This window comes from Helianthus annuus, chromosome 8 (assembly GCF_002127325.2).
Source record: "Helianthus annuus cultivar XRQ/B chromosome 8, HanXRQr2.0-SUNRISE, whole genome shotgun sequence".
Taxonomy (NCBI): Eukaryota; Viridiplantae; Streptophyta; class Magnoliopsida; order Asterales; family Asteraceae; genus Helianthus; species Helianthus annuus.
Window position 1 is genome coordinate 97,731,255 of NC_035440.2, and position 62,609 is coordinate 97,793,863.

Sequence of the window (62,609 nt, forward strand, 5' to 3'; positions counted from 1 at the left end):
TGTAAGCTTTGCAAGGAAAGGAGCAATGCTGTATATGATTTCCATAATCATTAACACTAAAAGAAAAGAATTAAAAGATATCCCCGTAGTATCTAAATTCTCAGACGTTTTTCCAGAAGAGTTACCTGGATTACCGCCAGACAGAGAAGTTGAATTTAGAATTCACCTAATACCAGGAACGACACCAATTGCCAAAGCCCCATATCGATTGGCGCCAACGGAGATGCAGGGACTGAAGATACAGTTGGACGAACTACTTCACAAAGGTTTTATACAACCTAGTTCATCGCCATGGGGAGCACCGGTACTGTTTGTCAAGAAGAAGGACGGGTCAATGCGTATGTGCATTGATTACCGGGAATTGAACAAGGTTACAATTAAAAATCGGTACCCACTACCGAGAATCGCTAACCTGTTCGATCAACTTCAAGGAGCTCAATTATTTTCTAAGATCGACTTACATTCAGGATATCATCAATTGAATGTACAAGAATAGGACATTTCTAAAACTGCTTTTAGAACAAGGTACGGTCATTATGAATTTACAGTCATGCCATTTGGTTTAACCAATGCCCCAGCTGCATTTATGGACATGATGAACATGATATGCAAGCATACCTGGATAAATTCATAATTGTCTTCATAGATGATATTCTAATTTACTCTAAGAGTAAAAAGGAACATGCGGAGCATCTGCATACACTTCTAACCTTATTGAGAAAAGAAAAGCTTTATGCTAAATTTTCAAAATGCGAATTTTGGTTGCAAGAAGTGCAATTCCTTGGAAATCTGGTTAATCATGAAGGAATTCATGTGGATCCCACAAAGATCGAGGCGATTACCAAATGGAAAGTCCCTGAATCGCCAACGGAAGTAAGAAGTTTTCTAGGATTGGTAGGATATTATAGACGTTTTATTCATGATTTTTCTAGAATAGCCATTCCATTAACCAAACTGACCTGCAAATCAGTTAAGTTTGAATGGGGACCAAAACAAGAAGAAGCCTTTAAGATTTTAAAGTAAAGGTTAACCAACGCACACATACTCGCGTTACCAGAAGGAACTGAAGATTTATAGTCTATTGTGACGCGTCTAAGTTAGGATATGGATGTGTGTTGATGCAGCGTTAAAAGGTTATAGCTTATGCCTCTAGACAACTTAAGAAACATGAAGAAAATTATACAACCTATGATCTAGAATTAGGAGCCATAGTTTTTGCCCTTAAGATTTGGAGACACTATCTTTATGGTAGTAAGTTTATTGTCTTCACAGATCATAAGAGTTTAAGATTTGTTTTTGGGCAAAAGGAATTAAATATGAGACAAAGACGTTGGATGGAAATCCTTAGTGATTATGATTGTGATATCCAGTATCATGTAGGAAAAGCTAATGTTGTGGCTGATGCTCTAAGTCGGAAGTATCATGAAAAGCCAAGACGAATACGCTCTCTCAAATTAAATCTGCAGATAGATTTAATTGAACAAATTAAAAAGATACAGGAAACAGCAATCAAGGATGATGCTGAAGGTTTAAAAGGAATGATTAAGGAATTAGACCAAGGAACAGATGGAATTTGGAGATTCCATAAGAAAAGAATCTGGATACCTATTCATGAAAACCTAAGAAATCGAATTTTAGAAGAAGCCCATAAGTCTAAGTATATGATACATCCCGGTGGTGATAAGATGTATCAAGACTTAAGAAAGAATTTCTGGTAGATAGGAATGAAAAAGGTTATAGCAAACTATGTTGCAAAATGTCTAACCTGTTCACAGTTAAAGCTGAACATCAGAAACCCTCCGGGTTATTGCAACAATTAGAAATACCAATTTGGAAATGGGAATTGATAACAATGGACTTTGTTACCAAATTACCCAAGACACGAAAAGGTAATGATACAATCTAGGTGATTGTTGACAGATTAACCAAATCTGCTCATTTCTTACCTATGAAGGAAACTTTCAGTATGGAACAGTTAACTAAGTTAAATGTAAATGAAATAGTTTCATTACATGGAATTCCTTTATCTATTGTGTCTGATAGAGATAACCGGTTTACTTCTCATTTTTCGACAGGTTTCCAAAAAGCAATGGGAACCATGTTAAATCTAAGCACAACTTATCATCCTCAAACGGACAGACAAAGCGAAAGGACAATTCAGATAATGGAAGATATGCTTAGAGCCTGTGTTATTGATTTTGGAGGAAATTGGGACGACCATTTACCGTTAATAGAATTTTCCTATAATAAAAGCTATCATACCAGCATCAATGCTGCACCATTTGAAGCACTTTATGGACGAAAGTGCCGAACTCCAGTTTGTTGGGTAGAAATTGGAGAAAAGCAACTATCTGGACCACAGATAGTACAAGAAACAATGGACAAGATTATTCAAGTCAAGGAAAGACTAAAACAGCACGAGATCGCCAAAAGAGTTATGCAGATAACAGACAAAAGCCTTTGGAATTTCAAGTTGGAGATAAGGTATTATCAAAAGTTTCTCCATGGTAAGGAGTGGTCAGATTCGTTAAAAAAGGAAAGCTAAGCCCAAGGTATGTTGGACCTTTTGAGATTATCAAAAGAATAGGACCAGTAGCTTATCAGCTACAACTGCCAGAGGAAATGCCAGGAATATATGATGTATTTCATGTATGTAACTGATGTGTGTAAAATGCAACATATAAATCACATCAATTAAGGCATAAAACTAACCCTTTTTAAGTACTAATGTTGGAAAAAGAGTGTTTTTGTCTTCCTTTTGTATTTTCAGGATGAAATGAGCTCAAAATCACAAAAGAAGCAAAAAGACAACTAATTCTAGCATAAATACAAGAAAAGGAATAAAAGTAGACTGCCCGGACCCTCAACGGCACCTCCCAAGGCAAATAAGAGAAAACAGAAGACTGAACACGCCCCGTGTCCAGCGAACACGGGGCCGTGCCCAAGAAGCATCAGAAAAGACAAACCAGTAGAAGCTTCCATTGCCCACCACGGGGCCGTGTCCAGCGGGCACGGGGGCGTGGTGAAAGTACAGCAGGCGCATTAATTGTAATTGCGAATTACAATTAATGAAGAGAGAGAATGTCAGACGGGCACGGGGCCGTGTCCAGCGGACACGGGGCCGTGCCCAGCCTCCTGTTCAGCCTATAAATAGGGGTGCTTGGTTTCATTCCATCTCATCCCTTGGCACACCACCTCTCTCCCACTTCATCCACCACCCACCACCACCATAACACCATCATCCACCACCATCATCCATTGTCCATCATAGAGTGTGTGAGTCGTCTCGGGATCCAAGATTGATAGTAAGAGTTCTTGACAATCAAGGCCATGTTTGCCTAAGTCTCTTACATCACTTGGTGAAGACAAGTGTTTAGTATAATACTTTTTATTTTTAATATTTTGCACTTTTTATTTGGTTTTGTATTAATGACTTTAATAACTAGTTACTTATGTTGAAGGTGATCTTTCCTTATCGTTTGTCCGTGGTGTCTTGGCATTATTTTACTGTCTATATAAAATAAAAGATTTTCACCATTCATATCTCCACGGTCTATATGGAGGTATGTTGGCTACCTGGTCGGGGGTTAAGGGAACGGTTTGGTAAGGGTCTTACCCTTGTTCAGCGTTTAGAGGTCCTGCTTGGGACCTGGTCAAATTTAGTAGGATCTCCTTCAATGCCCATAGGTATTGGATGGCGGGGATCCAAACTCTTTGACCCCCTCATAAGTTAACTACTATTAATACTATAACCCGACTATTTAGGACTGTATCCCTGCTGACTCAGACTACTTAGCCGAGGGTAACGTCACCGCCGAAAGCGGGGCCTACCACAATTTGCATTAATAACTTAATTCATTATCTTTCAATAATCCGACCCTTTAGGATTGTATCCTTGCTGACTCAAACTACTGGGTTGAGGGTAACGTCGCCTTCAAAAGAGGGGCCTACTACAATAACTAAGATAATCTCTTAAACAAGTGCAAAAGTGCGAAAATAATCAAAGGTTATACTAACACACGTGTCGGATCCAAGTGATTCATCTTGTCTATCTGTTTTTATTTTATTTTATTTTTCAGCATTTAGTTAGTTTTTATTTTTCTTAGTTTAAAACATTTTTCTCACTTTTTGATTTGATTAGACGTTGAGGATAAACCGGTATTAAAAGCTCTTGTGTCCTTGGACGACCTCGGTATCTTACCAACACTATACTACGTCCACGATGGGTGCACTTGCCCATATGTGTGTTTAGTGTTAGTAAATATCGTGTTTTATAAATTTAAAACTTGGCTAAAAGTGTAAAAAGGGGCTTAAATATTCATCTAAATTATATTACACTACACACGCATCAAGTTTTTGGCGCCGTTGCCGAGGACACAAGGATTTTAAGAAAGTTAGGAATAAACGGCCTAATCATATTTTTATTTTTTCTTTAATTTTTAGGATTTTTCGTAGATTGTCAGCCTCTGCAGAGCTCAACACGGGGCCGTGCCTGCTGAACACGCCCCCGTGCTCAATCATTGGAACTGGCAATCCTGTTTTAAGTCAGACAGTAAGCTGAACACGGGGCCGTGTCCACTCAACACGCCCCCGTGCCCAAGATTCTCTTACTGAAAACAGAACCGTTAGATCCCGGCGGTTGGTAACTTCTGACACAAACATGAGTGATAGTAATTCTTTTTACTTTCGGCACTCTTATGGTATGTGGTGTCGATTATGTGGAGGCGAACATGAGGAATTAAAATGTTATTTTCTCAATTATAGGCCCCACTATATAGACCCACCGATTCCTTGTAACCTTAAGAGGGGCGAAAGTAAAAATAAGCACTATCTCTCCCTCGAATGCGCCCAGCCAGATATTCTAGGAGAAATGCTCCTTGACGAGTTATTTCAACTAGAAGAACTAATTCTCAATTGGTCAAAAGAACTTAGGAAGGATTTTATAGATCCATCCCAAGATGATGACCATGAGGAAATGTTGGAACCGCATTCCGACAACCTCGTTGCTCCCGAAAATACCTTCATACCTAGAAAAGACGTGGACGATAGTCGTCCCTGTGTCGATTGTGCCGTGAAGGACTCCCCATCGACTTCGTTCGGTGCATACATAGACCTGAGCGATTCGGCATACACCTTCTTTAACGAGAGCCCGGAAAAGGGTTGGACTTGTCCACCTAGAATGAAAATAGGAATTACCCTCACCGATAACCTCTTGCGTTCTCGCCTTAGTATAGGACAATTAAGGTATCTTAGGCACTTTGGGGTTGTTCCAACAAATCAAGAACCACCCGATATAAATAAACTCCTTAGTAGCGACAAACTTCATAAACAGCTACCCGACACGGGGCCGTGCCCGGCCAACACGCCCCCGTGTCCACCAAAAGATTCCCTTCTGATCAAAACGTCAGAATACGGACAAACTGTGTCAGAATTTCATCTGCACACGGGGCCGTGTCCAGCGGACACGGGGCCGTGCCCAGAAGGCTGTCGTTTTCTATAAATGCAGCCAAAAATCCTGCACATTTGGACCAACTTGGGACAGAGATTTGAAGGAATCTTCTCTCAAACAATCCTAGGTAAGTCTAAAAGAAGGTTCCAACAACCCATCTTGTCCTTTCCTCTTCTAGACATTTCCTTCTTTTCATCTTTCTTCAAGAACTACCATGAAAAGTTTGAATTTTTCAACCTTGTGGTAGGAAACAAAGAGTTTTGATCATGGAATCTTGGTGAAAACATGTTGTGTAACATTGTTTAAAGTTATTTATGACCAAAAAGTCTACATAAATTCAGAAAATAACTTAGAAACCCAAGATTCCTTGCTTCAAAATTCTGCAGAAAGATGAACACGGGGCCGTGCTCAATGAGCACGGGGCCGTGTCCAGAAACTGTTTCGTCATATAAACTACTTTTGGTTTATTTTTCGTAGAATGGCGAGTGAAAACAGCGAAACATCATCCGTTCATTCCTCAAACAGCAGAAGGGGAAGAAGGCCCTCCGTTGAAGCTACACTTGTGCACTATGTGATAGCATTGAGGGAAGCTCTCGGCGAAATGACGTCAGTAGAGGAGGTCCTTATTGACCGTATTAACGATCTTACAATGGGACTTGAAAGTAGCTTCCACGAAATTAACCTTTTGCACCAAAGGTTAAACATTCTTGTAGCACCTCCTATGGAGCCAGTCCTTCCACAACAGGACTGGAACTTGGCACTCAGGGTTAACAACCCTACCGGTTGGGACGACTTTCCCGCAGAACCTCCCATGGAACACCCACAAGAAATTCCAGCGGAAGTCGAAACTCCTCAAACCAATGCAAATGAGCCCTCTTTTCTCCTCCCAAGGGAGGTAGAGGAGTGGCTCGCCGATATATGAGGAGGACCACGCCCGGAAAAAGGAGTTCTAAAAAGCCTTATCTAACCAAGATTAGTAGCTTCTTGGAAATTTTGCTATATTAGAATAAAACATAGGGCTAGAACTCCATGGTTTAATATTTATGTACTTTCATCTTTAACTTTATGTAATGTCTCTCTATGTTTGCAATGTTATGATGGTTTCTAAGATTGATGGTTGTTTAGCGAATAAAACACACTCATGGTGGTAATGGATGAAAAAGGGGAACAATGGACCCATGCACGAAGAATAGAGCAACCCGACACAAATCTCCATCACAGAAGGCTCAACACGGGCCGTGCCCAACCAACACGCCCCCGTGCTGAGCCACCTGCAGAAAAACGCCCAGTTCAGGTAACTGGACACGGGTCGTGTTCAGCGGACACGCCCCCGTGTCCAGGCTTCTGTTTCAATTCTTTAATTTTCGTTACTGGCACCTGACCACGGGGCCGTGCCCGGTCAACACGGGGCCGTGTCCAGGATGCTAGTAACATAAATCTTTGCTTTTTAACTTACTTTTACACATCCTAATCAACCAAAAACCTTATTTTTGGATACATTGAGGACAATGTGTAATTTAAGTGTTGGGGGATGCTAAAACCTTGAATTTTGCAAATCCTAAATACAAGCCTTACACAAAACTCTATTGGAACCGCTAAACACCCCAAATTTTTTCAAAAACTTTTTCATTTTTTTATCATTTGCTTATCTTAGTTTAAGTTGGGAAGAACAAGTTCTAAAAAGGTTATATTTTTACAAATTTACAACCGATAGCGTCGTGATAACAAAGAACCAACATAAGAAAATTACGAAACGGCATAACAAGTCTAGTTAAAAATTCGATTATATATACTTGATCACATTAAAAACCCATTCCCACAAAAGTGAGTTTTGAGCCTTTATTGAGCGTAAAGATATACATATTTAGACTAAATGCTCATTTTTCGTTTCTTGTGTGAATAGCTGCTTGGTTCTTACAACTCTAGAACTTGCCACGACAATACATTCCCGGTCCTTACCAACTTAAACCCAAGTAAGTAAGTGATGGAGGCATTAGGACTAACCATATTTTTCTTTCTAAACCATTATTTTTCATTTTTTTTTACCACCTACCCAAAATCCCCCTAGATAGCCCCTTTGAGCCTAAACCTTTCATTTCATTACCCCAAAACCCTTTTTACCCACCAAAAACCCTTTTTTATTTTTCACCTTTTATTTTAGTAACAAGCTCGGTTTTTCGTAAACTCGCCTTTTCATGTGATGAAAAAAAAAAACACAATGATGAAGTCAAAAACAAACAAAAGCTATATAAAAGCTTGTTTGGAGAAATACTTCAAAATAAAAAGTCACTAAAAACAAGGTATGTCACGAAAACCGACGCTTTTTACGATTTTCGCCCTTTTACTAACAACTAACCCAAACCACCCACCTTTAACCCAAGCCTAACCCTTCACCCAAAAAAAGTCCTCTTGATATTTATAAAGGTAAAAAGTTAAAAAGGAGGAGGATTGATTGCTTGGCAAGCCTATGGAAGGCGTAAGTTCCATGCCACTCTCGGGTGATTCACTAAAAATTACACCTTCGGCCGAGTGTTGAGTGATCTCCCGTGAGGTATGTGAACTTGTATATAAATGGAATTTTAATAAGGCATGCTATGCCCAAATAAGTAAATTATCTTATGAAACTTTCAAAATAAATCATAACGAATAGGATTGTAAATAAATAAAAATAAAACTTACAAAGACCTTGGATTCCCGACACTCTAGGACAAGCTAAAAACTTTCTCTTCTACCTATTCCATTTGGGAGTGTAAGCCACATTTAAAGAGTTTTGCTTGAGGACAAGCAAAAGTTCAAGTGTGGGGGTATTTGATGTGTGTAAAATGCAACATATAAATCACATCAATTAAGGCATAAAACTAACCCTTTTTAAGTACTAATGTTGGAAAAAGAGTGTTTTTGTCTTCCTTTTGTATTTTCAGGATGAAATGAGCTCAAAATCACAAAAGAAGCAAAAAGACAACTAATTCTAGCATAAATACAAGAAAAGGAATAAAAGTAGACTGCCCGGACCCTCAACGGCACCTCCCAAGGCAAAGAAGAGAAAACAGAAGACTGAACACGCCCCGTGTCCAGCGAATACGGGGCCGTGCACAAGAAGCAGCAGAAAAGACAAACCAGTAGAAGCTTCCATTGCCCACCACGGGGCCGTGTCCAGCGGGCACGGGGGCGTGGTGAAAGTACAGCAGGCGCATTAATTGTAATTGCGAATTACAATTAATGAAGAGAGAGAATGTCAGACGGGCACGGGGCCGTGTCCAGCGGACACGGGGCCGTGCCCAGCCTTCTGTTCAGCCTATAAATAGGGGTGCTTGGTTTCATTCCATCTCATCCCTTGGCACACCACCTCTCTCACACTTCATCCACCACCCACCACCACCATAACACCATCATCCACCACCATCATCCATTGTCCATCATAGAGCGTGTGAGTCGTCTCGGGATACAAGATTGATAGTAAGAGTTCTTGACAATCAAGGCCATGTTTGCCTAAGTCTCTTACATCACTTGGTGAAGACAAGTGTTTAGTATAATACTTTTTATTTTTAATCTTTTGCACTTTTTATTTGGTTTTGTATTAATGACTTTAATAACTAGTTACTTATGTTGAAGGTGATCTTTCCTTATCGTTTGTCCGTGGTGTCTTGGCATTATTTTACTGTCTATATAAAATAAAAGATTTTCACCATTCATATCTCCACGGTCTATATGGAGGTATGTTGGCTACCTGGTCGGGGGTTAAGGGAACGGTTTGGTAAGGGTCTTGCCCTTGTTCAGCGTTTAGAGGTCCTGCTTGGGACCTGGGTCAAATTTAGTAGGATCTCCTTCAATGCCCATAGGTATTGGATGGCGGGGATCCAAACTCTTTGACCCCCTCATAAGTTAACTACTGTTAATACTATAACCCGGCTATTTAGGATTGTATCCCTGCTGACTCAGACTACTTAGCCGAGGGTAACGTCACCGCCGAAAGCGGGGCCTACCACAATTTGCATTAATAACTTAATTCATTATCTTTCAATAATCCGACCCTTTAGGATTGTATCCTTGCTGACTCAAACTACTGGGTTGAGGGTAACGTCGCCTTCAAAAGAGGGGCCTACTACAATAACTAAGATAATCTCTTAAACAAGTGCAAAAGTGCGAAAATAATCAAAGGTTATACTAACACAAGTGTCGGATCCAAGTGATTCATCTTGTCTATCTGTTTTTATTTTATTTTATTTTCAGCATTTAGTTAGTTTTTATTTTTCTTAGTTTAAAACATTTTTCTCACTTTTTGATTTGATTAGACGTTGAGGATAAACCGGTATTAAAAGCTCTTGTGTCCTTGGACGACCTCGGTATCTTACCAACACTATACTACGTCCACGATGGGTGCACTTGCCCATATGTGTGTTTAGTGTTAGTAAATATCGTGTTTTATAAATTTAAAACTTGGCTAAAAGTGTAAAAAGGGGCTTAAATATTCATCTAAATTATATTACACTATACACGCATCAGTAACCTCAAGAATGCTTAGCAGACGAATCATTAGTGATACCTCTTCAGGACATAGAGGTAAATAAGAAACTTAAGTTTATAGAGAAACCACTACAGATCGAAGATAGAAAGATCAAGAACCTTAAGCACAAGAGATTATTCTGGTCAAAGTGAAATGGGATTCCAAGAGAGGACCAGGGTACACTTGGGAGCTCGAGTCAGAAATGCAAAGGAAATATCCACACCTGTTCTAGTAGATCTCGAGGACGAGATTTAGAACAAGGTGGGGAGGATATAACAACCATCCTAAAACACCCTAAATGCCCGAATTATATCTCGTATACTCGTAAACGGCCCTAAATAACATTAATTTCTTTAAAAATCAAATAAAACAAATATTTAATGGTGCTCGCGGGCCGCGACCCGGCCCCCGAGGTCTGTCGCGGGGCGCAGCCAGGTTACACCAGGCGACATCCCAGGACGCCACGTGTCCCACGACGTGTTAGGTCTACTACGTTGATTCACCAAGGCTAGAGCCTAGCCTACACCTCTCGCGGGCTGCGAAAGAGAAATGGGTGGGGCTCGCGGGGCATGAGCCGCCCTTGTTCCAGCCTATAAATTGAGGTTGATGGCCTCATTTGTTTTCGTTCAGAATTTCTTTCTCTCTCAAAATTCTTAATAGGCAAAATACTTGGGAATAACACCCCTAAAAAGCAAAGCTCTGCCAGATTGTAAGTATTATAACCCCCGATCACGTATTTGTTACTTTACCCGATTGATCTAGGGCTCCGTAATGCATGTCAAGGCTCTGCCTGACTCATTTCGTTGGAGTTCTGTCTCGGTTGTATGGCTAATGTGATTTGGGTTATCTTACTAACGCGTGTGCATTGTTTAATTTTAATAGATTATAACCAGGATCACCAATAGGAAGCTATAGTATTACCTAAGTCAGCAATGTGAGTCATTCTCTTTTTCTACCAAACTGTTTTTACAAAATCTTAAATGTTTTAAATTATACTTAACAGTGATTGAATCTATGTATTCTACAATTGCTGCCGGTATGTGGGGTTTTGTATACATTACTTGTAATATGTTACTATTGGACGACGAGTTAGCCAATGAGTAACACGACCACAGTCATGGAACTGTGAACATGACAAATACTGAATGAGTATATTGGTAGATATGAACATTGTAATCGCTCTCAATACTGTAAAGTTATAAAAGCTGTTTTGATTAAACTGGAATGCACTCGTCAGTATTTCTTGCTGATAAAATCTTTTTAAAACGCGTTTCAGGTAACTTAATGTGAAGCTAACAACTGGAGAGCACTGAAGGTTTAAAGAAGTGGCTATAAAAGTTACCTAAAATGAGTTTATGTTTTCAACATAATTAGGGTTTACCCCTAAAAATGTATTATCAATGAAACTTGGGTTTTATCTCATTTACTTATTATAAAAGTTGGTGTTTTGAAACACTTATAATAATTTCCTAACTACGGTCCTGAGGTTTAAATTCCGCTGCTAAATTAATAAACGCCGATACCACCAGCTCTGTGTCCCGCGGCCGCCCGCTCTCGGGGGACGGGTCGGGGGCTGCGACATCTACTCACAACCACTTTCTAAAAATATTAAAAATTTTATAGGGGTGAAGTGTTTTTTTTTTATATTTACAGATAAATGGTAACATTTTCTTACACATCCACTTATAACCATTGTATATAATGTAGATGACCCCATCACACAATTTAGTAATTTAGTGGACATGATGTGATTCTCATCCTTCCATCAAATTTATCTTATAATTTCACTAAAATTAAATACATTTTCTCTATCATTTCAATTAAATAATATTTTTTCCAACTTTATCATTATTTTCTCTCTCTCTCTTCCACTCACAATCATTTTCAAAATATATTAAAAAAATATAGAGAGTAAACAGTGTCTCACTCAAATATATAGATAAATAGTAATATTTTCTCGCTTCTCTACCTACAAACTCTTATAAAATATATTGAAAAATTATAAAAGGTAAATATTGTCCTACTAAAATATACAAATAAGCAGTAACATTTTCTTCCATCTCCACTTACTAAAATAATAATAATAATAATAATAATAATAATAATAATAATAGTAATAATAATAATAATAGTTAACAACCATTTTCGTCCTTGTGGTTTGTTCACTTTTGGCATTGTAGGTCACTTTTAAAAAATGCATCACTTTCCCTCCTGATATACTGGAAACGTGTCACTTCAGTCCAAAAATTAAAACCCAGTAAAGTCAGACAGGTTAAATGAAAGGTATTAGTGTCAATTAATACATCTTTTATTTTCATCTTATTGGTATTAGCCTGAAACGATTAAAGTGAACAAACCATAGGGACGAAAAGGGCAGTAGCAACAGCAGCAACAACGGCAACAACAACAACAACAACAACAAATTTAGGTTTAAAATAACACCCCCTACACGTTAGTTTAATTTTTGTTTACATCCACTACAATTTAGTTGGTTTAATACTTTTTCTCGTCAACCGATTTACACCACAAGCATTGAATAAAGTTATCATTTTGAGTTTTGAATGAATTTTCTGTTACGTGAATTTTTTTAATTCTTTTTTTTTTTGTAACGGGTCGTTTTTATATCGGCGCTACACATGAGCTGTTTTTATCTACGTTTCGAAGTAAATTTTTGTAACATTGTTTATAAACTGATCGATTGTTTAAACATTTTTTAAACCTTTTACGTTTTTTTTTAAACCGCCCGGCGCTGATCTCTAAATACACCATTTCGCCGTGCTTTTTTTTATCTATGTTGGCCATCGTGTCTATGTTTAATACGTTTTGGTGTAAATTTTGTTCGAACAACTTGGCTTTCATATACAACAACGATGTAACCTTTTCATGATTTTTGAATACGTACGTTGTCACGATACGGTGTTATATGGTCATGTAGAGTGTCGTGTCATGATTTACTTATTTTTATCTACGTTTTGTATCTGCTATAGAGCGTGAATGGTAACCCGCTAGTATGTCTTTCAAAGAGAAACCTATTTGCATAGTTGTATAGATTTGATAGGAGCTACAAGATGACAAGATCTATCATTGTAACCATTCAACTAGATATTTGATATTTCCATCTAGAGGATCTTGGCTACAAATATAAATCAAATGTTGGTTATTCTGGCAAAAATAACAAAACACAACTGCATCAACATGGAATATTTTCTTCAGTTTCTAACACTTTTAGGGCTTTTACTTTCTTTTATAATCTATTCTTACAAAATAAGCATGAGAAAAACACAAGAAAAAAGTAATAAACTAATAGCTCCAGAACCATCAGGGGCATTGCCTTTTATAGGTCACCTTCATCATCTACGGGTTCAAGTTCCGGTCGCACGTATACTAGGAAATATGGCTGATGATTATGGGCCGGCTTACACTCTAAGGCTCGGAAGTCACCGAGCGTTGGTCATCAGCAATCCACAGATGGTGAAAGATTGCTTCACCATCAATGAAAGAAATTTTGCAACCAGGCCTAATCTCTCTGCGGGCCGCTACTTGAACTACGACAATGCTGGTTTTGGAATGTCGCCATATGGTCAGTATTGGCGAGAGATGCGAAAGATGGCGGTTTCTGAGCTCTTTACAAGCCAACGTGTTGAAAAGTTCAAGCACATCCGTACCTCACAGGTGAAGAACTCCATTAACGAGCTCTCCATGTTGTCCCAAAGGAATGGGGGCCGAGCATCTGTAATTAACATAAGCAAGTGGTTCGAGCGCATACCGCTCAATATTATTGTAAGAATCCTAGTGGGGAAAGGATTCTCCAATGGTAACAACGAACAAGAGTCGCATGTAAAAGAAGCCATAAAGAAACTAGTGTGTCTTTCAGGTGTTTTTGTTGTGTCGGATTTCTTTCCTAATCTTGATTGGATGGATATTGGAGGGCATCTTAAAGCTATGAAGCAAGTGGCGAAAGAGCTTGATGGTGTCATTGAAAAGTGGCTTAACGAACATATTGAGAAGACAAGAATGTGATAGCGATAAAGAAGGTGACTTCATGGATCTGATGTTGTCATCCGTACCCCAAGACACTGAAATGTTTGGCTATGGGCGTGAAACCATCATCAAGGCAACAACTTTGGTCAGTAACGTTGTTTTTTTACCAATCTCAATATATATTTTGAAACCGGTTAATCTCTTAACATCATAGTTAGTTAGATAGGTATAATATATGTTATGTAGCGGTTACGAAGTACGAGGACCAAAGTTGACAACATGGAAGATGGAAACTACCATCATAATCGAAAAGGTGTGTCTCCACACACACACCCATTTCGAATCGGTACAAGGCAACAAAGGGAAAGACACGACTGTTGATCGAGTGGATTGGATTCAACACACCTCTTCAAGATTCAATCACAACCACATATCCAAGAGACGTGTCCTTTCACGAAGAGACGCAACCATTCACTCGTACCCGTAGAAAACTATAAATAGGTTCATGTAGATTCATTTGTAACTTACTTACTCATTCGATTTGTACAAACATTACATTCATTCGGTTATTACAAGTTGTTATTCAAAGTTATCACGCTCATTTAGAGATCAAGATCCAGTTCCAGTTCGGGCCAACAAATTGGTATCAGAGCGTCAGGCTCTAGGCGTGGGAATCGCAAGGCATCGCAGGGAATTCGCGAGCAGGTTTCAATTTCATTTTCAATTCGCAAAGTTCATTTCAGAATTTTTTGATTTTCGGTTCTAGGGAAGTCGGTCGAACCGAACGGTTAGGAATCTAGGTTTTGGTTTTGATTCCGGGGTTTAGTGCGAATTAGTTTGTTTCGGTTGTTTGATTATAACACGATTCGGGTAATCGGGGTTATTAAGATCTATTGAAACCAAAAGAAAGTTATTAGAAGTGAAGATTATTCGGCAGGAAGATATGGCAGGATCAACCGGACAAAGTCCGATAATAATACAGAAAGATGGAAATTCTCTTTCCCAGTTTCAGTGTCCGATGTGTCCGATTCTGAAACCAACAAACTATACAGTTTGGGCTATTCGTATCAAGACGATTCTTGAAGCGAATGGTTTGTGGGAAACGATTGAACCGGCAGAAAATGCAACGGTAGACACTAAGAAAGATAAGTCTGCAATTGCATATCTGTTTCAAGCAATACCAGAAGACGTTGTATTGCAAGTTGCAAGTTGTAAAACTGCAAAAGAGATTTGGGATAATCTAAAGGTTAGACACGTTGGTGTTGATCGGGTACAAAAGGCGCGTATGCACACGCTATTGTCAGAATTTGAATTGTTGCAAATGAAGGATGACGACACTATTGATTCGTTTACCGCAAAGATTAATAGTATCGTTACCCGGGCAACTGAAGTAGGAACGACATTGAGTCAACCAAGTCTAGTACGCAAACTCCTAAATGGTGTACCGGATAAGTTTACTCAAATCGTTGCCTCTATGGAACAATACTCCGATCTAGAAACCATGACGCTAGAAGAAGCGGTCGGAAGACTAAAGACATATGAAGAACGACTCAAGTTAAAGAAAGGAAATCAAGGAGAAAGCCAAGATAGGCTCATGCTCACACATCAGGATAACACCAGAGGAAGGCAATCTGGAAACCGCGGTCGTGGTAAATTTAACCAGACGCGTGGGAATTGGCGGAACAACAGAAACAGGCAAAGTCCCAGAAACGAAGGATCTACATCTAGACCTAGAAACGGAAATTCTAGAAATTGGAGGAAGTTTGCAAGAACCGACCTAAGTAAGATCCAATGTTTTAAGTGTCAGAAGTATGGACACTTCAAGAAGGACTGTTCTGAGAAAGACGAAGTACAAGAACATTCAAACCTCGTCGAGGAAGACGAAGCACCCGTATTGCTAATGGCAATACAAGAAGAAAATGTTCAAGAAAGGGCTCTGCTAAACGAGGAACGTATAAAACCAACAAGCTACGCCTCAGAAAATGAAAATCTATGGTACTTAGACAACGGGGCCAGCAACCACATGACAGGAGTGCGAAGTCACTTCAAAGAATTAGATGAAACGGTGACAGGACAAGTACGATTTGGTGATGGGTCACACGTAGAAATTAAAGGCAAAGGTTCAATACTACTGGAATGTCTGAACCAAGAACAAAAGATTGTTTCACAAGTATACTACATTCCAAGTCTGAAAAGCAACATATTGAGCCTCGGACAACTTACAGAAATTGGTTTCAAAGTGGTTATGGACGGAGACTTACTTACTATCCGAGATCGAAATAGAAAGCTACTAATGCGAGTCAAGAGATTGAAGAACAGGCTGTACAAAGTCAAGCTGAAGACTGGAAAACCAATCTGCTTACTATCAAAGACCGAAGATATAGCATGGTTATGGCACGCAAGGTTAGGCCATTTACACTTTGATGCTATTAAGGAAATGACTCGTAAGAACTTGGTACATGGAGTTCCACAAATAAGTCATGCTAGTCAAGTCTGTGACGCGTGCTTATTAGGAAAGCATAGTAGGGCACCATTTCCAAATCAGGCAAAGTTCAGATCTTTAAAACCTCTGGACTTAGTCTATGGAGATTTGTGTGGTCCTATATCCCCACCAACACATGCTGTGAAGAAGTATATATTCTTACTTGTAGACGACTGTACTCGCTACATGTGGGCATATTTACTAACTTCCAAGGATCAAGCATTCGAAACATTTAAAGCGTTCAAAGAAAAGGTGGAAAAGGAAACACAGACCAAGTTAAAGATGCTAAGAACGGATAGAGGAGGTGAATTCACATTGGCTGAATTCAACAAGTATTGCAAATCCAATGGCATAGCAAGACAGCTTACAGCACCATATTCCCCACAGCAAAATGGAGTAGTAGAAAGGCGAAACAGGACGATGTTATCCACTACTCGCAGTATGCTGAAGGCAATGAACATGCCACAAAACTTTTGGGGTGAAGCAATACGACACGCGATATACGTACTAAACAGGGTTCCAACAAAAGCCCTGGTGAACAAGACGCCATATGAAGCATTGAAAGGAAGGAAGCCAAATTTAGAACACTTGAAGGTCTTTGGCTGCACCGCTTACGCTAAGGTACTACCACTTCAACAAAAGAAGTTAGATGATAGAAGTGCACCTATGGTTTATCTTGGAATAGAAGAAGGATCAAAAGCATACAGATTATATGATCCAGCAAAGAACAAGATATGTGTCAGTAGAGACGTAAAGTTCATGGAAGGTCAACCATGGAACTGGAATAGTTATATGGAAACGGTAGATTCAGGGAATCCCGAATGGACAAACTTTGTCATTCAAGAAGACGACATACCATCAGAATTAGAAGAAAATGAACCAAGTAGTCCAGGCAGTAGCGGGCTACAACATAATGATTCAGGAGGAGATCAGACAGAAGAACCAGACTCCTATGTAACCCCGCCAGCACATTCAAACAATCAGAACTCAGCAGGAAGCTCAAGCAGTTTATCAAGTGGAGGTCCATCTACCTCTGAAAGTACAACAGAGAGTACTAGCGACACTCCAGTAAGACTGAAAAGTCTCGAAGACCTGTATGAAGAAACAGAAGAAATTCAACTAGATCCACATGAATTATTACTCGCTGAAGAAGAACCAAGGAATTACAAGGAAGCATCTAGTGACAAAAAATGGATTGAAGCAATGAAGGCTGAGTTAGACTCAATAAACAAGAATAACACTTGGAAATTGACAGAATTACCAAGTGGTCACAAAGCAATAGGTTTAAAGTGGGTATTCAAGACTAAGAAAGATGCAAGCGGAAACATTGTCAGACACAAGGCAAGGCTAGTTGCAAAAGGATATGTTCAGCAACACGGAATAGACTTTGACGAAGTCTTTGCACCAGTAGCACGTATGGAAACAGTACGACTAATGTTGGCTTTAGCAGCATATCAAGGTTGGGAGGTACATCATTTAGATGTGAAATCTGCATTCTTGCACGGAGACCTCAAGGAGGAAGTCTATGTATCACAACCAGAAGGATTTATAAAGCCAGGTGATGAAGGAAAGGTTTACAGACTATCTAAAGCACTGTATGGATTAAGACAAGCACCAAGAGCTTGGAACACGAAGTTAGATCACACCCTAAAGTCACTTAACTTCAAGAAGTGTACTTTAGAAAACGCAATCTATACAAGGACGAGTGAAGCCTCTACGCTAATAGTTGGAGTCTATGTTGATGACTTGATAGTCACTGGAACATCAAAGAAGGAGATAGACATCTTCAAATCTCAGATGAAGAACAAATTCGATATGAGCGATCTAGGATTGCTAGCATACTATCTGGGAATAGAAGTAATTCAAGCAGGGGGTGAGATAGGCATCAAGCAGACAGGATATATTAACAAGATACTCAAAGACGCTGATATGTTATCCTGCAATGACACGAAGACACCCATGACTCCAGGAACTCAATTAACAAAGACTGAAGAAGGAGATCTAGTGGATGCAACACATTACAGAAGCCTGATAGGTTCTCTCAGGTACTTATTGCATACAAGACCAGATCTATGTTACCCAGTCAGTCTACTGAGTAGATTCATGCAAGAACCGAAAGAATAACACCTGAAAGCAGTAAAGCAAATACTGCGTTACATCAAAGGAACTAAAGAGCATGGAATCATCTACAAAAGACAAGGAGGATGTAAGATCACAGGTTATAGTGACAGTAGTTTTGGAGTTAATACAGACAAAGGAAAAGGAACAACTGGTCTGGTATTCTACTTCGGAGAATCACCTATAACCTGGTGTACACAGAAGCAACAAACAGTGGCACTATCATCATGCGAATCAGAATTCATGGCAGCCACTGCAGCAGCATGTCAAGCACTGTGGCTTAAAAGATTGTTAAGTGAAATCACAGGCTGGAAGGAAAAGAAGATAACACTCAGAGTAGATAATGTTTCAGCAATAGCACTCATGAGAAATCCAGTCTTTCATGGAAGAAGCAAGCACATTGACACACGCTATCACTTCATAAGAGAATGTGTGGAAAATGAAGATATCACTGTGGAACACATAAGTGGAGAACTACAACGGGCAGATATACTAACAAAGGCACTAGCAAGGATCAAGTTTGCTACAATGAGGGAACTGCTTGGAATTCAAGACTTAAAACAACTTATGGATGTTCGAGATTAAGGGGGTGAATGAAACCGGTTAATCTCTTAACATCATAGTTAGTTAGATAGGTATAATATATGTTATGTAGCGGTTACAAAGTACGAGGACCAAAGTTGACAACATGGAAGATGGAAACTACCATCATAATCGAAAAGGTGTGTCTCCACACACACACACCCATTTCGAATCGGTACAAGGCAACAAAGGGAAAGACACGACTGTTGATCGAGTGGATTGGGTTCAACACACCTCTTCAAGATTCAATCACAACCACATATCCAAGAGACGTGTCCTTTCACGAAGAGACGCAACCATTCACTCGTACCCGTAGAAAACTATAAATAGGTTCATGTAGATTCATTTGTAACTTACTTACTCATTCGATTTGTACAAACATTACATTCAGTCGGTTATTACAAGTTGTTGTTATTCAAAGTTATCACGCTCATTTAGAGATCAAGATCCAGTTCGAGCCAACATATTTAACTGTCACTACATATACTTTATTGTCTTGTTGCTTTTAATATTTATAAGGGATAGTCTATCTACAATTAAAAAGTAGAAACCTCAAGAAATTATATATATATTGATAGTAAATAACGATGTAATTTTAATTTTAAAATAATATATATTTTTTTTTGTTATTTTCCATATAATATAGTATAATAATTTATTATTATATTAACTTTTAATAACATAATTTTAATTTTTTTTTGTTTTTTTAACCATATATTTCCTTTATCATTTTATTAATATTTTTTTTCTTTTTTAGAACATATATTAATTTATCGATTAATTTAATTTGATGCTTCTTTAATATAGTATAATAATGGTTTGGTTTTCTAAACAATATGCTTTATTTTCAAATAACGATTGTTTTACATTATTATTTGCTTGATTTCGCCGCAACGCGCGTCGTAAAAAAAAACTAGTTTAGTTTAAAATTCATTGTTTTCATGGCTAGACGGCCAGTTAGACTAGGTGTCATACCCTCAAAAACCACATGCGGAGTACTACCGCGAGACGTGTGACTGATCAGGATTCAGCCATCAATCATACGGAACAGTAATAATAGTAGCGCTTACCAACCATAATGGTTAGTGATAACCATAGTTAAAATCCAAATGTTTTTAAGTTCAAATAACAGTTTAAGTAAGTAGCGGAAGCATAGTAGAATAGTTCAAACAAAAGTTTAAGTTTCCAAATTATTTAATAAACTCAACACACGGGTTTAGACGTCCACTACACATCCCCAAGCTGCAAGTTCCTGAGTCATTGAGTACCTGCAAAGCATGCAGTAGGGTATCAACATAATGTTGGCGAGTTCACGAGTTTGTCTAGTTTTAATTCCAAAAACTTGTTTCGATAGTTAATTTACTCATTTATATCATGCGATGGGGAGCTACCCCATATGTAAGCTACTAAACTGCGTTATACCGAATCCTTACGACCGTACGTTTCCGTAGAGTGCCCCGTTTGTAAATGTCTATTATCATTGACGGTTTCCAGAGTCTATTAGTTCACGCTCGTCCTCCTCCAGAGGCACAGTGTGAGGTTGGTGAGACCTAAATAACGCTATCAACTAATAACCCGTTCGCCAGGCCCCGGTGACTAATCGGTATCATGAGTAGGGACTTGAGTGATAGAGTTCTGTTTAGTCTCGCTTGTTGCATCTAATATAAATAGTAAATAACTGTGTATCCCGCACAAGGGGAGAAAAGTAAGTTTGTACCCCACACAAGGAGGTAGCGTTGTTTGTTCCATTTCCCAACCACCGGGAACACACGCTTTTAGAAAAGGTTATGAACTCACCTTGGGTTGCTCGGCAGATGGTTTACTTGGTCAAGTGTGTTGGTCAACCACGTCCTAATATGGTTACCAGTATAGGTCAGGCTCGGGTATAAATAAGTCACGTAGATCCTACACGTATCTAACACATAGCATACATATCATACCAGTATCCTATACGTTATTGGGCCTGTTCTAACATTTAAACTGTTAAATCATAGCAGCACATAGTCCAGTTGAACAGTAGCAGGAAACACACACAGCCCAAAACATGTTGTCACACATTATGGCCCTATAACAGAGTCAAGCAGCCTAGTCGAGACCAGGGGGTCTCGACTCGAGATCATGGGGTCTCGAGTCGCAACCAAGAGGTTTCGGGTTGCAAACTGAAGGTCTCAAGGAGTAAACACTTGAGTCGCATCCTATGTGGTCTCAAGTCCGGTCTCGGGTCGAGATCAAGGGATCTCGAGTCACAACCACATAGGTCTCGAGTCCTTCAGATGTGCTGGTTAGTCTTGAATTGTCACCTAAATGGTCTCGAGTCGCCACCAGGGGTCTCGACTCGCACACCTGATGATGAAGGAATCCTTCTAGAACCTTTGCCGGCTTTTTGTACTATCCAATCATATTGCACAAACATGTTTCCAAATCCGTACACCATCAAAACAGATCAAATCATCACATATTCAAATATTTTCAATGATCTTCAAACAGTTCATCAAGCATATTCATCATGTTCATAAACCAAGACAAACCTAATCCTATATTTTCTAACACTGTTTTATCCATTTAATCGAACAGGAAGACATGTAGTTATTTTTATCACAAGGATCATCACATATCACCACAGTTTTGTCAACAAGCTCATCATCATCACATTCATGTTTCTATCATACACACACCTACTCGATAAACATGGATTCCTCATCTATTTGAACAGATTCACATTTCGTATACTATCCTATTACCAACACTATCACCAATCAACTATCTTTATATCGTTTTAGCACACAATCCATACATTAAGTTGGTATAACATTGCATTCATTCATCATTTAAACATTTAGAGCAAGTACCCACACTAGCATGTAACACATTTACACAACAGCCGAGATGAATTCAACTAACCCGAGATTTGTTATGGTGCAAGAGTGTGCAAGAAGGGTTGATGAATCTGAGCTTCCGAGCCTTCGTCTGCCAACCGATTTCTCCGAGAATAGTGTGGGGTGTTTGGTGAGATTTCAAGGGTTTTCTAGAGAGAGAAGTGGGGTGAGAGGAGAGAGAGAGCGAGAGGATGAGGAATGTTTTTGGGGGAGTGTGAGAATGATTTGATTGTCTCAAAAGGGAAAGCCGGCTGGCCTTATGGGGGTTTATACCCGCACCATGATGGTGTACCCTAAAGGGGTTTCCGAGTGGGCTCACAGGGGGTGCGGCCCAACTGTTTCGGGTCTCTCGAGACCGAGTGGTCTAGAGTCAAGACCTTGCTGTCTCGGTATTCACATTGGCACATTTACATAAATATATATATTAATACACATAACACAATGAGAGGATCACACAATGCACCAAAAGTAAATAACAGATTCTCATAATATACGTACACATAACTCTATTACATAATATGGTTGTTTGGGAGGACCCGATGTGTGACACTAGGCCTACTCCTCAACTAGTTCGTTTCTCTTAGGCCATGTGTAGTGGTAGAGCCCATTGGGGCATTATGTGACAAGTGGCAATGGTGTAAGAAAGGGGGGTTATATAAAGCCTCATATTTATATAACTTGAGTTTGTATTAGGGATATATATGTATGGGGCTCTATATATATGTATGTATATATATTTGTGAGTGGGGAAGGAAGGGTCACACCCTTATATATATCGCGGGGAGGCAGAAAACTTACCACGTAGCGCTGGTCGTAACGGTGTAACCGTGTGCTATGGGGTGCCCTGGCGGGTTCCGGAGGTATATACCACCCCAGTACGAAGAGGCTTAGTTTTGATTTTGGGTATGGCGCTCGGGACCGAATTTCCTTTTACTTTCTTCTTTTTATCTTGATTTTTAAGTCAATAGTTTATATAATAGTGTTGGAAAATTTATTCTTGGGTTAAAGATTTTAATCATTTAGATATGTAACTAAAGTATACAAAATCAAATACAACGATCCAGTCCATCATTATGGCATAGTGAGAGCCGGGGTGGAGGTGGGGAGGTCCGGCCCTGGCTCAGAACACCACCCCCGGATGAGAAGAGAAAAAAAAAAAAACACCATAATTTTGGGAGTGGGCACCGGTTCTCAGGGAAACATTCTAACATGCCAAACATCAATATAATTAATGTTTTACATATATTTTTTATATTAAAGTTTTTAATTTTTGATATTAAAGTTTTTTAAATATATTAAAACTTTTTATATATTAATGTTTTTTAATTTTAATTTATGCTAAAATAATTTTGTTTTGGAGAATTTTGAGGAAAACTAAGGTGACATTGTGCATTCCGGAGAAAATTGTGGAAATTTAGGGAAATTGAGAAGAGTGGGGAAAAAGTTTATGTAACGCTAACGTGTGTAATACAGAGAAATCTTGGACTTTTGCGATGGTTCCTTGTGCGCTCAATATATATTGTTAATTGTTTAGAAAGTCACTATAAGATATAGATTTGTGTGTATATATACTCAGACTTGTATCTAATCTAAATCTAATCTAAACTATATAATAAAAGAAAATAATTTAGAGACACTTGTTATCATATTAAGCCATCTCTTATAGATAATTATTATTTTAATTTAATCTATTATAATTAATTATAAATAACCCTTTTACTAAATATTATTTAATTTAATATCTTATATGAACGTTTTTTTAGTTTGTTATCAAATAGATTTTACGAAACTTAAAATAAAATTAACTTATATTGTTTATCATTTATACATTTACGGAGTTTTAATTAAAGGGTTAAATTTATTGAGACTTCGTTAACAAATTTTGCAACAACAGAATAATCTATTTTTGTCATGAAAACCAAACTTTGTATTAATATATTAAATATTTTTATTTTCACTATACAAAATTACATTTACTCGACCCATGTAATACATGAGGTTTTTTAAAATATAGTTTTTTATTATTTGATATATAAAATTAAATTTATTCAATTCGTACAATAAACGCGGTTTTTTTAAGGATATAGATTTTTTATTATTTTGTACAGAAAATTACATTTATTCAAACCGTGTAATGCGCATATTTTTAAAGATGTAATTTTTTTATTATTTGGTATATAAAAATTCATTTATTCAATCCGTGTAATAAATGAGATTTTTTAAAGATGTATTATTTTATTATTTGGTAAACAATATTACATTTATTAAACTCGTGTAATATACGTGGTTTTGAAGGTCCCTCTCGGAGGATCGAGAACAAACCTAAACCTTGTTATACTAACTCACTAGCGAGTGCGGAATCCAAGCTAGCAAGCAAACCGGGATGATGCAAGAACAAACACAAGAACACACAAGGTTCACCGATTAACACCAATGTATTAATACGTATGAAGGTTCCAGTTACAAGCACAATGTTTACAAATCTAACTTGCAAACTCTCACTATGTGTGTGTGTGTTTCGGACAGAATGCTCTCAGCTCTCTAGTCTCTTGTCTGTGTGCATCTACCTTCACTCAACACACTGCATGGGTATTTATACCCAGCTCATGTTGTCTATCCCGAAGGATCCGATAGATGGTCCGAAGGATCATCTATCGAGTACATTTCATTCGAAGGATGAGCAGGGACCTCGAAGGATGATCCTTCGAGGTCTAACAGTCGAACCATATCTATCGAGCACCTCGAAGGATCAACAGTATCCTTCGAGGCTATCCTTCGATACAGACAAACATATTACAACTTATTGGCCAAGTCAAACTAGGAGGATAGTTGACTTGGTCAACTTACAGACTAACTTAGGACATCGTTTACATACAGACCGAATACAGACAAAGTACAGACACAAGTGCACCAACAAACTCCCCCTTGGCTGTAGCTTTGTCTTTATCTTCTATAGTTGTAGACTCGTCTCGAACTTCGACGGTCTTTGGTCTTCGGTCTTCGAGTTACCAAAACTCTGATGTCCTTTCAAGTCTTCATTGTCGGAGGATCTTCAAAGTCTTCACGTCTTGAAAGCAGAGAGTGTATCAACAAACTACCCGTATCATGTAGGAAGTGTGTTAACAAACTCCCCCTTAACATAAGCTCCCCCTTGAGTTATGCTCGTGAAAAACTTGATCTTTATGAAGTGAGATCCTTGTGGTGTTGATGAGGTCAGCGACAACTCGATCATCTTCATCCTTTGAGTGTCTTCACGTCGTGTCTTCATTCCGAAGCTTGTCATTGACTATGTTCTCCTTGCCTTTAGCATCTGCACATGCAAGAAATCTAAACGCATAATGAGAACAACCGCTTGGAATATAGTTAGCATAAACAAATGACACACGTATGACCATGTCACAATCAAACACCGTCCGACAGTTTGAAAGTTTAATAAATTTGTCAATTTTAGTTTAACTTTCAAAACTTGCAAATTTCGACCGTTTATGAAGATTAAGTCAGTTCGGTTTTCGTTCAGGTTTCAGGTAACGAAGACTCGAGCTCCAACATCGTACGATCGAAAATAAAAAAAAAATAAAATCTTTTTGGCTTTTACAAAGTTTATATTAAAACAAGCCTAAAATCTTTTTGGTATTTTTGAAATTAAAAGACAACAATTTAAAATCCTTTGAGTGTTATCAAACGACATCACCGCTAATGTCGTGCTGATATGCACCAAACGACGAAACTGTTTAAAAGAAAAACAATAAAAGTTAAGCAGTAAATAAATATATACAGACATTCTTTTTGCGAGTTTCGAGGGTAAGAGAATCATATCAGTGTACGGTCATGCCAAAACACTCTTGTTGTTCAGTTAGTTAACATTAAGATAAGCATCCTATAACAATTATCGGTATTGATGTCCACTTAAACTCAACTTATCAGATGTAATCATGGCGAGGGGATACGTTAAGGTATGATTTATACTTACCGACCGGTGTTCATCCACATCACGACACATTCCCGTATCAAGGTATGCACGAGAGTTCATCTTACCGGTGAGTATACCGATTATCATCTGTTTGACCGTATAAGCTGTGAGATACTCACTTATTTTGATTTGAAAACAAGCCCTATGTGATATAATCACTTATTGATGAGGAACTTGATTTTCATATGCATGAGGGCACAGGTGCAAGTCCGTGAACAGGTCAGTACTTCCGTACAGCAGAGAGACGAACTTGACACCCGGATAAATGTGATATTTTATCACTTATTTGTATGGACATGTGATTGTTTATCACTTATTGAGGTCGAATGCAGTATGTAATATGTACACGTATGTATAGTATCATGGAAGATCTAGACTTGCGTCCCCGTTATTTTTCGGTAAAAGATACAACCATGATACCCAGATGATAAGCAGCATAAAGACCGAATATCTCAGAATCTCGGCAATCTCTCAAACGAAATTTCGGTACTAAGACCATATGCCAATGAATGGTTCCCACCTGATCTTCAATCGATTAAGATTTATATCACCCTGCACACTTTAAAATGATTGTGAGCCTATCGATACATCTTATATAGAGCTGCTTATCGTTTTTCATTTAAGGTTCAGTTTGAAGAGGATTCGACAGACCACTGATTTACTATCATTTACTCTTTTTCTCGCCAGGAAACTCATTTTTGTTTTTCTATTGTTTTTGTGTTTTTGAAATTTTTCGATGTTTTTGGATTTTTAAAATTTGAATTTACTCCCCCTAAAATCAATAAACTAAGATAAATTTAAAACACACAATGATATTTACAAAAATGATTTTCCGATGTTGGTTTACTCTTGCTTGACCTTAATGCCGTTTACCAATAATAAGAAGTCAAATCTAGATTTGTCAAAAGCTTTGGTAAATAAGTCGGCACGTTGGTCATCGGTGTGGACCTTAACAACATCGATTAGCCTTTTCTCAAAGCAATCACGTATGAAGTGATATTTGATTTCGATGTGTTTGGTCTTTGAATGCTGCACAGGATTTTTAGTGATATCTAAAGCAGCAGAATTATCAACGTATATAGGAGTAGTTAGGAATTCAAAACCGTAGTCCCGCAATTGTTGTTGGATCCAAAGAACTTGGGAGCAACAACTTGAGGCAGCAATGTATTCAGCTTCGCATGTTGATGTAGCGACGCATGTCTGCTTCTTGCACTGCCATGTGACTATGCGATTTCCTAAAAACTGACATCCAGCCGTTGTGGATTTGCCGTCGATTTTGCATCCGCCAAAATCAGAATCACTGAATGCGACCAAGTCAAAGTTATTATCCCTAGGATACCACAGACCGGTGTCGGGGTAAGCCTTCAAATAACGAAAAATCCTTTTGACAGCTGCAAGATGTGAGGCCTTCGGATTAACTTGATATCTGGCAAGCAGGCACGTTGGGTACATTATGTCTGGCCTTGATGCTGTGAGGTACATAAGAGATCCGATCATTGCGCGATAGTATGAGGGGCTAACAGGTTCACCCTTCAAGTCAGGAGTAATTCCGTGATTAGTTGGCAATGGGGTACCAATGGGCGTTGCATCGGACATCTGGAACCGGCTCAAGATGTCACCAACATATTTAGTCTGATGGATGAATATCCCAGACTCCGTTTGTTGCACTTGTAGGCCCAAGAAGAAATTCATTTCCCCCATAGCACTCATCTCGAACTTATCCTGCATGATGCGCTCGAAATTCCTACACAAAACATCATTAGTAGAACCAAAAATAATATCATCAACATATACCTGTACCAGAAGAAGATCCCCATCTTGTTCTTTGATGAAGAGAGTACAATCGATAAGACCTCTTCGAAAACCGTTCTCCAGCAGATAGGTAGATAAGGTTGCATACCAAGCTCGTGGCGCTTGATGAAGACCATAGAGAGCTTTGTTGAGCAACCAAACCCGATCGGGATGGACAGGATCTTCAAAACCTGGAGGCTGTTCGACATATACCTCTTCTTCAACCACACCATGTAGAAATGCACTTTTGACGTCCATCTGGTAAACCTTGAATCCTTTGAATGAGGCATAAGCCAGAAAGATCCGAATAGCTTCCAGACGTGCAACTGTTGCATAGACTTCGTTGTAGTCGATCCCTTCTATCTGACGAAAACCTTGAACGACTAAACGAGCTTTGTTCTGAATAACCACTCCACGGTCGTCTTTCTTGCATTTGAAGACCCATCGAGTGCCAATCTTCTTGTAGTTCTCAGGCTTTTCAACAAGCTTCCAAACACCAAGCTTGTGAAATTGCTGTAATTCTTCCTGCATGGCTTCAACCCAAGCACTGTCTTTCAATGCTTCTTTCCACGACTTTGGTTCTTCTTGTGACACGTAACACGCGAAGGACCAGTCATTCTGTTGACCAGATTCTCTTATAGCTGAATACAAACCAGCATTCCGGTTGTTTCTCAGCTGATTACGCGTCTGCACACCGCGATGGACATCTCCTATTATGTTCTGCTGGGGATGGGTATCGTGAATCCTCATTTCAGGATTATCTGGCACACGGGCATTGATACCCAAGTTGGTAAGATTAAGATCAACAACCAACTCCACACCAGGAATGTGGGTAGAGGTGGATGCATTCCCTTCAGCAGTGTCTACATTCTGCGTATGAGGTGTATCTACAGAAGCACCTTGAACAGGAGCAGCTGGAGCCGAAGATCCTTCAGCTGCATCATGATATTCATCATCTTCAGAAGAGTCATTATAGTCAGCAGCATCTTCATAAACCTCATTTTGGACCATATTGTTGACTGACGAAGAAGCTTGAGGGTCAACAACAATAGGTCTAACCAATGGCGAGACAGCAGCGTTGTCACTTTCCAACAACATTCGAGCCGCTGCTGATTCTTCGTCAAAGGTTGGCAGATTGAAGGAGTCAAATAGCCCATCATAATCGAACATCCACGGATCACCCGGAGCCCTAACAGGACTCGTGTACCTTTGAACCCTAACTTCGCTCCATAGCTCAATCTTTTTGGTAGCTAGATTCCAAACACGAAAATTCGGAGTAGCATATCCAAGGAAGAAACCCTCGATAGCTCTTGCACCAAACTTTCCATCCGGCTCAATCATAGTACATGGAGCACCAAACGGTTCAAGGTAAGAAAGATCCGGTTTCCTTTTCTGAAGGAGTTCGAAGCAAGTCTTGCCATGTCTCTTTACTGTAAGAACTCTGTTTAACGTGTAGCAAGCAGCCGATACAGCCTCCCCCCAGAATTGAATAGGGAGTTCCGACTCTACTAACATTGTTCTTGCAGTTTCAATAATCGTTCGATTCTTCCTCTCAGCGACACCATTTTGTTGTGGAGTATAACGAGAACTGTACTCATGAAGAATGCCTTTAGAAGTACAAAACTCATCCATAACTTGATTCTTGAATTCGGTACCATTGTCGCTTCGGATCCTTTTTACTTTCAACGAATAGAGATTCTCCAACATTGTAAGAAGATCCTTGAGGATGCCAGGAGTTTGACTCTTGTGTGCCATAAAGGATACCCAAGAAAATCTAGAGTAGTCATCAGTAACTACTAAACAATAGGCATCACCAAACGTTGTCTTGTGCTTCATAGGTCCAAAAAGGTCCATATGAAGACGTTCGAGAGGCATGCTGACAGTGTTGATTTTCTTCAAAGGGTGAGACTTCTTTGTTTGCTTCCCCTTTTGGCACGAGACACAGATATCTTGTAGATGAAAACTTCTCACAGGCACACCATTCACAAGATTATTTTTCACCAAATGGTTCATTTTTCTCAAGTGAATGTGTCCCATTCTTCTGTGCCAAGATATAGACTCCTTTTCCGTGGCTTTTGAGACAAAGCAAGTGACTTGTGCAGATGTTGTAATCGCCTGGCTCATGTCGAGAATATAAAGATCATTAACTCTCGGAGCCGATAAGAGAATCCATTCTTGTGGAATTTTGAATCCAGGTTTCAGCACATAGCAGCCGGCATCATCAAAATGCACGGTGAATTTCTTATCGCAGATTTGCGACACACTGAGAAGATTGTGATCAATTTGCTTCACATAATTGATCTTATCAAAACACACGATGCCATTGGAGATACTTCCCTCTCCAGTGATAAAACCGCCTTTGTCACCCGCAAAAGCAACATACCCTCCTCTAATGTTTCTCACGTCGTATAGGAGCCGTAAGTCGCCAGTCATGTGCCTGGATGCTCCACTATCAACAATCCAATGACTATTAATAGTTCTTCCTAGAACATCCTGCACATGTCAATTAAACACATCAGTTGAGAATGGGGACCCAAGCCTTAGTGGTCTTGGGTCGTCCCTTAGCATCACGAAACGTGAGCTCGATCTCTTGATGGTTTTCAAGAACAACTGCTCCCCCTGAATTGTCACCCGACTTAGGTAACCAAGTTCGTTTTTGCCTACCAGTTTTTGAAGATTCTGGTTTTACAGGTTGTGACACTCTTGGTTCCTTTTGAACTGTTTTAACTTCATATCTTAAAGCTTTTTCAACAGTTTTTATGTTCTTACGTCGTTGTTTAGTTTCTTGTTCTTTTACAGTTCGCTTATCATGTTTAGGTGAAACTGACCGACGTTGAGGGTGAACTGTTTCAGGTGGAGCTTTCTCAACAAATTTCTTCTTCGGAGCATTTGGGCAGTTTCTGATAATGTGCCCAATTTCTCCACATTTGAAACAAGTTCTCCTTTCAACAGACTTAGGAGAACTTGATCGACTACCAGATGTTGAACCTGTAGAACCTGAGGTACTTGCTCTTTCATCACACCCGTTTGTGTGTTGGGTGTAATTGTTATCACTGTTACGTTTCAAAATCTTGACTTGTTGTACAAAATCAGTGTTTTATTTGTTTTCAAAAGTCTCAATTTTATCTGTACCTTTTGATGCTACAAATTTAACATCTTTTCCTTTCTTCGTGTAACGAGCTCCTTTTGATTCAACCTTAGCCTTTGGCTTTGGAGCTCGTTGTTGTTGTTTACCCTTAGAAGCAGTAGGTTGTTGAGTGGTTGGAGATTTTTGATTACTAAACTGTTTTCTAATCTCAGCCTTAGGAATTGGATCACATTGTGTTACCACAATTCCCGGAAGTGTTTTTCCCAAAAATTTGTTTGTGTTGTCTTCAAAGACTTTGTCAATCAAAGATTTATTTACATTTTTAATTGGGAAAACATGATCTGAGTAGATTTTATTATCTCCAACCAAAGTATACAACACATTACTGCTTTTAACAGTAGTCACACCTGTCTTATCAACTTTGACAGGATCAATCACTTGCTTCTTAACAGATGGAACCTCAGGAGTATCAGGATCACAAAGGATGTGATTTTCTCGTGGAATATCTACTCCTTTCATCTTGCTAAGTGATTTATCCTGATCACTTACAGCCACTTCTGATTCATCATCCGATGTCTCATAGTCCTCGATAATTGGAGGACTTTGCTTCATGGATGATGAAGTTTCTTGTTCCTTAGAGGCTGTGTTTGAAGAATGGTCCGGTTTGAACCCAAGGCCAGTAGCAAACTCCTCAACATCAAGAGGCACACTGGGTTCATACCGAGGCATTTCTTCCTCATCAGGCATCTTGGTATAGTTGTTCATCAAGGGGGGCGGACATTTATTATACCCTATGCCTTTCTGATTTCCCTTTGGTTGTTGAACATCGATGATGTGATCAAGCACAAATTGGGAGTTAGAATAACTATCCAATTTCTGTTTGATCGCATCATGTTCGCATTGGGCAATGGCTAATTGCTTTTTAGTTTCTTCCACAATGTTAATATATTCATTTATACTTACTTGCTTGTGGTAAACTACTTTGTTAACCTCGGACACATTTTTCTTTAATGTTTCTATTACAGATTTAAATTCTTTTTCATTCCGGGTTAAAGCCATGTTTGCCTCTTTGCATTCCGACAGTTCAATAACCAAATTCTGGTTATGACTATGAAGCTTTTCTGATTCAAGCTTCATCTCAGCACATGATTTACAAATACTAGGAGCAGGAGGTTCAGAATTTACCTGACTAGTAGAGGCTGAGCCGTTTGTCATAAAGGCAGTTTGAAAAGAAAAAGCTCCATCTTCAGAAAATAGCTTCTCCATTTCCATTGATGCAGTAGCAGCCTTCCTAATCAAAATTAATTTCTGACATTTAAGCTCATCAGCTTCATTCAGTAGATCCTGAATATCATCATCTCCTTCCTCCTTCTCTCCAGGCTCTGAGTGATTATCCCCAGAAACAGAGCCTTCTTCATCCGAACTTCCAGAATAACCAGAACTGTCATCACTTCCAGAAGACTCTTCTTTATGAACATGCTCGATGACCTTAGCATACAAAGCAGTTCCACTTCCCTGATCACCTTCACCAAACTGCACTGACCAGTCACATCCTTCATCAGCTTGAACAGCCAAAGCCCGATTGTGATTTGTAGTTCCAGGCTGTCCCTGATTGTTATTCACTGCCACCATCCTCCGTTCACGGTTTTCTTGTTGGGCATTCACATTCGCCTGGTTTCTGAAAGGGTTGTGATTGCCGTGTTTTGTTGGTAGAGTGCACTCACGTTTGAAGTGCCCTTTATTACCACAGTTGAAGCATGTAACGGCATTGATATCAAACCCATACTTCGTATCTTTCTTTCCTTCTAACGAAGTTCTACCAGTACGAGCCATGAAGTCTTTGGCCCTTCTAACCGCACTTGCAAAAGCCCACTTAATATCCATCAACTCCATTTCTTCCTTGTCGATCTGTTGGTAGTCTTCATTGGTCATGTTGATGTTTCCAAGCTGACCGGCTACCAAACCACAGTAAGCACTGACCATGGTGTTGATAATTTCCATATGCTCCTTAGCAACTTCAATGCTAAGGTGTGAAAGATTTGAGTTGTCGACTCGGATTGTGTTAGGATTTTGGGGTTGAGGTTTAGGATTGCTTGCATAGTGAGCTTGCTGTTGTTGAGGTTATGGTTGTGGCTGTGTTGGTACAGGAATGTAAGACCTCGGATCAAATTGAGGTTGTGGTGGAGTAATTGTTGATTGAGGAAATGGAAAGGAACTTGTGTTGGAGACAAATGCAGTCTGCAGTTTAGGTTGCTGGGCTGCAGCTGCTCTAGCTAGAGCATCGAAACCCGGAAGATACATTTCTGTATTTTGAGGGGCGGGAGCTCTCCTGGCTTTCCTGATTTCTTCATCATTTTTGTGTTCCAGTTTCTGAATGAACTCGTAGATATTAACCGTGTCTAGGGTTCCAGTATGCTTCAACAGCTCAATGAAGGAGCTCCACTTTGGAGGTAAGGCGTCAGCAAACCTACTCACCATGTCTTGTTGAGTAGAGACAACTCCATAAGCACACATTTCACTAATCAAATGATAGAAACGTGTGGTCATATCATTCAGAGTCTCGTTTTCCAAAAACTGAAAAGATTCAAACTCTTTCTTCAACAAATCATGTCGAGACTTTCTAGCAGCTGCATTGCCTTCTCCTCTAGCTACTAAACAATCCCACAATGCTTTCGTAGACTTGCAGTATGAGAACTGATGGTAGATGTCTTTATTGAGTGCTTGAGTAAGTGTGGCAAAGGCCTTTTTCTCCAATTCATAAGCCTTCTTGTCTTTTTCAAGCATATTGGCATAACCCTCAGAAGTGGACGCAGCAGTCTCCAGATTTTCATTGAATGCATTTATGAAACACGTCCAAAGATCGGTGCTTTGCCCTTGGACATACGTGTGAAAACGGTTTTTCCATGATGGAAACTCATTCATATGATTTAGCTTTGGTGGACGATTGTTACTGCCCGTTTCGCTTTCGCTGATCAAAAGGTTTTGAATGCTTTGACTTTGATTGGATACCAAAGCCCATTGACTTGGACTGATTGATTGAGAAGGTAACATACTCTTTGCCCAATCTGCAGCAGTGACTAACTCTTGATTGGATCGTGAGTCCAAACTCCAATCCCAGGGACTTGTACAGCTCATGTTGATCAAATATTAATCGAAGATCTACACAAGCACAAACTGTTAAGTGTACACAGACACAAATCGAAAGATACAACCTTGTTCGAAAGATCAAGACTAGTTCGAAGGATCAACAGTGATCGAAAGATTACTGTTGAGTTTCGAGCAAAGTCTTCGAAAGATTCACAATGAAGGATCCTTATCTTTCGACCAATTATCACGAAAGATTCACAGTTCGAAAGATCTTTATCTTTCGAATACTGATCTCGAAAGATTCACACTGAAAGATCCTTATCTTTCGAGATGAATCCTTATCTTTCGGACAACCAATCTTTCGAAAAGATTCCAAACACGAAAGATAATGCTTAGACTTCGAAAGACTACTCGAAGGATGATAATCTTTCGAGCTGTCTCTGATCGATAGATGATCTTTCGAAGTCGAAAGATATCTTTCGGAAGCTCACTGACACACTGACACTGACGTGACAGGTTGGTGAAAAGGTGATGGGTTGGTGAAGTACTTTTCGGCAGAAAGGATATGGTCTGCCCTTGCCTTCCCCACCAACTTTTTGACTTTCAAAAAGTTTACCCAAATAAGCAAACCTTATCCTCAACCAGTCACCGGAGATATGACCGGAAAAATGGCCGGAAAATACAAAGTTTCACTAAAACAAATTTTATGTTACCCAAACCGACCTTGAACACTCCCGAAAGGTTTAGAACACGTTTTTCAGTTTCAAAATGCAAGGAAACTACCAAAAACGAGTGCTAAACCAAGTGTCCAAACACACCAAAGAACTCGAACAACCCGGTTTTAAACAAGGTAAAGAGCCAAGCTCTGATACCACTTGAAGGTCCCTCTCGGAGGATCGAGAACAAACCTAAACCTTGTTATACTAACTCACTAGCGAGTGCGGAATCCAAGCTAGCAAGCAAACCGGGATGATGCAAGAACAAACACAAGAACACACAAGGTTCACCGATTAACACCAATGTATTAATACGTATGAAGGTTCCAGTTACAAGCACAATGTTTACAAATCTAACTTGCAAACTCTCACTATGTGTGTGTGTGTTTCGGACAGAATGCTCTCAGCTCTCTAGTCTCTTGTCTGTGTGCATCTACCTTCACTCAACACACTGCATGGGTATTTATACCCAGCTCATGTTGTCTATCCCGAAGGATCCGATAGATGGTCCGAAGGATCATCTATCGAGTACATTTCATTCGAAGGATGAGCAGGGACCTCGAAGGATGATCCTTCGAGGTCTAACAGTCGAACCATATCTATCGAGCACCTCGAAGGATCAACAGTATCCTTCGAGGCTATCCTTCGATACAGACAAACATATTACAACTTATTGGCCAAGTCAAACTAGGAGGATAGTTGACTTGGTCAACTTACAGACTAACTTAGGACATCGTTTACATACAGACAGAATACAGACAAAGTACAGACACAAGTGCACCAACAGGTTTTAAAGATATAACTTTTTTATTTGGTATATAAAATTACATTTATTCAACTCGTACAATATGGTTCTTATAGATATAATTTTTTTATTATTTAATATATAAAATTATATTTATTCAACTCGTTCAATAAATGAGGTTTTTAAAGATATATTGTTTTATTATTTAGTATATAAAATTTATTTATTCAACCCCGTGTAATACACGGGGTTATAACCTAGTTATCTTAATATGCAGAAAGGTAACGAAACATTTCTTTTTTTGCATTATATTTTTTCTTTTATACGGAAACTAGATTGTTTTTTCTTTCATATCTTGAATTATTAAACCAATTATAACGGCGTCAACCGGTACTTAACTTCGGTCCAACCCCTAGACCGACAAGGTGTATGAATCCATGTCCGGTCCGGTTTTGGTTGTGAAAACATTGGTAAGATTCATGTAGCAGCTATGGATGTGCTAGAATACAACTTAAGTTTATTTCTTATTTTTTTCTTTATTACAACTCTTACATAAAAATAAAATTGCTCTTCATAGCTTCTCATGTGGGCTGGTTCTGAAAGCACTGCTGTGACAATGACATGGGCACTCTCTCTATTACTAAAGGGTGTACATATTCAGACACCTTGTTCCCTAAATCCACACCCTTCTATACGCTTCGTATAGGGCTATACGAAGCGTATAGGGTTGCTTTTCCCGACCAACTTCTGCACCTCGTACAACGTCACATCAGTCAACTTATACGGGGAGTCTAGGCCTGTACGAGGGGCCAATACGAAGGCCCTTAGACGCCTCGTATAGACCTATACGAGGCGTCTTGGACTGACCGATTTGACTATGAAGGGACTATGTCTGACATGACTTAAAGGCATACGGGGAGTAAAGACCTATACGAGGCGTCTTTAGCTCCCATAAAATGCAACCTACAGTGCGTTCTTGGTCCACATCCGAGGTTTCAACAAAAAACCACTCACATTCTGTTTGTTTTTTTATTTGTGTTTGCGTTATTATCATCCCGGAGTGTTGAAATGTCATCATATTGGAACGGCAACTATATCTTCGGGCAATATTCTAGCGAAAACTGGGGGCACGAAAGCGTTCCGGTAACAGTTATTAGCGTAAATGTTATAATTACTTGTTGTTTTCGTTTATTATTTACTAATGATGATACGGTTGTCTATTTTGGAGGAGTCTGGCATTCCCGATTCTAATGAGCAAGAGGAGGTTGTGTCTAGTATACAAGGAAAACAAAACAGCCCGTTTCTAGATTTGAACAAGCATCCTCCTGTTGATGAAACAGCCCCTGTAGATGACTCATACCCTGCTAGTGGATACGGAGGAGACGGTGGATACGGAGGAGACGGTGGATACGGAGGACACGGTGGATACGGAGGAGACGGTGGATACGGAGGAGACCGTGGATACGGAGGAGACCGTGGATACGGAGGAGACGGTGGATACGGAGGAGACGGTGGATACGGAGGAGACCGTGGATACGGAGGAGACGGTGGATACGGAGGAGACGGTGGATACGGAGGGGACGGTGGATATGGTGGATACGGTGGATACGGGGGATACGGTGGATACGGAGGAGACGGTGATCATCAGCAATTCATTTCCCCGGGCACTCCTTATGTTCATCAAAACAATTCGGACGTTGGAGGATATGGTGGTTATGGTGGATATGGTAGATATGGTAGTGAAGCACCTCCCATTCTGGACAGTCTGTACTTAAAAAAGACGGTATAAATTACTATTTTATTATTAATATTTTATTATTATTAATTTTATTATTATTATTTTATTATATTATTATTATTATTATATTATTATTATTATTATTATTATTATTATTATTATTATTATTATTATTATTATTATTGTCGATGTTACAGGTTTTCAACTCCTTAGATGAACTAAAGAAACGGATACAAGAAATAGCAAATGCGGATGGTTTCGTTATTGTCACCCGTCGATCAAAGAAAATCGGGGGAAGAACCGGGAGGGTATGGCTTGAATGTGATCGTGGTGGTGAGCACCAGAGTACAGCAACACTTAGAAAAGCTGGAAGCAAAAAAACCGGTTGCCCGTTTTACCTGCTGGCTGTCCGAAACCACCCGTATGAAACCTGGGAGATAAAAGACGGAACAATTGAACATAACCACGAACTTTGTGAGGACCTGTCGGCCCACGCGTTTGTGCGAAGGTTTACTCCAAGCGAAATGAAACTGATCGAGCAGCTGACAGCTCAAAACATGGAGCCGCGCAAAATATTTCAAACGATAAGGAAGCAGGACCCCGACAGGTTTCATGTTCAGAAAGACGTTCAAAACGTTGTAGCGAAGATTAGAGCCGAACAAAGACAAGGATTGACTCCCATGCAGTCACTAGAAAATGTGCTGATGAAGAACGACTTTATTTACGAGATCCGGGAAGAACCCGGAACAGAGATCGTAACAGAGATCTTCTTTCTTCATCGGGACTCGAGAGTCTTGTGGCGTGCATTCCCCCACGTCATGATGATCGATGCAACGTACAAGACAAACATATACAATATGCCCTTTATCCAGATTGTTGGTATGACGCCTACCAACAAATCGTTTATTATCGCGCATGCCGTTGTTAGTAAAGAACGGGGTGATAACTTTGTGTGGGTGCTTGAGAGGGTTAAGGCAATGTTGGATGAATGTATGGAGCCACGTGTGATTTTAACGGATAGAGACCTAGCCCTTATGGGCGCGTGTGCTAAAGTATTTCCAGACGCCTCCAGGCTTCTTTGCAGGTGGCACATACAACAGAATGTTATGAAGCACTGCAAGGGTGCCTTCACAGACGACGACTGGAAGACATTTTTGTCATTCTGGGGTTCATTGATTGAGTCTCCATCCATACCCATCTACGACTACCACTTGCGCAACATGCGAAAGCGACTTGTGGAGTGCAAACGTTCTAGTAAGTTTTTCTAATAACATACGACTCACCTATGCAAATTTTATTAAATTATTTTTACTTTTTAGGAGTCTTCAAATACGTGTACGATAACTGGCTAAAAGACTACAAGGAGATGTTTGTCTTTGCGTGGACTGATAAGAGGCGCAACTTTGGTAATCGTACTACAAACAGAGTTGAGAGCCAACATGCCAACTTAAAGAGATACGTCGAAGATAGGAGCTCGCTGGACCGTATAGTTGGTTGTGTCCGGGATATAGTTGAGACACAGTTCGGTGAAATAAGGAAGACTTTTCGAGAAAGCATCGAAAAAACAATGAAACACCACAAACACCCGATGTTTCAACACCTACTTGGAAAAGTATCCCACAAAGCCCTTGACTTGTTGCATGGAGAGGCAATTAGGAGGCTAGATGTCTTGGAGCGCTTTAATTCATCATGTGGTTGCCAAATGTGGCACAGCTGTGGGTTGCCCTGTGCTTGTAGGATAGAAAAGTACATGCGTGAAGGTAATAATTATTGAACGTCGTACAACACTTGTGTGATATATTTCCTTTCCTTCATTTTACCTAAACAATATTGTTTTTAACCGTGCAGAGCATCCGATTCAACTCGAAGACATAGACGTCTTCTGGCGGAAACTTAACTTCCAAAGTTGTAAATTGATAGACGACTCCCTTGACGTGGTCGAAGAGCTAGATGTTGTTAGACAACAATTACAGTCGCACCCTCCAGCTCAGCAAAAAAGCCTGCTTTCAAAGATTAAAGCGGTGTTGACTCCAACGAAATCTACCAAGAAACCACCGGTTGTCCAACAAAATACTCGTGGCCGACCAACAACAAAGCAGGTACAAGAAAGGTTGGACGAGGCCTCTCGTATAGATGAAGAATTGAGGAGAAGCTCCTTCGGTGATGCAAACACGTGCTTTGAAGGTTCACGACAAAGTAAGTACGATAAACCTCGCCACAGCTCGTACGTTCCGTCTCAAGCCTCACAACAGTCGGTTATAAGGTCCCAAAAACCCAAAGCGACCCTAAGCCGTTCAAAGAGTTCTAAGAAGAAAGAGACACGAGATGATCACGGTTTTCCTTTAATCATTGGGGACGAGTACGTGGGAATCATCGAACGGTTTAAGTCTGACATTCCGCCAGTGTTCCATCCGTACGTCTCGTGCATACGAGATGTGATGCCGGACGGTCATTGTGGGTTTCGGTCTGTGGCTGTGGGCTTAGGGATGGATCAGAGTTCATGGGGGCGTATTAGAAGGGACCTTGTCCAAGAAATGGATCAGAACGAATCGATCTGGTTCCCAATATTTGAAGCATGGGCTGCAGGTTATTTTTACACGCATCGTCAGGGCCTAATTTGGGATTCAGTGGCCGGTTGTGGGGAGAATCACTGGATGGACTTCCCCTTTGCAGGACTTCTTATTGCACAAACGTACGGTATCGGGGTGCACCTGTTAACGACAACCATGGGTGCGAGTTCCACTTACTTCCCAATACTAAGTCCTCCGGCTAATCAACAACCATTATTCATAACGCTTACACATGTTAACGAGAACCACTTCATACATGTTAAGCTGGAAGGGGATTATCCTATGCCACCAGCACACGGGCTATGGTTGACCCACCGAAGACCCCACACAGAACAATGGGAAGATATGTACTTGCCACGTCTAGAATGGTATACATCGATAATGAATCCTCGACCAAGATCAAACCCCAGTCTTAATTACATAGATAGTTACACGGAAGAATGATTTTTGTAATTAATAGTATTTTTTTGGAATTAATAGAATTTTTTTGTAATTATTAGTATTTTTTTGTAATTAATAGAATTTTTTTGTAATTATTAGTATTTTTTTATAATTATTAGTATTTTTTTTGTAATTAATAGTATTTTTTTTGGAATTAATAGTGTAACTTTGTAATTAATAGTATTTTTTTTGTAATGAATAATATTTTTTTGGAATTAATAGTATTTTTTTAAATTTTTCTACAAAAAAAAAACTATACGCTTCGTATAGAACTAGACTCCTCGTATCATATTGCACAAAAGACCATTTAGCCCCTGATAGGCCCCCAATAGAGGCTTATTCCAGGGGCTCAAAGGTAATTTTACACCAACCAGACGCCTCGTACAGACCTGTACGAGGAGTACAGTTGAGCGGGATTTTGAAAATTCAATTTTTGAATATCTGAAATTCAAAATTTGAATTTTTTGAAAGTAGACGCTTCGTACAGACCTGTACGGGGCGTCTCTTTGAGCGGTTTAAATTTGAATTTTGAATTTGAATTTTGAAAATCATTTTAGTTAATTACTATTTTACCCCTGATATGCCCCCAGTATAGCCACTTAGCAGGGGCTAAAAGGTAATTTCAAAATTGTACGACTCGTACAGACCTGTACGAGGAGTACAGTTGAGGCGGTTACTTTTTGCCATTTCTTTTTTTAATTAATAAAATGTATTATTAAATTACCATTATGCCCCTGTTTACCCCTTAGTATAGCCTTTTTTCAGGGGCAAAATGGTAATTAACCATTCCAGAAATATCTTTTTGGAATGGTTAATTACCATTTTGCCCCTGATAAAAGGCTATACTAAGGGTAAAACAGGGGCAAAAATGTCATTTAGCAAAAAGCATAGACGCCTCGTATAGCTCTATACGAGGCGTCTAGGCTTCGTATAACACAGGGGGGGGCCTAGACGACACAGATCACACACACAAACAAAAACACACACATATACGGTGCATTCGGATCTATACGCCTCGTACGTATTTCAACCGTATTTTTGAAGAATCGAAGCATCACCGGTACGTATTTCATCCCGTAGTTAAGTATTTTTGTCTCGTTTATGCCTTTAGACCGTAGGTTTGCCCTAAAAGTTGAATTTGGTTGGGTTTTGGGGGTTTGATGTTGATGATGATGAAGAACTTGTGGAACAGGACGCTGAGTATAGCCCTATACGAGGGCTATACGAGGGTCTGTTTTTTTTTTTTTTTTTTTTTTTATTAATTATATTATTATTATTATTTATTAATTATTATTAAATATTATTATTATTTATTAATTATATTATTAAATATTATTATTATTATTATTATTTATTAATTATTATTATTAAAAACATTATTATTAATATTATTATTATTTATTTATTTATTTATTTATTTATATTATTATTATTATTAATTATTGTTATTGTTATTAATATTATTATTTATTATTTATTATTTATTTATTTATATTATTATTATTATTAATTATTGTTATTGTTATTAATATTATTATTTATTATTTATTATTTATTATTATTAATTATTGTTATTGTTATTAATATTATTATTTATTATTTATTATTTATTATTATTAATTATTAATTATTGTTATTGTTATTAATATTATTATTTATTATTTATTATTTATTATTTATTATTTATTAATATTATTATTATTGTATACGTATACAGTATTTATTATGGAGGACGATCTGATGCCGGGCGATGACATGCACATAGAGCCGGTTCAGCAGGGTCCACGACGGAGACAGCGACCGCCTGTGGATACGTTGCAGGGGCATCCCTATCTAGAGTTTCCCGACGGCACTGACGCCGCCCGTCATTGCCAGAAGCTTAGGAGGATGCACGTTGGATCGCATGCATCGATCGACTGGGATGCGATGGAGGAGATTGCTGAGACGCCGAGAGTGCGTCGGTTTATACCTATCGATTCCCCGTGGCATCGTCTTTTTGATTTGGCGCACACGCCGACCTACAGGGAGCTGCTGGTCGAGTTCATTTCGTCATTCACATTTCACCCTCCTGGGGAGCCAGTGCCGATTCCGTACCCAGGTGAATGTTATTGATATTTATTTATTTATTTATTAATATTATTTATTTATTTATTTATTTATTTCTTTATATTATTATTATTATTATTATTATTAATTATTGTTATTGTTATTAATATTATTATTATTATTTATTATTTATTATTTATTATTATATTGTTTTATTTATGATTCCGTACCCAGGTGCTCCCCCTCCGCCTGAGGTTTCTTTCAGGCTTGCTGGCGTTCAGCGTTCGATGACGCTAGCAGAGTTTGCGGTGCGCTCTGGTTTATACATGCAGGAGGAGATCGAGACTGAGATCTACACAGCGGGGCTAGTGGTGGTTGAAAAACCCACTCTTGTTGGGTTTTGGCAGGTGATTGCGGGGGCGGATCATTGGGAGCATGACAAGTCGAAGGGGAGGGTGTCGTTTGTTAGCGACCCACTATACAGGTATGTACGTTTATTATTGCAATTATTGTGATTATATGCACTGTTTATTAATCTCTGTTTTTGTATTTCGCTAACACTATCTGCAGGTATCTGCACCATTTGCTCGCCACTTCTATATCAGCGCGCGGCTACAGCCGTGAGTGGTGTACGACCACAGATCTTTTTTTCCTATATTGTTTGTTGTATAGGAGGCCGTGCGCGCTAGCACACGGTCTAGCCCAGTACTTCGCCTCCGGCCATCACTGGCAGGAGCGCGGATTTTTGTATGGCGGGGCGTACGTGACCGTCATTGCCCGTTCATTTGGCCTCGTACCACATCAGGACCCACATCTACGGACGCCGGCCATCATGCCGACGCGGATGGGTATGCCGTCGCTATGGGGGATGAGGGTTATCAAGAGGTTCCCGGTTGGCCCGCGGTTTAAAAACCGCGAGGGGGGCGTATGGAGAGAGGAGGACCTACCAGAGCATTTCGAGGACGTTCATCCTCCTGCAGATCCTGCTGATGTAGTGCCCGTGGAGGACCCTCCGGAGGATCTAGACGGTGCAGCGGGGCCACAGCCACCGCCACCTGCCGGGGCACCTCAGTTTCCACGTCACGCTATTCGAGGTGGTGCCCCAGGAGCTGCACTACATCCGGATGTACGAGCCAGGCTTGACAGGCTCGACGATTTGGTAGGTTGGTTGGTACGGGCGGAGCAGGATAGACGAGAGAGAGAGGGATTACCCCCGATACCGCTTCCACCGGTTCGAGCACCACATCAGCAGCAGCAGCCGCAGCAGCAGCACCAGCCGCAGCAGCAGCATCAGGATTCAGATTCGGATTTTGATGCATAGACCTGTTGTTGTTTTTATTGTTATTGTGGATGTACAAACTTATCTTCTATATTTTTGTTATGGATGTAAACAGTTATCTTATATATGTCATATTTATGTTTGTTTTCAGTTATTCGGTTACTCAATGATTGTTCTCTTAAATTTAGATAATACGGAAACAATATAACCCCTGAATATAATACGGAAACAATATTTGAAAGAAATAAAATTTTAATCGAAAGAATAATATTTAAAAAAGTAAAATGTTAAAAACAATATAATATATTTAAAGAGCCGATTTTTAAAATAGTTGATTTAATCGACGCTGAAACAAAAAATTTTTTTAAACTTTTTATATTGTAAAAAACAAAAAAAAAACAAAACTTTTTTAAAAATAAAAAAAAAACGATTTTTAAAGGCAAATAGTTAATTTTTAAAAAACAACAACTTTTTATAGTGTAAAAAAGAAAAAAAAACTTTTTTTAAAACCTAAAAAAATTTCATCAAAAAAACAAATCTTCAAAAACCATCCAAAAAACCAACCCAAAACCCACCAAAACACCCCTCATTTCAGCCAAAAAAAACTTCCAAACGGAGACGCCTCGTATAGACCAAGACCCCGCGTATAGGGTTCCTTAAACAACGTGCCTGACACCCCCTGTACACCCATCGAATTCAGTGCATGGACGCCTCGTATAGGTCTATACGAGGCGTCTAGGTTTGCAAAAGTGTGGATTTAGGCGCAGTGGGTGTCCGGATAGATTGGCCCTTACTAAATCATCCCCACATCCTAAAAGGTGCACAAGAAGAGCTTGACATCCATGTAGGACGAGAGAAATGGGTGGAAGAATCAGACATAAAAAACCTTGTATATCTACAAGCCATAGTAAAAGAAACACTCAGAATATAGCCACCAGGTCCGTTAGCAGCACCACATGAGGCCATTGAGGACTGCTATATCGGGGGCTATCATGTCACCAAGGGGACTCGGCTGATTGTAAATGTATGGAAGCTACATCGGGACCCACAAGTCTGGTCGAATCCCGATGAGTTTCGACCAGAGAGGTTTCTTAAGGAGCACTCAGAGATAAATTATCAGGGACAAAACTTTGAATACATTCCATTCAGTACTGGGAGGAGAATGTGCCCTGCAACCATGTTTGCTTCGAATGTTCTTCACTTGACACTGGCTGGGTTACTTCAAGGGTTTGACTTATCAACACCAATGGGGAAGCCTGTGGACATGAATGAAGGCTTAGGACTTGCCATGCCCAAGGCAGAACCACTTGAAGTTACTATCACTCCACGCCTTTCTCCAGAGCTCTATCTGAGGCCTTAAAGCAATCTGAAGCTGAATCATGACGGTGTTAGCCGTAAATATATTTTATATTGATAAGAAATAAGATCATAATTATGCAACTCTATCCATCTATCAATTACACATCATGGTATATGACAATATTTAAATGTGCTTTTCCAGCTATCAAATAAACTCATGTATATGACTTAATTTTAAAGCCTTACTTTGTTTATATAATATGGCACCGTGATTATGTGTGTGTGTGTGTCTTGAGTTGTTAATGATTTTGACTTGCATGCATAAAAATTTCAAGATATATATCCAACCATGTATTCCCAATAATTTACTTTGTAAAGATGTATTTTCAGCGGTAAATAAATCTTCAATTGAGTTCTTTCTGCTGAAATAATATTTTTTCATTACAATCAACACGGCAAATTACTTAAGGATAGCAGATTCGACTTTGTTTGGTCAAACCTGATAGGGATTGCATTACCTAGGTTTGACTTTGTTTGGTCAAAACCACAAAGTGGTTAAACACTAAAAAACATAAACTGATGTCAAAGACTGTTTACTAAAACACCTCAAGAAGTCAATCTGGAACTAATGTGTTGGTTATGTGATCACTTTGATCATAGATGCCATGTAAGCCAGTTTTTGCTCAGTGGTGTTTTTTTCCATGTTAAGGAGATACCAAATGTTGCCCTATTAAAGCTTGATCAAGGGAACATGGAAGAAAAGTGCGGTTATTGAAGCTCTATTAAAGCTTGATCAAGGGGTTTCATTTAGAATAGATAGCAGATATGATGCGTCCCTATAAAGAGATTGTATTTGCATTGTAATTTAGCATGTTAGAATCCGTTAGCAAATTTAACTACACTAACAACATGTCTCGTTACAGACGAGATTCGTTACAAAGCTCGGGTCAATTTACTCTTTAATATTAAAGAGCATCACAAGTTCTCTGTAGTGGCTATTGCAAGGGATTATTTAAATATAAAACATATAAATAATGAAATTCAAAAATTTAATTAAAAATATTGAGGATATGAAATATAAGAAAAAAATATGACAAAATTAAGAGTAAAATGCAATTTGCGTGTCTGGGGTTTAGGGGCATTGTCAGGTTGCGTCCCCAAACTAAAATTTCATTGTTCAAGTCCCTAACTTGTAAAAATCGCTTCAATTTGAGTCTCTCCGTTAAGAATCCGTTAGTTTGACCGTTAAGTTAAGGGATATTTTAGTAATGTCGCCATTTTAAAATAAAAAAAATAAAAAAAAATAAAAAATAAAACTTAATGTAACCTATATCATCTGCACATGATCATCAAAACTTCAAGATCTTCTAGAACCAGAACAAGAACGTCATCAAATCTTTATGAAAAAGAACAAATCAAAATTAAAACACAAATTCAACTTGATCTTCATGAAGAAGAAATTATTAATATCCTCTTAAAGAACAAAACCCAACATACAAATTCAAGAACAAAACCCATATTCGATATATATATATATGTACGACACTTATTTTTGAACATTAATACGTATTTTCAACATATATACACAAGAAAAAAAAAACATATTTAGAACTATAATCTTTCTTTATATACATAGGGTGAGATTTCTATAAAAATAACTCTTTTTGTAAGAAGTGTGAGAAGGCATAGGAATATAAATGTAGGCATCATATTTTAGACTTAGGCATGATGTTTTGGGTTGTTTTGATAAGAAAAACAACAAATATAATAATTTAAGACACAATGCAATGAATTCTAAACATAAATTTAAGACACAACTAAAACGCACTAATTAACACTTAAAACACACTATTTAACGTTCTTGACACAGTGTTTTAAGTTTTAAGCCTAGATTTCATTGTATTGTGTCTTAGATTGTTATCTTTGATGTTTTTCTTGCCAAAACAACCTAATACATCATGCCTATGTCTAAAACATGATGACTACATGTCAATACTTATGTCTTTTCATACTTCTCATGAAATATATTCTTTTTACAGGGTGAGGTTCCTATAAAAAAGGATCCTTTTCGTGAGAAGTGTGAGAATGCATAGGAATTGACATGTAGGCATCATATTTTAGACTTATACATGATGTTTTGGGGTTGTTTTGGTAAGAAAAACAACATACATAATAATTAAAGACACAATGCAATTAATTCTAAGCATAAAATTTAAGACACAACTAAAATATGCTAATTATATACGTAGATGTATAATCATCTATACACATGTGTACATATATGTACATTATCAAACATACATGTGCAATACTTATGTTTTAATTTTAAATGTGTATATACATATATGTATAGTTAAAGATTGGCAATATACATATGTATATATATCAACTATACGTATATGTATATATTCAAAAAATAAAAATTAAAAAAAAATAAAAAAAAATTGATAGAAAAAGCTCCGATGTATATAAAAAAAAACTCTGTTGCATTTTTGGATTAGGAAAAATGTGTGAAACAAAATACTTCTCGCATTTCTCAATTAGCCTAACGCTTCTCAAATGATCCTAACCCTTGATGTGTTGCAAAACACGTCTTTTTTCACTTTTATTTTGTATATTATATTATTTTTTTTAGTCGTTTTTAGTCTTTATAGGTTTGTACTTTATTATTTTATATTATTACATCTACCCGTGCAAAAATAGAGCAAAAACGAACTAGAATCGAGCAATCAAGTGGAACCAGGACTTAAGACTATGGGGTATGGGGCGGGGGTTGGGTACAAACGCCCAAGTCACCACCCCGGGTGGGCTTGAGTTTCGGCATGGCCCCTTGGGCGGGGGTTTCAGCCCGGGCGTTGGGCGGGCCTAGCGGTCTTCTGTGGCCGGCTCTCATTAGCTGGGTTGGCTAGGCTATAGGTGGCTAGGATTTTAATAATAATTTTAGGCATTTTTTTTTAATTTTGTGTGTATTTTTATAATAATTGAAAAAAATATAAATAACATGTGGCCAACCCACGCGGGCTAGCCACGTCCCGCTATACCGACCCAACATGCAACTAACCAGCGATGTCCCTCGAAGTCCACGTATCAACCGATGCTCCAAACCCCCACCCCACCATACTCCACGGTCTAAAATTAACTTTATGTGCATATTGCCTCCAGAGCATCGCGGTCTGCGACCCAAGGCCCCTAGTATCCTCACGTATCACCTAGATCTAAAAAGGAGCCAAGATGACGATATCACCCTTGCAAGTTCCAATTAATTACACAACATGACAGTACCTTGTTTAACTTGAGGTCTGGGTCCATTCGCATCCCAGCCCTATGTAAATTATGATTTACACATACAAACAAAAGATGGAGGATTAGTGTCAGGCAGCTATCTGTCATTCTCCTGTTGGCTCGAATAAATTACGATTTAACCCGAACTTATAATTACGATTTTGCTTGGGTTAAAAATTACAGCATTGCCATCGTTGTACATTTTAACAAATTGCCAATTTGCCCCCGGTTCAAAATTACAGCCTTGACATCGCTGTAAATTTTTTTAACAAATTATGATTTTAGCCCTTGTCAAAATTAAGATTTTTCCCCTGATTCAAATTACAGTTTGCCATCCTCATAATGTTTGATAAATTACGCTTTTACCCCAGTCAAACTTACGATTTCCCCTGTTGTAAAATTACAGGCTTGCTTTCGTTTTTGTTTTTTTTTCTTCCAAACCTATGATAGTCAATCAATCAATCAATCATACCCAGTAAAATTCCACATATAGCAAAGCTATTTGTAGGGTCTGGGGAGGGTGGGATGTAGGCACACCTTACCTCTACCCCTAGGGATAGAGAGGCTGCTTCCAGAGAGACCCTCGGCTCCAAACCTATGATAGTGTTTTGTTTTAATTGGTCGACTCAATGTAATTTTTATTTGCTATTGCTCGATCATTGGTCACGACAAATTACAGTTTTCCCATCAATTTATAATTACCATTTTCTCATGATTTTGTTTCTAGCAAAACAATGTTAGTGTTTTGTTTTAATTAGTAGAGAAATATTTGGCCTAGCACCCCGCAATGCAGGCAGGGAATAGTGTTAGGGAGCTGTCTGGCACTTCTACATTGGTCCAGTCAAATTAGGATTTTGCCCTTTTTAAATTTACAATTTTGCCATTGGTTTTCTTTTATTTTTTCTTACAAGCCAAATTACGGCTTTGCACTCAGTTCAGATTTACAGTTTTGCCATCCTTTTTGTTTTCTTTTTCCTTGTCAAATTATGATTTTGCCCTTGTTGTAGACTCATAGTCATGCTATCGTTTTAATTTTTTTTTTTTTTGACTAAACTATGGTAATGTTTTCTTTTAATTAGTTGACTCGATATAATTTTTTTGAGATCATGTTATGAGTAGTATGTATTAGTAACCGAAACACAGATGTACATGTTATGAAAGATAAATATTCGGCTTAGTGCCACGCAACGCGGGCGGGGCAAAACCTAGTATATATACAAAACCAATAGAGGGGAATAGTGCGAGGCAGCTGCTTGGCACTCTCCAATTGGTCCGAGTATATTACGATTTTACCCCTAATTCAAAATTACAAATTTGCCCTTTGTTCAAAGTTACGATTTTGCTCCTGGTTAAAAACTACAATATCGCCATCGCTTTAGCTTTTGACAAATTACGATTTAACCCTAGCCCTTTAGCTTTTGGCAAATTACGATTTTACCCTAGCCCAAAATTACAATTTTGCCCCCAATTAAAGATTACAGTATTAACATTGTTTTTGTTTTTTTTTTTTAAAAGGTGTGTGGGGGAATAGTGTCATGCTGTTGCATGGCAGTCCCCCATTGGCCCGAGTATGTTAAGGATTTTACCCCAGTTCAAAATTACGAATCTGCCCCTTCTCAAAGTTACGATTTTGCACTTGGTTCAAAACTACTGTTATCGCTTTAGCTTTTGGCAAATTACGATTTTACCCTAGTAAAAAAATACAATTTTGTCCTCAGTTCAAAATTACAATATTGCCATTGTTTTAGTTTTTTTAGCAAAACTACAGAAGTGTTTTGTTTTAATTGGTTGACTCGATTTAAATTTTTTTCCCTGTCAAGGAGTTGCCTAACACTTGCTCATTAGTTATGACAAATTACAGTTCTGCCCCAAGCTCAAAATTACGGTTTTGCCATCGTTTTAGTTTTTTTAACAAAACTATGGTAGTTTTTTTAACTGGTTGAGAAATATTCGGCCTACCGTCCCAAAACGCGGACGAGGCATCAACTATTTCTTTATAAACATTAATACGGATATACTATTAAATATATGAATCATTATCTCATGATAACAATTCATATATCAGTCATACTTGGTAAGAGCCCGCGTGTATATGCGGTTTAACCAATGAAAATACTTTGAATTTGTTCAGATTTAATCAAATTTAAATGAAATTAAACTTAATAGAAATAAAATAAACTTCAAATCAAAAAGCTTTCCTGAAATCGGTCAAGCGATTGAAAATCACCCTAGAGCTTTGCTAAATTGTTCAGTATGAACATATTATTGTAGAAGTCATAGTTGACACCTTAACTATTTGGTTAAAAAAATAGACAAAGAAAAAACGTGTGCAAGAAACCCCAACTCCTCTATAGTCAATAGTCATTTCAATCCAAACCTGTTATGACTTCTATGCAATTAACTGAATTTTATGATCCTGACTCTTGTTACAGCATCGAAGTTTCTATTTCTCTTCTTCTTCAATCTTGGTTCGAATGTTAACCCTACACAAGCATAAATCATTAGTCATATATCTAAGTAGCAAGTACCATGAAACCAATAATGTTATTCAAATGAATCATTCACCTTCTTAACATACTAATCCATTGTAACTAACCCAACTGTTTCCTTCTTTGAAGTAGTCTCAAGGATCTAATCATATTATTGGCAATTACTTATGTGCCCTAATTTTATGGATTACACTTTAGGCTATAAATTTGACATGCATGCTCCATTGATCATGCGGGTATACCCGATACCCAACGGGTAATTATCTGATAGAAATCCGATGGGTTTTAGGATGGATTTTGGGACAAGCTTAGTTAATCGGCTTTGAGGTTGAGATTACCTAAACCCGCCCCATTGTCATCCTTAGTAATAATTGGGGATATACAACTAATTGACGGTATGCATCTATATTCACATTAATTAGACAATGTAAAGGGGAAATTTTGTAGCATCGGTAAATACAAAAAAGCAAAGTAATTACGCATAGTCTGTCAATGAAATATAAAAAAGTCCATAGACTATAGACTATGGATGAAAATTAAAAAAAAAAATATCCATAGACTAAGGATGAAAAAATATATACACACACCAATTGTACACATATGAAAATAATACTGCTCCCCCCTTATATAGGTGTTTTCTTTTTGAAAGCAATCACAATTATATGTGTCCATGCATCAATATTCACAAAAAAAGTGCATAAAGGTACAAAGAAAATTATGTAGCCTAAAGTTCAAAAGCTTGTTTAAGGTATGAATTGCGTAATTGCTTTTAAGGATGCAGAGAAGGATAAGGGAAGAAAAAAAAAGTTATTGGGTTGGGATGGATTACCGTTGTTGAAGGAGATGTTGAGAGAAAATGGATTCTTGTGATAGGGTTTTTGAAGTAAAAAAGATGAAAACATCGAATGAGGTAAAAATTTAGAGATTTGTTCTGCGTTTAAAATTTGGATCATAAAACGATTTGGATCAAAAGAGAGAGGGCTCTAAGAATGCAACTTATATTAAATTTAATAATCTAAATTGTACAAATCAACCTTTATATTATACATAAACTGCACTTTATACCTTTTATTATGAAATCCGCCAAACCCAACCTTTATGTTCATGTTTTGTTACATAGTATAACCTTTAACACAAACGACGTTTATTTTCTTGGTTAACACTCCTCACATGCATTGCATGTGAGGGTATTATTGTCATTTCCATCTTGTTTTTAATGACTTCTTATTTTATTATATAAACCCAAAAAAATGCAGGTTGTCTTCCCCAATTCAATCCCTCAAACCCTAATTTCCCCAAAAAGTAATGGTGCATTAATAAATTAATTACCTATAGCCTTACTTTTACATAATATGTTGCACTAAAAACTAGTCATTTTGTTTACTTGTTCAAGTTAAATGTGTTAATCTTTCTAAAGAGTTGATTGTGATCAGTGGATCAGCACAGACCCAAAAAGTCCCACTACCTAACCAACCAATGGAGCAATGAATTGATTATATACGAATGTAAGATTATTTGTAATGGAGATCAATCCTATATACATAATTTTGATTAAATTAACAAATTGTTTTTTGTACAGATAGAAAGAAAGAAACAGAGCTACATACAAACAACCTAATGAACTAGTTTTTGAGTAAGACATGCAACGATATCCATCCGTTGCTTAATTTGTAGTTTATCCAAGTAGTTTTCGAGTTAATATAATCATTGATGGCCTTTCTTATGGTTTGATTTTATACATAATACGGATATGGATTGGTTGTTGTTTGGACCGTCGCCGGTGATCAAGGAGGATTCGGGCAAGAATCCGTCGGAAATCAAGGAAACGAAGAAGGCGAACAAAGCGCAACAAAACCACAAGCATTCTTCGACTCTGCAAACACCGACTCCGCCACCGCAACAACCACCGTCAGAAGATGCCTCAGTTGACGGAGGCGGAAAGGTGAGCAATTCGAGCCCGAAGCTTGGAACTTTCTATGCGTTTTCTCTCTATCGCACTTTACTCCTTCGATCCAGTGTAACTATGGATTATTACACTCGAAACACTTCAAAATTCACACAATACAGAGACGATTTCCGATGAAGGATGATTATTCACACACGGAATTGACGTTGTGTTATTATTGGCTTACAATTTACGTCGAAATTCGTGTTCATGATGTTGTGGTTTTATATATCGATATATATAAAATTGTTAGATCAGATTGTAGAGTTTAATAAAATAAATTGGGGAAGACAACCTGTATTTTTTGTTTTGGGGAAGACAACCTGCATTTTTTGTTTTTTGGTTAATATAATAAAATAAAAAGTCATTAAAAACAAGATAGAAATAACAATAATACCCTCACATTCAATGCATTTGAGGGGTGTTAACCAAGAAAATAAACGGCGTTTGTGTTAAAGGTTATACTCTGCAACAAAACATGAACATAAAGGTTGGGTTTGGCCGATTTTATAGTGAAAGGTATAAAGTGCAGTTTACGTATAACATAAAGGTTGATTTTTGCAATTTTATCTAAAAATTATCTACAATTAAGTAGTCTAGAATAATGACAAGTGTCCCTTCATTGGTTTCTTTTATTATAGTAGACTAGCGGTAAGACCCGTGTGCAAACAAAGGTCGTTTCTTAGAAAACCATGCATAAAAAATATAAATGATGAGTATAGTTATATTTATATAGACTTATAAATAAATTAAATAAATAAATCAGTCGGTAAATACTTAAAGTTTAGAGTATAAAAACTTAAAGTTTAGATTGTGCTGAGTCTTGTTTTTTCTTCCACAAGTGTCTGAAGAACCATTTTGATGATGTATTCTTCTTGAGCATTGTCTTCTTTTGTTAATTAATCAATCTGCTTTTGTTTCCTTCTTTGATAAAGGATGGTAGCATGTGCAGTATTGGGTCTCCTGATTGGCAATTTTTGTTGTTTGGCTGGAACCACTGCTTCCGGATAATCAGGCTTTTTAGGAGCAGTGGGATCTCTCTTCCTTAACTCTTCCAACCTTTTGTAGGTAGCTAACACCTTTTCTTCTGTCCACCTTGTAACCTGGTTCCTTTACCCATAATCAGTAGTTATCAGCTCTTCTTTCATTCTTTTCAATTTCAAGGTCCTTTCTGGTACATTTTTCTTGTAATTGGCCCAAACTGGAGGAGTTTGCTTTACCTTGTCTTGAATCATCTTTTAAATTCTGGTTGTCTCCTCTTGCAGTTCACCGATGGTCCATTCTTAGTATTGATACTTTTCTGCCCTATACTTCTTGTATGCCATTATGTATTCAAGATAGTCATTTCTCATGCTTTCATCATCTTTTTCTGATAATTTCTGACAAAGGACTTTTGAGAACTGCTCTAAAGTTCTAACTTTGGTGAGTAGGTATTGATAATTTCTTTGAATCTCTTTGTCAGACTTTCCCTCCGTGTCTCTTTTAGATATATCCTCTGCTTGTTGGGCCTTTATTTTGAGATATTCTTCTATATTTCTTGGCAAAGGATAACCTTGAACAGATGGGAGTTTCGTCTTTTCAGGATCATCTTCAGAGTAGAAGGATTTGATTTCCTCCCTGACTGCTGGAAGATCTAGAGGATATTGTACTCCTACAGGGACAATGGCAGTGTTTTGATTGAAGGGTTGAACTGAAGATAATGGAACATGGTTTGGAATGGTGACAAGGGACAGTGGTTGTGTAGATGTTAGAGTTGGGGAAGTGTCATCTTCCAGTACAATGTTTGTTATCCTTCTCCTTTTGTACTTTGGAGAAGCTGGTCGTGTATTTGTGGGTTGAGTGGTAGTGATTAAAGTAGTGGGTATCTGACTAATAGCTGTTGAAACAACTGGTGTTTCAACCACTGTTGTCACTACAACAGTTGATGTGTCAATTGTTGTTTTTTGCTTTTTGGCAGGTGGTTTTTGTGGTGGTGATATTGTTTTTGGTATGGCAGTGGATTGAGTGTGGGTTGATGTAGTAGTGATGGCAGTTGTTGAGATAACATCTGTTGAAACAACTGAAGTACCAACAACTGTTGATACAACAGGTGTTTTAACATCTGTTGGTTTGGAGGTTTGATGAGGGGAACTTTTGGGGATTTGAGGAGTTTGTTTGGTGGTTTTAAAAGGTGTGGTTTTGGGTTGGCTTACTTTTCTGGTAGGTTGTCTTCTTTTAGGTTTAGAAGTACCCTGCTCTTCTTTTTCCATCAAAACTTTCTTTTCCTCCTCAAACCTTTTAGACCCTTTTATTTCCATTGACTCTTTCATGTTTGCCTTTAATGCAGCAAATGCATTTTGAGTCTCATCAACCTTTTTGGAACCATCTGGCCTTGGGATTTCTACCACAAGTTTGGACATTCGTTCTGGTGGCATGTATAAACCATCTTCTTTTCCCTTCTTCCCTTTAGTTTTCTCCCCCTTTTGACATCATCAGGATTTTCAACATAGATGATTGAAGGAGGAGCAGTGCCAGTAGTTTGAAGCAGATGAGCTTTAATGGCTTTGATATCTGCTTGAGTATCTTTGTACCTAGCTTCCATGACATTTTTGACCATTTGAAGTTGAACTTCATGTTGTTGATCTGCATATTGTCTTTGTTTGTAAAGCAGATGTTGAAACAGATGCCATAGCTCAGCAGCGGATGGAGCAGATGTTGCAGATGGTGCAGCAGTGGGTGTAGCCTTTTGAGCTTGTAACAACTGTTGCAACATAGTTTTGATTTCTGCAACAGATGTGTCAAGTTTATCAACCCTCTCCGTCAATTCTTTGTATTTTAAACCATCACCCAAGTTAATGGGATCATCTGATTTCCCACCAGTGGTGGTTGTATCACTGGTTGACTTAGGAAAAGTTTCCCAAAAATAATCCACTGATGCCCCTTGTTCTCGGTACTGGGGACTTCTTTCTTCAGCAAAGCTTACCATTTTAAGGTCACCAGTGTATAATGGAAACACACTAGTGGACACTATGGTTCCCAAAGAAGAAATTGCCTTCAAGGGAGTCTCACTAATGAAACTACGGTCCAGGTGTAAACCAGTGGGTTCAACACCTGTAGTAGCTGCTCCACTTGAACTACTGACAGGAATTACTTGTAATTCCTGCAGTGTAGCCTCCTCAACTGTTGGTGGGTTAGCAGAGATAGAGACACCAGACTCAGTCACTTGTTGTGGTATATTCTCATTGACAGGTGATTGAGAAGAACTGATTTTTATCTAGGCTATATTAAGTGCATCTAACAGAGGTATCATTGATAGTGGGAGTTGTGCAGTGAAGATAGGGGTAGAAAGAGAATTTGCCTCGAGAGCTGGGCTGTCGAAGATAGATTCAAGTGAATCCATTCCTTCATATTGTGGTGTCCCTGTTGATAAAACCTGATCCTTTTGAGAGGATGCAGAAGGAGTTTTAGGCTCAGGTTGAGATCTTTCTTCCATCTGCTGTGAGGAAGTAGCAGCAGTGGTTTCAGGTGACTTTTATGTTGTCACAGGTGTTACCTATGGGATCTCATCTTCCAGAGTAACCTTTTTGGTGGGTTTGGGGAGCTTTTGGATAGTTTTCTTTTTGGTCTTTTTGGTGATTTTTGGTGTGGGTTTCACAGCAGGGGTTGTGCTTCTGTGATCACCGGGAGCAGTGGGCTCAACAGCAGGGGCCTAAGGAGCAGTTGTTGCTACTAAATTCTGCTCAGGTACCTCTGTTTGTGTTTTTGAAGGTTTTGATAGGCTTGTGTGTCACACCCCCAAAATCCACCTGCGGAGTATCACCGCTTGGGAGCGTGACTGACCTGGATCAAGCCACCAATCATATTGAACATGCATTTAATATTAAGTAAAATAAATGAAAACCATCCATTCAATACAAAAGGTGATCAAACAAATCATCGTTTCAAAATGTAGCGGAAGCATAGTAAATAAACCAGTAGTAGTTAACTGTTTTAAGTGTCATAATAGTTTAACAGAAAAGCCCCGATCCTTGTCCACAACGACCCGCTTCTCCAGTGCAAGCTCCAAGTACCTAACGATCTGCAAGGCATGTAACAGAATGATCAACAAACTAGTTGAGCGAGTTCACAGAAAGTAAATGCGTAATAGTAAGTTCGTTTGTAACAGGTGGCTCTACTGGGCCGATTGTATGTTCTATTGGTGGTGGTGTTCCACGTTACTGGTGGTGGTGTTCCACGTTACTGGTGGTGGTGTTCCACGTTACTGGTGGTGGTGTTCCACGTTACTGGTGGTGGTGTTCCACGTTACTGGTGGTGGTGTTCCACGTTACTGGTGGTGGTGTTCCACGTTACTGGTGGTGGTGTTCCACGTTGTATAACCACTAGACTACTCGTAACTATAGGTATCCTTCACAACCGAGGATAGTAAAGTGGTAGTCTAGTCATAGTGTCAATAGAGTATCTAATCAACCTTTCAATCCCATTCCCAACACCCCGGGAATCCCATGCCTTGGTAAGAGTGTGAACTCACCTTGGTTTGCTCGGTATGCTAGATTATGCACTCACAAGTAATTAATCACGTCCTATTGTATGCACGTATAACAAATCAGTTCATGTTCGCAATGATACGCATGCAATTTAATGTTCACATAACAGTCAGTTTGCATAATGGCACAACACGTAGTATTTCACATTAAATCATCAGCTAGTATGCACGAATGCAATTATTAACGCTCATCACCAAGCATGGCATGTCAAATAATCAAGCATACATTCCATCTTTCAAAGTACATTCATAACCATGCATCTTTCGATCCACCCTTATCTTTCGGTCTATGATTAACACAATTATCTTTCGGACCAAAAACTATGTTTCGAACTATATGTCATCTTTCGACCATAGCTATCCTTCGGTCCCAACAACTATCTTTCGAGTAGCAAGTAACAACAACATCACAATATCCTAGATGCCTTAGTGGCCGACACCTATCCCCACCGCCAACTCTCATTGGACCGCAAAAGAATATTAGCCGGTGATGGAATCTCGTGCAAGATAGCCGCCACTCAATATGGGCCGAAACCCACAGCCAAGGGCTTTCGGTTGACCGGCCAACCCCACCAATCGGAGGTTGATACTTCCTTTGACAAACTGACTCTTAAACGCCACTTTTTCCTAGGATTGAAGTTACTGAATTGATTATTTATTTTGTAGTTTACCTAGCCGCCATTTGAGGATTTATGACACCCACCATCATTTTATAACAATTGAATAAATCATGGCCGACACTATCCTTTGCATCAATGAATTATTGGACCAAACTAGCATAAATAAAGCATTTCATTGGACCCCTATAATTCAGTGGTGGCTTACTACTTTATCACAAAACACCGATCACCCCACATGCACAAATTATTGGTGAAATAATGCTACTACCGATTTGATTGGACCCCCCCCCCCCCTTTTTTCCCTTTTTCAATTTGTATGAGTTTTGGTGTAAATCAATAAGTGATGCGATTTATTTTTGTTTGCTTGAACCGACATTCATCAGCCAACAAATCAACCAATGGCCACTCAGCATATACCCAATACTTAAATAACAAACACATGCTTTGAAATCACACGCAAGTATACAAATAGCAGTCGTCACCTATGTGGGATCCTTATCCGATTGTTACATTTTCAAGGCATCACACATGCAAATCTAAAAATATTCAATCATAATAATAGTAATGATTTCGTTTACTGACCGAGATGTATGACAACTTGAACAAAGGATCCGAATGATCCACCGATGATGTTGATGCCGTCGGTTGTAGGGATGGAGAGATCTAGGGTTTTTCTTATTTGCCAAAAAAAATGTGAAACATGAGTCGGTTCACAATAATATATTCAAGTTACCAATTTGGGCCCGTAGTGGGCTTTGGCGAGACTGGGCTCGGCGTAACACAAGTGTTTCGTCGAGTGCACGCGAATCACAACTCTGTCTCGTCGAGTTGTTTAATGGTGAATCAGTCTATGTGTTATGTAATAATCCATGTTCTATTTTCAACATCAATAAGTCACATACATGCACTCTCGCAACACGTTTCATTAACACATCACCTGTACAGTTACAAGTCAACCAGTCAAAGTAAATGATCAAGGTCAACGTGCATTTGAAGTCGAAAGGTCGAGTTGTCACATTCTCCCCAACTAATTGGAAATTTCGTCCCGAAATTTGGTATGCACTCACTGAGGAAGCTAGGTAAGTTCAATAGTTCACTGGTTTTCCTGGGGTGTCACATCATCCCCCCGTTGATTGGGAATTTCGTCCCGAAATTCAGTAGTAGTAGCTTCAGCCTCAGTAGTGGTTGCATTGGTTCCGAATAACTGGGGGTATTTTTCTGTCATCTGGTCTTCGCGTCCCCAGGTGTACTCTGGGCCACGTTTGGAGTTCCAACGAACTCGGACAAGAGGGATTCTCTTGTGTTTGAGGACCTTAACATCCCGGTCCGTGATTTCAACTGGTTCCTCGACGAACTGCAACCGCTCGTCGATAGTGAGTTCCTTAAAAGGAACGATAAGGGTCTCATCTGATAGGCACTTCTTCAGATTCGACACGTGAAATACATTGTGAACTGCACCGAGTTCAGCTGGTAGGTTTAGCTTGTAGGCCACTGGGCCTATTCTTTCAGCGATTTCGAACGGTCCAACATACCGTGGATTGAGTTTGCCTCGTTTACCTAAACGAACCACACCCTTCCAGGGTGAAACTTTCAATAAAACCCGGTCCCCGACCTCAAATTCCAATGGCTTTCTACGCTTGTCCGTGTAGGCTTTCTGACGGTCGCGTGCTGCCGCCATGCGTTGTCGTATCTGTGCTATCTTTTCTGTGGCGTCCACTACAATCTCTGGACCCGTAATTTGACTATCCCCCACCTCTGCCCAACAGAGAGGTGACCGGCATTTACATCCGTACAATGCCTCGAATGGAGCGGCTTGAATGCTGGTGTGGTAACTGTTATTGTATGAAAACTCCACTAAAGGAAGATGTTTTTTCCCAGCCGTTGTCGAAATCGATAACACATGCCCGAAGCATGTCTTCAAGTGTTTGAATCGTTCGCTCAGACTGCCCATCCGTCTGAGGGTGATATGCCGTGCTCATGTCTAATCGTGAGCCAAAGGATTTGTGCATCGCTTGCCATAATTCTGACGTGAATCGTGCATCCCGATCCGAAATGATAGAGGTGGACACTCCGTGCCTCGAAACAACTTCTTTAAGATAGACGTCTGCGAGAGTGGAGAACTTGTCCGTTTCCTTAATCGGCAGGAAGTGTGCAGACTTGGTGAGTCGATCAACTATGACCCATATTGTATCGTTCCCACGCTGAGATCTAGGTAAGCCTGTAACAAAATCCATGGAAATTTCTTCCCATTTCCATTGCGGTATCTTAGGCTGCTGAAGTAGACCAGCTGGTTTCTGATATTCAACCTTGACCCTCGCACAGGTCAAGCATTTTCCAACGTACGTAGCAATGTGGGCCTTCATGCTAGGCCACCAATAAGTAGTGCTGATGTCGTGGTACATTTTATCTGACCCTGGATGTACCGAGTAGCGAGACTTGTGAGCTTCATCCATTACAAGTTCGCGTAAACCGCCATAGAGAGGGACCCAAATCCGGCCCGTTACATAGTAGGCGCCGTCTGCCTTTTGTTCCATTTGCTGTCGTGAGCCGCGTAAGGCTTCAGCCTTGACGTTTTCGGGTTTCAATGCTTCTATCTGGGCAGCTCGTATCTGTGCAGGAAGACTGGACTGAATAGTAAGCGGTAGCGCTCGCACGCGCTTAGGTAGGGTGTCCTTTCGACTGAGAGCGTCAGCCACCACATTGGCTTTGCCTGGATGGTGCCTGATGGCGCATTCATAATCATTAAGCAGCTCGACCCATCGTCGTTGACGTATGTTCAATTCCTTCTGCTTGAAGATATGCTCGAGACTCCTGTGATCGGTGTAAATCGTGCACTTGGTACCGTACAGGTAGTGTCGCCATATCTTAAGCGCGAAAATAACAGCTCCCAGCTCTAAATCGTGCGTCGTGTAGTTCCGTTCATGAACCCTGAGTTGCCGAGAAGCGTAAGCGATAACCTTGTCGCGCTGCATTAACACACATCCCAGTCCCCGAATGGATGCATCACAATAAACCACGAAATCATCTGTGCCCTCTGGCAATGAGAGGATAGGTGCACTGCAAAGTCTATCCTTTAGGTGCTGAAAAGCAGTCTCCTGGGGCTCTCCCCAGCGATAGGTAACACCCTTCTGTGTCAGTAGCGTAAGCGGCTGAGCAATCTTCGAAAAGTCTCTAATAAACCGTCTGTAGTAACCTGCCAAACCCAAGAATTGGCGTATTTCCGTTGGCGTACGCGGTGCAGGCCAGTTCCTGATCGAATCTACCTTGGATGGATCGACATGAATCCCATCCTTGTTTACCACATGGCCTAAGAAGTGGACTTCACGAAGCCAGAAGTCGCATTTAGAAAGTTTGGCGTACAACTGTTCCTTCCGAAGGAGTTCCAAAATAAGGCGAAGATGCTGCTCGTGTTCCTCCTGACTCTTGGAGTAAATCAGAATGTCGTCGATGAAAACAATGACGAACTTGTCGAGATAGGGTCTGCACACCCTGTTCATAAGATCCATAAATACAGCAGGCGCGTTCGTTAACCCGAATGGCATGACGAGAAACTCGTAGTGACCGTAACGAGTTCTGAAGGCTGTCTTGGAGACGTCCTCATCCCGGACTCTCAACTGATGGTACCCCGACCTCAAATCTATCTTCGAATAGTAGCACGACCCTTGCAACTGGTCGAATAAGTCGTCTATGCGTGGAAGAGGATAACGGTTCTTCACCGTCACCTTGTTCAGTTCCCTGTAGTCTATACACATCCTGAACGTACCGTCTTTCTTCTTCACGAAGAGTACTGGAGCTCCCCAAGGCGAAGAGCTTGGTCGTATGAAACCCTTTTCCAAGAGTTCTTGCAGTTGCTTTGACAGTTCCTCCAATTCCGATGGAGCTAGACGATATGGTGCGCGAGCTATGGGTGCTGCTCCTGGAGCGAGCTCGATCTGAAATTCGACCTGACGATGAGGCGGTAGACCAGGTAAATCTTTAGGAAACACCTGAGGAAAGTCGCGTACAGCTGGATGGTCTTCCAACTTCTTTTCTTTGCATGGAATTTCTGCTTGCTGATGCTGCTGGCGATTCCGATTTGCAGGCCGTGGACTCCTGAATCCTTAGCTTCATGCCCATCTTGAGACACCTCTGGAAACGTCCCTCGTTGCACTAACCACCGTGGTGTCTGTTGCATTAGTTACACATTGGGTGAATTCCCCGATATCCACCCTGCCCCTGACCACCAGAAGTTGGCTGACTCGGCTCTGGTGATCACTATTCTTGCGCTGCTGCTGTGCTTGAGACTGAACGGTAGCTGAACCCTTGCTGGAATACCCATCCCATTTCCGCTTGCTGTCACTAGGAGTAGCGGGAGTAGCAGGAGTGGTAGCGGTAGTAATAGCGCTGATACAACTAGGCAGCCTGTTCTGTTCCACTGCCTGATCCGTGAGGCGATAAGCAAGACACTGAATGTCTTGAATGTTGTCGAGGTTAGCCGATGTAGCATAGCTCTGAATTTCTGAGGCTAGACCCTTGTGATACAATTCGATATGCTTGCTTGGAGGGTCCACCATGGTTGGACACAAGATGGCCAATTCGTTCGTCCGTTTCGTATAAGCATCAATTCCTGACCCCGTCATTTTCAAATGGTAAAGCTCCACTTCCAACTTGTGGATGTCATAACGTGTGCAGTGTTCCCTTTTAATGCGTTCTTTGAATTCGTTTCATGGGGTGGCGTTAGCAGTTGCCAACCCTAGTATCCGTACTTGCGCGCTCCACCAGATTAGCGCGATTTCTTCCAAAGTACCAGTGGCGTACTTGACCCTGCGAGCCTCAGGGCATTCACACATCTCGAATACCGACTCGAGCTTCCCAAACCAATGGAGTAGTCCAACTGCTCCTTCTGGGCCACTGAATGTGTTTGGACGACAGTCCATGAAGTTCTTGAATGTGCAGGCATGTTGCTATGCGTTCTGACCCGTTGCGCGAGAAAGATAGGTCAAGGTTAAG

At 39.3% G+C, this 62,609-nt stretch overlaps 2 protein-coding genes and 1 pseudogene across 3 annotated transcripts; all 3 read left to right on the plus strand.

The window, feature by feature from the left end:
* Positions 1-13,346: 13,346 nt before the first annotated feature.
* LOC110870414 (xanthotoxin 5-hydroxylase CYP82C4) lies at positions 13,347-13,973 on the plus strand. The gene has a single exon (XM_022119597.1). The coding sequence runs from the start codon at positions 13,347-13,349 to the stop codon at positions 13,971-13,973; it is 627 nt and encodes a 208-aa protein (XP_021975289.1).
* A 22,060-nt stretch (positions 13,974-36,033) lies between these two features.
* Positions 36,034-43,740, plus strand: LOC110870413. 2 transcript variants are annotated; one of them, XM_035975887.1, is made up of 6 exons: positions 36,034-36,532; positions 36,621-37,172; positions 37,325-38,381; positions 41,856-42,236; positions 42,419-42,668; positions 42,755-43,740. In XM_035975887.1, exons 1-6 carry the CDS (start codon positions 36,458-36,460, stop codon positions 43,503-43,505), a joined length of 3,066 nt encoding a protein of 1,021 aa, XP_035831780.1. In that variant the 5' UTR covers positions 36,034-36,457; the 3' UTR covers positions 43,506-43,740. The 2 variants fall into 2 exon arrangements, with proteins under 2 accessions (XP_035831780.1, XP_021978134.2); XM_022122442.2 differs by lacking the exons at positions 41,856-42,236; positions 42,419-42,668; positions 42,755-43,740 and adding exons at positions 38,447-38,887; positions 38,976-40,190.
* A 426-nt stretch (positions 43,741-44,166) lies between these two features.
* LOC118481015 lies at positions 44,167-45,021 on the plus strand (annotated as a pseudogene).
* The last annotated feature ends 17,588 nt before the right edge of the window (positions 45,022-62,609 follow it).

Excerpts from the sequence above, each read along its gene's own strand:
- LOC110870414 (XM_022119597.1), top strand. The coding sequence starts at position 13,347 with ATGGCTGATGATTATGGGCCGGCTTACACTCTAAGGCTCGGAAGTCAC.
- LOC110870413 (XM_022122442.2), top strand. The coding sequence starts at position 36,458 with ATGTCATCATATTGGAACGGCAACTATATCTTCGGGCAATATTCTAGC. Across the intron at positions 36,533-36,620 it reads GGGGGCACGAAAGCGTTCCG|TCTGGCATTCCCGATTCTAA; the intron begins GTAACAGTTATT and ends ATTTTGGAGGAG. Across the intron at positions 38,888-38,975 it reads AGAAAAGTACATGCGTGAAG|AGCATCCGATTCAACTCGAA; the intron begins GTAATAATTATT and ends TTAACCGTGCAG.